At 40.1% G+C, this 69,421-nt stretch overlaps 7 protein-coding genes and 1 pseudogene across 11 annotated transcripts in view; 3 read left to right on the top strand and 5 right to left on the bottom strand.

Annotated features, from left to right (window-relative positions):
• Positions 1-5,710, top strand: part of agpat5 (1-acylglycerol-3-phosphate O-acyltransferase 5 (lysophosphatidic acid acyltransferase, epsilon)) — an 11,249-nt gene extending 5,539 nt beyond the window's left edge. The window contains exons 7-8 of the mRNA XM_026189166.1: positions 2,269-2,392; positions 3,760-5,710. Of these exons, the coding sequence (XP_026044951.1) occupies positions 2,269-2,392; positions 3,760-3,985 (350 nt within the window). The 3' untranslated portion in view covers positions 3,986-5,710. The remainder of the gene's footprint in view (positions 1-2,268; positions 2,393-3,759) is intronic.
• Positions 5,711-10,346: 4,636 nt separating this feature from the next.
• On the top strand, positions 10,347-12,266 carry tmem14a (transmembrane protein 14A). Its single transcript, XM_026189205.1, has 5 exons — positions 10,347-10,412; positions 11,030-11,112; positions 11,252-11,353; positions 11,450-11,537; positions 11,645-12,266. Exons 2-5 carry the CDS (start codon positions 11,037-11,039, stop codon positions 11,682-11,684), a joined length of 306 nt encoding a protein of 101 aa, XP_026044990.1. The 5' UTR covers positions 10,347-10,412; positions 11,030-11,036; the 3' UTR covers positions 11,685-12,266.
• Positions 12,048-13,914, bottom strand: LOC113034545 (glutathione S-transferase 3-like). Its single transcript, XM_026189187.1, has 7 exons — positions 13,818-13,914; positions 13,603-13,732; positions 13,475-13,526; positions 12,969-13,101; positions 12,748-12,883; positions 12,548-12,673; positions 12,048-12,448 (listed from the first exon to the last, which is right to left on the bottom strand). The coding sequence occupies exons 2-7, from the start codon at positions 13,687-13,689 to the stop codon at positions 12,314-12,316; spliced, it is 669 nt and encodes a 222-aa protein (XP_026044972.1). The 5' UTR covers positions 13,690-13,732; positions 13,818-13,914; the 3' UTR covers positions 12,048-12,313.
• A 2,372-nt stretch (positions 13,915-16,286) lies between these two features.
• LOC113035394 (glutathione S-transferase A4-like) lies at positions 16,287-19,676 on the bottom strand (annotated as a pseudogene).
• Positions 19,677-23,231: 3,555 nt separating this feature from the next.
• On the bottom strand, positions 23,232-25,181 carry LOC113034546 (glutathione S-transferase A2-like). 2 transcript variants are annotated; one of them, XM_026189188.1, is made up of 7 exons: positions 25,097-25,181; positions 24,886-25,012; positions 24,679-24,730; positions 24,307-24,439; positions 24,056-24,191; positions 23,839-23,964; positions 23,232-23,528 (listed from the first exon to the last, which is right to left on the bottom strand). In XM_026189188.1, exons 2-7 carry the CDS (start codon positions 24,970-24,972, stop codon positions 23,400-23,402), a joined length of 663 nt encoding a protein of 220 aa, XP_026044973.1. In that variant the 5' UTR covers positions 24,973-25,012; positions 25,097-25,181; the 3' UTR covers positions 23,232-23,399. The 2 variants fall into 2 exon arrangements, with proteins under 2 accessions (XP_026044973.1, XP_026044974.1); XM_026189189.1 differs by having other exon boundaries at positions 24,886-25,146.
• Positions 25,182-26,695: 1,514 nt separating this feature from the next.
• On the bottom strand, positions 26,696-37,415 carry cilk1 (ciliogenesis associated kinase 1). 3 transcript variants are annotated; one of them, XM_026189137.1, is made up of 14 exons: positions 37,214-37,415; positions 34,669-34,937; positions 34,452-34,506; positions 30,360-30,481; positions 30,181-30,260; positions 29,931-30,063; positions 29,661-29,832; positions 29,114-29,281; positions 28,648-29,031; positions 28,290-28,504; positions 28,062-28,204; positions 27,774-27,890; positions 27,578-27,685; positions 26,696-27,463 (listed from the first exon to the last, which is right to left on the bottom strand). In XM_026189137.1, exons 2-14 carry the CDS (start codon positions 34,767-34,769, stop codon positions 27,312-27,314), a joined length of 1,950 nt encoding a protein of 649 aa, XP_026044922.1. In that variant the 5' UTR covers positions 34,770-34,937; positions 37,214-37,415; the 3' UTR covers positions 26,696-27,311. The 3 variants fall into 3 exon arrangements, with proteins under 3 accessions (XP_026044922.1, XP_026044923.1, XP_026044924.1); XM_026189138.1 differs by lacking the exons at positions 34,669-34,937; positions 37,214-37,415 and adding an exon at positions 31,007-31,040; XM_026189139.1 differs by lacking the exons at positions 34,452-34,506; positions 34,669-34,937; positions 37,214-37,415 and adding an exon at positions 33,486-33,539.
• A 1,285-nt stretch (positions 37,416-38,700) lies between these two features.
• Positions 38,701-49,142, top strand: fbxo9 (F-box protein 9). The gene is made up of 13 exons (XM_026189161.1): positions 38,701-39,022; positions 39,776-39,847; positions 40,816-40,947; positions 41,045-41,102; positions 41,264-41,363; positions 43,224-43,354; positions 43,444-43,558; positions 43,712-43,830; positions 46,197-46,287; positions 47,387-47,482; positions 47,569-47,662; positions 48,456-48,610; positions 48,698-49,142. The coding sequence occupies exons 1-13, from the start codon at positions 39,020-39,022 to the stop codon at positions 48,804-48,806; spliced, it is 1,275 nt and encodes a 424-aa protein (XP_026044946.1). The 5' UTR covers positions 38,701-39,019; the 3' UTR covers positions 48,807-49,142.
• Positions 49,143-53,020: 3,878 nt separating this feature from the next.
• Positions 53,021-68,036, bottom strand: elovl5 (ELOVL fatty acid elongase 5). 2 transcript variants are annotated; one of them, XM_026189179.1, is made up of 8 exons: positions 67,616-68,036; positions 62,422-62,486; positions 61,927-62,114; positions 58,824-58,901; positions 58,156-58,327; positions 57,657-57,781; positions 56,411-56,545; positions 53,021-55,138 (listed from the first exon to the last, which is right to left on the bottom strand). In XM_026189179.1, exons 2-8 carry the CDS (start codon positions 62,477-62,479, stop codon positions 55,010-55,012), a joined length of 885 nt encoding a protein of 294 aa, XP_026044964.1. In that variant the 5' UTR covers positions 62,480-62,486; positions 67,616-68,036; the 3' UTR covers positions 53,021-55,009. The 2 variants fall into 2 exon arrangements, with proteins under 2 accessions (XP_026044964.1, XP_026044963.1); XM_026189178.1 differs by lacking the exon at positions 67,616-68,036 and adding an exon at positions 67,512-67,609.
• Positions 68,037-69,421: the final 1,385 nt, after the last annotated feature.

The following is a 69,421-nucleotide window of genomic DNA, read 5'->3' as shown; positions in this document are numbered from 1 at the left end:
TTGTTCAACAAGCGCTCTTTGAATGAATTAAAAAAACAAAAAAACATCCCGTTTCAGGAATAAACATCTGTGTGTTTCTAGAAAACAGAACAGAGAATAGAAAAGCATTCCTGTCCTCACGCACTTCCTGGCCTCATGTGGCGAAGGTGACGCTGGTGATTTCACAAGGAACTGGAAGGGACTCAAGGCTGCCAAAGCAAATGTTTCTTATCGGGGTGACTAAATTAGCATTCAGCATATTTCTGTAGTCCTTTAATAGCTGCAAATTGAGAGAAGACAAATTAGTGATTTACTGCACAATAGAAATTATAATATTTGCTGCTCCAATTCCTGCTTTACTTAACAAAAACAACAAAAAAACACATTCTTAATATTAAATGTAATGCATTTCAAATCAGAATGGCTTGTTGATTTGATTGCAGTCATTTCAGTGCCTCTGTGGGAGGCCTTTTGTTTTGATAGCTGTAAATAAGGGGTGGTTTTTGCATCGCTACAACAACATTAGCATGTGGTCCAGGACTTTTCCTTCGTAGTCACAAAAACATGGTTTAAAAAATGGTAGCAGCCAAAATGTGGAGACTTAAAAATAACTTTATTAACTTATTGGTTACTTATTGGATTTGTTCATTGACTGTGAAGGAGGGGGGATAATGCTATTGCAAATAAAGTTTTATATCCCTTTTTTATTGAGTGTATTAAAAACAACAACACAAATCTTTAAACTGATTAAATTATAACTTAAGAACAAATGCTTGATTGTTACCGGTGATTACAAATTACGTTCTTATCTTCTGGAGTACTACTTGTATACGATTACACATATTTGCAATTTTTCTTTTGTACTTCACCGCAGCTTTTAAATCAATTGATGTGATTGAAGTGCACATGTTCAGCTTTAAATGAAAGAGAATAAGAGAGAAAAATAATAAAATCCATGAAGTGTTTCTGAATTGTAGCAATTTTTATACGAAGTTCCCAATTTTTCATTGTCAAAATTAGTTTGACAATAGACTGACAAGCAGTTTCATGGCCAGATGAAGACCCGTCCCTTTTTTATGATAAATGAAGGAGACGTGACATCTGAAGGTCAGTTGGTATGTTGACTTAGTATTTTACAGCTTCTCACTGTGATTGTAAATAAGGGACCAAAGATGTATTGGTGCATGTGAGGGAGGCTGTTGTTAAGCTGTCAGGTTATCAGAGAGAAGTTTTAAGTGTAATTGTAAAGACTATCCTTGTTTAAAATATTATGGTCCAACTTGTAACTGCACCGCTCATGGTAGCAATCGGTTTCTTTCAACTCGCGAGATCAAAGATTCCCTCTCTGTTTTTAATAAAGATATTTGGATCATAGCGAGTTGTTTGTCACTTCACAGCAGAGTTGTTTTCCCTTCCAGGTGGTTGTTTTTTAAAGGTTGTTTTGCAGCATTGTTCTGCTCAAACACACATGACATGCAGTCATTGAGACTGAGCTTTGATTTATGAAACGCTTTAAGAGTCTTTTAGCCTCTCGGTGCCAAACACGAGTGTCTGCAGCCAAGAAACCCAAAAACAGGATTTAACCCCCCGCAAGCACGAGGAGGAAATGCACCAACACTGCTTTGCACCTTAAGAATGACTCCGGCGTTTTTATTGTGCGTTACAGTAAAAATATTTTCGTGCCTTCAGCCGTCAACGAGTTGTCGACGCTCGTTAAACTGGCACACATTGTGTGCGAAGGTCAATTTAAATCCGGGCAGCCGCTGATGGAGGTGCTCTCTCCAGCAGTCTTTCGCTGCCGACTTCGATCAAGTTTCCTCTTTTGGCCTCAGTGCCACATTTCCTGATGATATTGCATGTTGTGGAAACAGGAACTTGAAGGTCTCTGGGGATAGACGAGCAGCCTTGAGCGTTCACACTTGGTTACGCTTTTATATATGACCTCCTCAGACGTGTGACTTTCTGTTTCTTTGCTTAAGTGCAGACTGACAGTTGGATTTTAACATATTGTATGAAGAAAAGTTGAAACTGAAACATTAAATCTATAATATTTGGAAAGATGTTTTGTCTTTTGTGTCATATGATGTAACACCAGTGACTGTTTTGGAATTGCCTTTAAGTGATTTCCTTCCTTTACTGGTCTTTACTGGGCAATTGCATCACAGCAGCTCCAGTCCATCACTGTCACCTCGTGTTGGTTTTTAAGTGCTTACTGTATGTGTCGTTGCACTGACAGGCTTTTCCTGTTTTTGATTGGTCTTTTTATGGATTTATTTTTCTCTTTGACAGAATTCCTCTGCAAAGAATGCCGCCGCATCCACATACACTTCGACCGTGTGGACATAAAAGAAATTCCCTCGGAGCCGGCGTTTTTCCGCAGATGGCTGCACGATCGCTTCGAAATCAAGGACCGGTGAGTGTGTGCGTACCTGTGTGTGAGAGCATGTACACGCACTTGTGTGTGGAGTAATTAATCATGTTGAAATTGCATGTCATCTAGTCAATATGTGAGCTGCGAGGTGTTTTTGCAAAACGACTTCTTTTGTGTGCCACCGCTCTGTTACAGAGAGATAAACCTTAACTTTGTGTTTCTGTAGTTAGAATAAATTAACACAGTACCAACTTAATATTCAACCAGTAAAATATAACAAAGGGTTTTGTTTCACAGGTTTCCAGCTGGAAAACATAATTATTTACTCTACATATCTCTTCTTTTTTTGTATACGATGCTAACTAATTAATTACTAATAAAACAATACCAGGTAGTCATTATGAAGTTAATAATTAATAAATCATTTATTTTAATAAGCTTTCTCATTTAGATAAAGATCGTTTGTTAATCAAGACCTGTGAACAAAATACATAAACGACAAATTGACCCGTAACAAAAACAGTTACACATGTTGGCAAACTGAGAAAAGCGTGTCTAAGGGTTGTTGTGACGGTGAAAGAACACAATGTGGTTTTGACTTTATGTAGTTGTGGACAACAAACTGTATATAAGAATTGCTTCTTGGCACACAGTTTAGTAAGTAAAAAAAAAAAAGAAAAAAAGGCTGCTTCAGGCACACGTGTACAATTGGGTCAAATGTGGTCGCCGATTTGCTCGTTAATTAAATTGTCTTTACACTGACAGCTCGTCGCGGATAGCTTATTCGTTTTTTGTGAGAAACACAGAAAAGTAAGGTTTTCTTTTGTGGCTTCTCTGGTGTGATTATGTGACATTACCTCTGAAGAAACCATTTGAATAATGGTTTTGTGACATTTCCATGTGGGCACAGACAGAGAAGGGTCTAGATCAGTGGTGTCAAATTCAATTTACGTCATGGTCTAAGTACACTTAAGTTTAAGTGGTCCAGATCAGCTCATTTCAGCTTCATAACCTGTAAAAAGAAATAAATGTCCCCTTTTTCTCTGCTTCAAAAAAAAAGTTGACCTGCACATTTTAATCCATGAGGTGTTTTAAGAAAGTCTTTTTTTTTTTTTTTCTCTCTCTCTCTACGTGATGAAGAAATCAAGGTCAAAGGTGTAAAACTGCATATAAAAGTACTGGTAGCTCACTACCTGTATTGTAAATTCCACTGTAATAAACTTTAATTTTATTTACTGTTATACTAATGACAAGAAAACATTTGTTTTGGTATTCCTTTGTTGTAGTATAACAGACCATGTGTGATTTCTTAGTCTGTAAGAAAGATGTGAAAGTGACAAAAATAGTCTCAAATGTTTTTCTCTCCTCATCCTGATTTCATGAGACTTTTTTTTTCTTTCTTTTCAAAGGCTGCTGACCAATTTCTACGAGTCCCAGGATTCCGACAAATTATGCAAGTTCCCCGGTGAGGGCAAACCTTCTCCGCTGAATCTCTCGAAAACCCTGCCCTCCTTGGTCATCCTTGGGGGACTGACACTGCCAATGCTGCTGACAGAAAAGGGCAGGAAGCTGTACGTGAGAACCTGGGTGTGTGGGACGCTTCTGGGCTGGCTGTGGGTAAACATTTTTCCCTAACAAATCGAGGCCAGTCTGCCACGATGAGACGCACAAAAGACTCGAGACGGTGCCATTTTCCTGTATCGCGACACAATGTATGCTCCAGATGCAGAGCAGTATGTGATAAAAGGCTCAGAGATATTTTTGTTTGACTGTTTGACCGGAGACACTGAGAAATGTTAGCCTTTTGTGCTACTTGCTCCCTCCTCAACCTGAAATGACAAAACCTTTGTTAAAGTATTATATTCCCCAAAAGTTATTGAAATAGCTTCATACCTCTATTAAAATAACCCCTCCTTCCTTTCATCGGATTTAGCCAAATTAGTATCCTTGCATGCTGTTTTCTTCTTCTTTGGTCTTTGGCCAGTTTAGTTCTAATTATTTCTGAGAGCAAAGTGTGCCAAGCACTCTAAAAACACATGCAACGATCACGGTCGGCTGCTGTACTAAAGAGCACAGCCTGCTGCTGATTGATCATTTAAGTGCACTGATTTATTGGTATTGGTTGTAATGTTTGTCTTGTTTCATGCCAAGTCTCATATCAGGAAGAAATGCACTTTTCCCCCTCGTGTAAGGTGATGTTTGTTTTTGTTTTTTACATTGGTCGAACAACATGCAGTCCTCTACACGGGCCCATACGGGTGACACCAGCTACATTGTTTATTTTAAATATTCATCTTTTGTTTCCTCACTGTGAATGTAGCCGTAAGAACAAGTATATTTGTGGATCTGTGAAAGACTAGCCCCTCCCCCTTTTCTCTTTTCAGCTCAGCCTTTTTTGTCAAGAAACACTGTTGGAGCTCGCAGTGGAGGACTGTCAGTGAACTTGTTCCACTAATGTAAATCATTACTTCCACCTTTAAAATCGTCAGTCATTGCCAAAACCTGTTGCGTTTTGTTTTTCCACATCGTCCCACTGAGAGCGTCTCTGCGTGTTTTAAGTTGAGCAATACGTTGTCGACGACGGCAAAGAGACTTTACGTGTTTGTTCCTCTGAGTTAATAAAAAAAATCTGATTTTTTCATAATTATTCATAACTTTTCTATATGCATTTGTTACGACCGTGTTAAGGTTCACGTCTGTCTACCTAACAAAAAGCTGACAAAGCCATGTTAACAGTATATCGCAGGTTTCCTGTGCACTCAAAGCCATTTGTATTTTAAACATCATTGTATCGTGAAATGCACTGTATGTCTGTTGTCGTTGTTTACCATGAAAGCGTTGCATTTTCCACACGTCACTTTACGTATTTACGACCTCCTGTAGCCTGATGTGTTTTATTTCCTTGTGTGGATGGTATAGTAATTTACATCTTGCTCTAATACCTCACTTGAATAATCCTTCCTTGTTTTTAAATGACCTTTGTCAGCCATTTTCTAGTCATTTTTATCCAGACGAGCTCTGACTGTAACTCATCAGGAAACTCTGTGTAGACAGTGTATTAAATGCCAACTGTTTTTGGAAATGCGTGCCTTCTCTTTGGAGGAGTCGGTCCTCGGCCGTCTCACAGAGCGCCACGGTGGCTCTATTTTCTTTCTGCCAGGTGACTGCACAGACGCTCTCTGCTGGAGCTGCTGCTCACTGCAGCATGCGGCAACACTGTCTACAGTTCATAGTGGCTTATTTTCCTCTAAGAATGCATTGATTTACACTTGAGGACTATTATTAAATGGTGAAACCTTTAATGCGTGTAAGTTATGGAAGTTGGGGGTGAGAATGAAATAAAGTGGTTTTCCTGGGCAAGTTGTCTCTTCTCTGTTGCTCTTACTGCTTTGATTATAAGTTTGATATCACATATATGTAGAAGATGCATACTGTTCTGCCTCTGTATTATGTATATACATTATGCTTTATTACTTCTCATGGTCAGGAACAATACTCGGGTGGGCTGTGGTGTTTAAACTGCCTTTCAAAGTTTTGTAGACAGCCTCTTCAGTCTTAGGACCTTTCACGGCCCTCCATACAAATGATTCTTCCCACCTGCACGAGTGACTGAAGTTAAGTTTGGCACTTAGCTTGGAGATTAAAAGCCTGGGAATGCATTAATATCAATAACACAAACGGCAGGCATTTCTGAAATTAGTGAGATAAGCACCAGCTCAACAATGAGATGCAGTCGGTCTGCTGTGGGGTTTAACCTGTTGTGTTTATTCAGAGTAACGACATCATGCAGAAACAAACCTGATGATGTTTAGTTTTTAATGATTGGTGATGGATGGTCAACAGAGGGCTGAGATAAAGGAGGAGGTGGGCAGAGAAAGGGAACAATGGAGACGATGATGAGTGAGGCGGGGAGGGGAGGGGGCCCTGGCTCTAATTTTTTTTTCGCAAATCAGTTGGTCAACATGAACTAAGGCAATGCCTGGTTTTACAGTGTCTTTTAAAACATGTCCTAAGTTTTCTGCACCAGTTTTTTCTAAATTCTGTTTTTTAATTTCTCATGAAATATTCTGATTTCCCATGATCCCTTCAGCCTTGTTATTGGCTCTCCTCTGTTCCCCCATTTAAATCCTGCAAACACCCCTATAGAGGGGGGAGGCAGAAAGGCAAGTCTTTACCTTCCCCATCACTTGGCACAGTCACGCTTCAGATCCAGTTCCTGAAGCCGAGCTCCTTCTCCTCTTCTCTGGCTTCTGAACTCTTTTCTCCTCCTTTTCTCTCTGTTCGTGTTGGTCCTTATTTTCTCTTTTGTCACCTTTTCTTATTCTAACTCTTTCTTTTTTGTTTTTTTACTCTCTTACTTTTTTCCTGTCTGCTCAGCCTGTTCCCTCCCTTTGACTTTCCTTTTCCCCCTTTCTTTGCACTTTGTTTTCTTTGTTCTGCAGCTCTGCCTGCTGTGCTTGAAAAAACACAAGTCATTCCTTTTTCTTTTAATTTTACTTTTATACTGCTAATTCTTCTTATCATCCAACCTTTTCTCATCCTTTCATCAAGTTTTTGTTAAATTTCTTACTTCATCTCCTGCATTTCTTTAATCCCCAGTAACTTTTCCAATTTCTTCTCACCCTTCAGTTTTGTCTTCTCGTCCTCCTTTTTCATTTCTTTGTTCTTGTCTAGCTTCACCCCAAGTTTCTTTCCACCAGTCCTCTAGTTCTTCTTCATGACAAAGTCCTCGCCTTCAGTCACAAGTTTTCTGATGTGCCTGTTTGGTTCTGATGCATCATCTGGGACATGCTGCTGAAGATCCAAGAGAGCAGACTCTTCACATCACCATCTGTGACATGGGTAAGTTCTTTGGGCTACGGCGCTTTGAAACTATGATACTACAGAGAAGTAAAGTAAAGCTTTACAGTAGGAGTGTGCAGTTTACTGTAGATTTTATTTTATGTGTGCAACACCCAACACACCAGAGTAACCAATTATCTTTGATAAAACCCTGAAAAACTACAACAAACAGCGCAAAATTTCCACACAGCTAAAACCTGATAACAATCTGTTGGTTTTTTTATAAGATATTATCTCCTCTGTGATCTCATTATTCACGTGTGTTATGGTGTTACTGCAAAAAGATGAGTTTAAAACATCCAGCAGGCTGTAATGTGGTGTGAAATAAGACATGTTTTGGTTAAGCACTTGCTTCTTAGTAGTTTTAGCAGATAGCCTGACATGAATCCAGCTCTTGCTATTGGTTCCCTGTATGCTTCCTGAGTGCGTCAGGGTCTGGCTGCATGTCAGAGCATGTTGACTCCTCATGGGCCATTTTGCAAATTTAGATACTCAGCTGGGGCCTTCCAGCTGTTTCACAGTCACACTCTAAAGGTGATCACTGTGCCATTAGAGCCCCTCGACTCTAGAATGATCTACCTGAGGAGATTTTATTGGTGTCGTATGTGATGTCATCTCTTTTTTTTTTTTGTCTCTTTTGGTTCTGTTTATTGTTTCAGCTCTCTTGCTTTTGTGATTTTATTAGTGTTGTTTATTTGTCATAACCTTGAATCTTTATTTCTGTTTCATCACATTAACTGTATCTGTTTTCTTTGGGCTGATGTTTGAATTTACTTTCTGAAAAGTCTGCTTTTTGTACTTTAAGTCTGTTTTTTAAATGTTGTGTGTACAAATAAAGCGTATTAATATTATCAAGATTTGTACTTAAGAAGAAGTTGTTTGATTTTACTTTAAAATGCCGTAAAAGCTTTGACTGTATCCTTGCTCACCTCGTGCCCTTCCTACCCGCCCTTGCAACATATTTACATACACTGCAGATCTAATCGAATTTTGCACTGAAAGCCAAACTTTAGAATTTTCTGTTTTTGTGTTTTTATTAGAGACATTGCATTCACTAAATTTCACATTAAATCAGTATAAATACAACCCCAGTTCCAAAAAGTTCAATTTTGATTTGATGTCAGCCACACGTCTCAAAGAATTTTGCATGGGGGAACAAAAAGTTTGGAAAAGTGATACTACAAAGAAACAATTATGTTAATTGGCAACAGATCATAAACATGAAGGGTATAAAAAGGGCCCCTTATAGAGTTTCACCATTCAGCAAGAAAAACAAAGAAATACTTTGAATATCTATTTTTTAACATAAATTGGGAAGACCTGGCTCGAATATCTCATCATCTATATTACATAATATCATATAGAGATTCTGGGAATCTAGAGAAATCTCTGCACAGGGGACAAGGTACAAGGCCCAATGGTGGCACTGTATAAAAACCTAGAACGAATCTGTCGTGGAAATCACTGCATGGGCTCAAGAGCACTGTCAGAAACCATTATCAATGAACACAACTCTGTGCCAAAGCTCATTCAAAATGAACCCATTCAAAGTGGAAATATGATGAAACAAAATGTGAAACCATTTTTGGAGAAAATGAACGCTGCATCTTCTGGGCTAAAGCAGGGAGAGACCATCTTTTGCTTTTTGATGTGCATGGAGTTCTGACAGATCTGAGGAGAACAGCATGGAATAATTTACAGAAAGACCTAAAATTAAGCACACCTGACTCTGTAGCTCAATGCAGTGAAGGAGACACATGTGGGGCTCTTCTTTGGGAGATATATTTTATATCATATTGCAGATCTTGAATTTCATGTTTCTTTTTTGTGCTTAAATGTTAGATTAAAAGACTGAGGTGTAGAAAAAAAATCTTTTGTATGAATGTGTGTGAATAGGTGAATGAGGCATGTTGTATAAAGCACATTGAGTGCTCAAGTAAAGTTAACAAAGAAAAGGAAAAAAAGCACTATACAAGCACCAGTCCACTTACCATTTGTAATATGCTTTGTGTCTCCAGTTTTAAGAAATAGAGTCCTGAAGGGCTACTTTTAGAAGTGTGAAAAGCCATAGTAGTTCAGAGAAGTCACTTGCCACTAGAAACTCAGAAATGGGTCAGAGATAGGGAAAGTTGTCAAAATATTAGCTCGAGGTTACCGCTAGGGGTCGCTTCTGGTTTTTGTTTGGAAGTACTCAAGACAGCAGCCATGTTGGTCCGGGAGAGCCGCACCTCCTGAAGTCAGGATTTTTAACTTTCCAGCGGTTTCATTTGCTCTGCCTGTAGGTTGAACCTGTATGGACAGCTGGACATAAGTAAGTTGTTCAGGATAATTAATGTAATAAGGTATTTATTTTAAATGATAGGGTTGAGTGCGCTTATATATCAAATTGTTAATGTTTATGTCAAATTAAATTTTGACACTAAGTCTTCAAAGATGAACAGGAAAGGTAAATACTGACAAGTTCCCCCTTTAAAATTAGTCTTTACCAAAGAATCTAAAAATAAGTAAATGAATAAAATGGAAAACAGACAAACATGTGTATAGTCATGTTTTTGTACTTTCAAAGTCTTCTTATTAACAAGCAGACAGGAAGAGATAGGGGACGTTTTTTTTTTATTATTATTATCCTGGAGTGACCAGAATGGGCAGGATTAGATTTGCAGTGGAGGGATAGTAGATTTACCGGAGAAAGGATGGTGGAAGGATGAAGTCAGGAGTCAGGCCACTCAGGAGGAAAAGAAGAGGACCACAGAGAGGGTTGATGGAAGATGGTTGGTGTGACAGAGGTGGATGCTAGGGTTAGAGGGAGATGATCCGCTTCTACTTTCCGTCCACGAGTTTTCTACCTGAGCAACAACATTTTTAACAAATCATTTTTTCTCTTTCACCAATAAAAATTACCTGGACCTAAAAATTAACCGAAATTAGAATCTGGCTTCGTATTGGTACAGAAAACAGCTTGGGTAACGTGTGAAACGTTATGAATAGATAACGTTAAAATAAATAAACACAATAACATTCGGGAGCTGTGCATAGAAATACGATATATAACTGTGGCCACAACCCCTGAGAAAGATGGCGGCGGGAGAGACGCGCTTCACAACCCCTGATGACGCGGGATTTACGCATTTCTACGTATCTCCACGGCCAGTCAACGAGGAAGCGCAATTTCGGACCAAAGGTTGTGGCTGCTGCTGCTGCTCACTTGTCTGGACTCCAGGTATGTAATATGCAGCAACACGATTCATACAACAGTAACAATTCATGTGAGCTTCACCAATACGTAGTCGTTTTAACAACAGTTTAAAGAAAGTAGCCAGCATAGGCGTTCATGTGCACGTCTTTAGCTTTGTGCTGCGATTGTTTCTGTAGTTGAATCATCCCAGAGGCTCACAGCAACATCCGGAGATCTTATTGTGGGTAGATATGATTAGATTACACATATGTCGAAACCCAAGAATTATGAAGAATAGTTTGGGAGCAGTGCAGTATCTGCATTGGTGAGCAGTGCTGTGCCTGCAAAATTGCGTATTTATCCAAAACCAAGTGGATGCAGTAGATAGCAATACCGATATTTTTAACTTATGTCATGACTAATGAGGTGAATCATCATCAATTTACAAATCAAAAAACAAAAAATAATAACACACATCAGTGGCTATACACTGAACTTAGAGGATAGAAACAAAGTATCGATCCTGTCATGTTAGTATCGATCCGATATCGATACTGTCGATAATTTGGGGAGCGCGTGCTTGGTAAAGATTAAAGCTGAATAAGTGTCCTGAGTTGTGTCTTTTAACCACCTGACACCCTGCACTGCTTTTTGGTTTTCAGCTTTACGATGGCGTTGGACTGGATTGGCTTCAGCTATGCTGCAGCCATTGCTTTTGGAGGATTTATGGGATACAAGAGAAAAGGTTGAGGAGCATAATTTCCTTCGGGATTAATAAAGTATTTCTGATTCAGATTCTGACCACAGCTGTGCATAAAGCTCAACTAAATATTAAAGTGTTGGAAATGAAATCAAACCTGATTGATTTTTGCGTTTCCCCGCAGGCAGCGTGATGTCCCTGATGGCTGGTCTAGTTTTTGGCGGATTATCCGCTTTCGGTGCCTACAACATAACGAGTGACCCAAAGGACATCAAGGTGTCACTGCGTGAGTATGGCTCTCTATATGCAGCCCGGCTACAATCAAGAGTGTAGAGGTTCATTGTCCAGCTAGTGTCATAACAGGGTGTTTTCTTTCTTTCAGTGTCCTCGGGAGTTCTCGCAGTCATCATGGGAATGAGATACAAGAACTCTGGGAAATTAATGCCAGCTGGAATAATGACAGGGCTAAGGTCAGAGTCAGACGTGCTACCAGACAGTACAAATTGTTGCACAAATCAGGGATTGGGACATTTATTTGTTAAACTCGCTGATGCAGTTGCTTTTGTCTGTCTTACAGCTTGTTGATGGTGTTTCGCCTCTTACTTCTGATCGTCTGACCGGGAGAACATCAACCTTTACCCTGGAAACAGGAAACATTCCCACTAAGCCGACTAAATCAAATTTTACTGCAGTATTATTTTTTAATACATGCATATGAGCAAGTGTATGAATGGGAACTTCCATGATTTCTTAACCCACACTACAGGAGACGACTGTGAGCTCTGGGTGCTGTTAGGGCTCGGATTTATTTCTAGAACTTGAGAAAAAGAACAAGTTGAAGCATTTTCATTTGTATTCTTGTCCGTCTATGATGGGGAAAGAGTTTTTGTGATTTTTTTCTAATAACAGCAAATTGAAACAAGTTTAATTCATTAAAAACTGTTGTGTTTTATCTAGAAGAAAAACAGCAGCTTCGAGTGTTTTTGTCAAATGCATTTATTGCTAAAGAAGATTACAGAAGTTCTTTCCATGTTGTTGTGTTGGTGCCTCGTCTATCTTCACGTATTTACTTGCCTCTTAACAATAAGAGTTAAGAGGCTGGTAAATGATTATCTGCCTCTTAACTCTTATTGTGTTGTTTGTCCTTTAAACTAATTAAGATTTTAGATGTAACTGATTTTTGATGTAACTGATCATAATCACGCTGCCTAATGAGGAATGTAACAGATCTTTTGTAGCGTTTTTCTTAAAGGGGCAACTTGAGGTTTAAGACTTCCACAACATTCTTCAAGTATTTTTCATCTGGCGGCGGCTTCCTCTTGCTGCCCGGCTGCAGAAACCTGCTGATGGCGGGGATTTGTGTCATCCTGCCCTGAAAGGACTGGAAGGAATAACAGAAAGATGAGCGTTTCACAGCACTGGGCTTTGGCTTTCTCATTGAACTTGTTGTTGATTTATTTTTTTGTTGAAACACGTTTACCTTGACATTGGGGAAGTCTTTCAAAATGTCTGGAAATTTCTCCTCCAGCATCAGGGTGCATTCAAGAAGCAGCACATCAGCAAGGCTTAGTTTACCTCCCACCAGGTACACGGGTCCAGTCAGAGCCTATTTTATGACACCTATTTTAGCAATGATCAGCAGAAACTCAGGTTTTTAAACCAAACAATCAGTTATTTTACCTTTTCATACACAGGAAGGTAGCGCTCCTTTGCTTTGCTTTGAATGTTGTCCAATTTGGGTTTGGGATCTGGGGTGAAGGGGAGGATCATAATCATTTCCATGAGGTCTGTCAATCCCTCAGAATACATGTTGATCCTGAAGGAAAGCATAATAACCTATTTAAATACAGCTATGATGTAAGACAAAAACTTTATTACACTTTTTTTTTTAAGGACCATACATGACTCGTTCTTTGGGATCCTTTGCATGCAGATTGTACTTCTCTGCGATGTAATTCAGGATTGCTTTTGTCTGAATGAGCTTCATGCCATCCATTTCCACCAAAGGGACCTGTTGAAACATGAGCGCCCCATCTTTGGAGCAAGCACAACAGCAGCAGGTAAAGCAGGTTTGCACTCCCAGTGGAAAAGACCAACACAATTTGTTTTAACGTGCATCTTTGACTGTAGATGAGAAGATATTAAGAGATGTTTGCATACAAGCTGCTGTCTCAATCTAGATTACATAACGTGGCTCTAAGACCATGGGGTGGATGGGAGGGGAAGTTAAAGCATGACTTGGAGGCAAACCACAAAAACTCCACCCACAGTCATGAGTTCAATTTTAAACGATTTAACAGATTTAAAAAAAAACCCAAAACTTTTAACCTTCCTTGTTTGAACCTTTAGTTTAATGTTTACCCAGAATAATCCTATCTCTTGCATTCCCTGCATGCACCCATCTCACCATCAAGGAGTTTTTCATACTGCTCCCGAGTTGTCAGAAGCACTTCATCGAACTGCAAAGAAAGTATTTCAAATCAGATTTGCACAAAAGCCTGCAGTTCTTCAAAAACTCACACCTCCTTCACTTACCTCGACTTCTGCAACAGTTAAAAGCCAGCGGATTGACTCCATCTTCCCTCTCCCGTTAAAATAGTACACCACAGGTTTTTCGGACATGGCTGTTGTCGGTGTTTTCTTTTTGTTTTTCAGGGCCTAAAATCTGTGAAGCAAAGTGAAATCACAGTAAATTCGCAAGCAGCTGCATAAATGTGGAAGCTGTTCCCCTGCGTGTGTAGTTTTCATACCTGTGCGCACTCAACCTCTACGCAGAAATGCAAACGAGTGGAAGTAAAAGTTAATCTTACGTAACATTCACAGCGCTCAGGGTTGTTGAAGGGGTGGAGTAGGCGGGGAAAATGCGTGAAGGCGCTGATTGGGCAGCTTCAGCCAATGCAAGCATGCTTATTTGCATTTTGTCGCTAACCATCATGGGTAAAACAGATACAGTTTTCTGTTTTACTGTTTAAAATAATTTTACCGATGCAGCTTCTATTTATAAGATGAACCAGACAAACTGTACGGATCCCGACCAGGACTCTGAGTCTTTAAACCCTCATTGTGAACAGGTTTGTTATGCAGGGCTATAAAATATGCTAAACGACCGAGCGTTTCTGGATGTGAGGGCGATCTGGCTGCGACATCTGTCACCCCATTGATCGCTAGGGTTGATTCGGCTGATCTGGCTGGCTAGGCGGGTGTCCCCTTCCTCCCTCACCGGTCCATGTGTGTCCCTCCCGACGCCCAGCGCTCGGTGGCAGCGGACGATGTCCCCCCCCGGCGGACGACCATCCATCGGTATACCAGTAGCTGCGCTCCCCTGCTAGAACCTCCAAACAAGCTCAAGGCCCATTTGTAGGAGAAACGTAGGGAAGTCAAGCTCCAAGCTTCAGACACATCCAAATGCGGCGCTGCACGTGGCAGTCTGCCTTCCTTTTTTAGTTTTTGTTGAAAAAACAAACTTTTTATGATCTTTTTTTCTTAAAAGTTTAATCATTTTATTAATAATTTCTACTTATTTAAAAGGTTATTTGTTTTGTTATTGTTTTTTTAATCACTGTTGTATATGTTAAATATACAGTATGAGGGCCTCACTATGCACCTGTGGCACTTTTACTTTATCTATCTATTCAATTTTCATAAAAGCATTTAATCCAACAAACAAATAACTGAGTGTATTTGTGTGTGCACTCATCCATGCTTGGGCTGGTCTTTATGTGATATTGCATGTTTGTGTGTGTTTAAGATAAGATAACTCTTTATTGCAAATGAATTTAAATGTGTGGAACTTTATAAAACAGAGCTGGGTGTCATTTCTGTCATTTGCCTTTTGGACTACCATCCCGGTACCTTCCAGCTCCCTTCATAAAGCCCCCTTCCAGCTCCCAACACAGGCACACATCATCATTCATATACACACACACTATTGGTTACCCACACACTTGTACATGAACATGTGTGTCCTTTAACTGACCCTTGATCTCCTAACTGTTCCTCAAACCTAATTCTCACTTTCATCTAGTTCACTTTCCTCACTGAGGGAATGACCCCCAACTGTCCAATCACATTTTTTCCTCCCATAAAAAGTTCTTGTGCCTATTTCCTGCAATTTGGTACAAGTTCAGTTGGTTTGGCTGCTTATGTATCACTCAGTGCTCTCAAATCATTTCCCCAGAGGTTCTCCCTGTGACCCAAGTCCCTGCAGTTATCCCCATAAAAACCTTTCAACAAACCTAAAACAGAGTCACCAGGATCAGTGTTCAGAAGCACTGCTTTAGCGTTGCTGCCCTAAGAAAGGCAGCCTAACTGCATAACATTGCTCTGAGGCAACAAACTAAAAAGTGTTGTGTTAGAAGACAAAATTCAATCAAAATGTGTCTTTAAACAACCAGCGACACTTCTTCAGATGTTCATATAAGTGCACATAATGGTTTTAGAGCTCACCCGGGCGATCGTGGCTCAAGAGTTGGGAGTTCGCCTTGTAATCGGAAGGTTGGCGGTTCGAGCCCCGGCTTGGACAGTCTCGGTCGTTGTGTCCTTGGGCAAGACACTTCACCCGTTGCGGTGGTGGTCAGAGGGCCCGGTGGCGCCAGTGTCCGGCAGCCTCCCCTCTGTCAGTGCGCCCCAGGGTGGCTGTGGCTACAATGTAGCTTGCCATCACCAGTGTGTGAATGTGTGTGTGAATGGGTGGATGACTGGATATGTAAAGCGCTTTGGGGTCCTTAGGGACTAGTAAAGCGCTATATAAATACAGGCCATTTACTATTTACCATTACCCTGTTTCAACACACCTGAATCGAATGATTAGTTCATTACCAGGCCTCTGGAGAACTTCAAGATATGTTGGGGAGGTCATTTAGCCATTTGAATCAGCTGTGTTGGATCAAGGACACATTTAAAACCTGCAGGGCACTGGCACTTGAGGCCTGAAGTTGCCCACCCTTGGTCTAGAACCATCTGTAACACAAGGTGGTCTCACAGTTTGGGGCTGCATTTGAGACAGTGGCGTTGGGGATGATGTCAAAACACAGAAAAGGACTGTTAGATTTTGATCCACCAAGCATCTGAATGAGTCCTTTAATATCAACATTTATTTAGTTCACATTGTTAGAAAAGCTCACATACCTTCTCATCTATCCTGTTAGTGCAGCATTTATCGACACGTAGGCCTGCAGATATAAATGATCACAAACATGCTGCATGATAAGGAACAGATTTTACTGAGATGGTAATTTGGACTGGGAGACTTCCATGATAGCCTTTGCATAGTTTTGTATCCGGCGGTGGCTTCCTCTTACTGCCTGGCTGCAGAAACCTGTTGATGGCAGGGATTTGGATCATCCTGCCCTGGAAAGACTGGGAGGAAAGACTGGGAACTGACTAAGCGTTTCACAGTACTGAGTTTTAATAACAATAATAATATGAGTCATTCAATATGAAATTCATCAAATCTTAAAAAAGCTTCCACCTGAATCCCTGAGAACCAGCTGACGTTTTTTTAACCTCTGCAATTGTGTTTGTGTCCTTCTGTCATGTTAACCACCCATTAAAATTTGGGTTACATCCACCAAGGTCTTCAAAGTGTACTTAATGGTATATTAGTGGAAAGCCCTATAACCTAGAAACATTAAATATTACAACTGTGGCATGTACTGTCAACATATAGAAAATACCACATAAAGATTTAAGATATCATGTCACACTTGACCTCTGACTTTTTAACATCAACAGAGTGATCTGAAAGGTCAAAGTGATAATAATCCTATATAGAGCTATTTAAAACATGTTTCTTACTTCCATTGTTTTTATTGACAGCATATAGAGAATAGTTTAAGGGAATTTTAACTATCACATTACTTTGGATTTCTGACCATTTCAAGGTCAAATAAGGTCCAATTTCTATCTTCAAAACTGCACTTAAAAGTCTGCTGCTTTTGTTTGTATTGGCAACATTTAACAAATACCTGACCTTTGATCTCACTTTTACATTTCACCAAATGCATTATGTCTTTAATGAGCTGTACATTTTTTTCTTTTAAAAGTACATTTTAAAAGGAAAAAACCAAAATGATTGCATACAAAATACAATACGACTCACTTAAAAGTAAATATTGCCCACTGAGTGAGCTGCTTTGGCAGAGGTTTGCGCTCTGGGAGTGCTTCTCATTGTAACTTTGGTTTATTTAATGAAAATATGCAAAATTTGACATTTATATTCTGACATAGCAGAGGGTAACCACCTCGGTGTAGTTAAACGGTCTGTAACTTATTAAGTATTCATAAAATAGAGATACAAATTCTCATGACGTCTCTAAATATACTAAAGTTATTGTAGAAGTTGATTTTGAGAGGACGGGGTGGGAGGCACTGATTTTTCTTGGAATGCCCTGTATGTGCTTCAGTTTCACAAGGACAGGTGATTCGTTGTTTTGTTGAATCATATCCAGCTCTGTCACTGTTACCTTAATGTTGGGAAAGTCTTTGTAAATTCCTGGAAATCTCTCCTCCAGCTCCAGGGTCCATTCAGCCAGCAGCATCTGCGAGGCTTAGTTTACCTCCCACCAGGTAAACGGTCCAGTCAGAGCCTGAGAAATTTGTCCAAAAAAATGCATAATGGCCATTTTGGCAACAATCATGTTTTTCTAAACAAAAAGAGTCGGTTATTTTACCTTTTCATGCACAGGAAGGTAGCGCTCATTTGCTCTGCTTTGAATGTTTTCCAGTTTAGGTTTGGGGTCTGCACAGAACGGCAGTGACAGAGTACATGTTGATCCTAAGGAAAAGCTTAATAATGTATTTAAATACAGCCACGATATAGTATCAGAAGTTCTCTCTTTATTATTCCATGATTATTGAAGTGGAGCATACATAACTCGATCTTTGAGGTCCTTTCTGTGCAGGTTGTGCTTCTCAGCGAGATGGCTAAGGAGCACAGATAACATGACCAAGAAAGTAGACTCTGTGCATTATAATAAATCCTCAAGCGATAATCCCCCCTTGGACTGTCTTGGTGCAAAACCAAGACATAAATCATGTCTCCTGGAAGGGGGAGGACGTATCACAGGCAGGACACAGCGAGCTGAAATCTCTGAAACCGACTGGCCTTCACTTCCTACGAGACAGGGAGGAGGTCAGCCCCCTGACCCACTGGTGTCAAGACAACCATCTCACCCTCAACGTTGCAAAGACAAAGGAGTTGATAGTGGACTTCCGGAGGTGCAGAGAAGTACACACCCCCATCACCATCAACGGCGCTGCTGTGGAGAGAGTGAGCAGCTTCCGGTTCCTTGGAGTACATCTGGCTGAGGATCTTACGTGGTCAGTACACATAAACAAAACAGTGAAGAAGGCGCAGCAGCGCCTCTTCTTTCTCAGGAGACTGAAAAGATTCGGCATGAGCCCCCGCATCCTCAGGACCTTCTATCACTGTGCCATTGAGAGCATCCTCACTGGATGCATCACCACCTGGTATGGCAACAGCACCGCCTACAACCGCAAAGCTCTCCAGCGAGTAGTGCGGTGCTCTGAACGGATAATTGGAGGTGAGCTTCCCTCCCTCCAAGACATCTACAGGAAGTGGTGCCTGAAGAAAGCGGGGAGGATCATCAAGGACTCCAGTCACCCCAGCCATAAACTGTTCAGACTACTTCGCTGCAAAGGGGGATCACGCTTTTCAAACCCTGGCTCCAATACTGTGGAACGGTTTACCCTCCTCACTACGCACCATCGACATCTGTTTACACAGGCATTTGGGTAATGTTAATGCGTAATATGTTGTTTTATTTTATATTTATATTGTACTATTGCTTGTTTGATATGCTTTTATATTTCCTCTATGTTGCTATATTGTTTGTTTGACATGTCTTCATGTGAAGCACTTTGTAACAGCGTTTTTGTCTTAAAAAGTGCTATATAAATAAATTTTACTTACTTACTTACTTACTTCCATCAGGAAGGAGGTTCTGCAGCATCCGGTCCCGAACCAGCAGACTGAGAGACAGCTTCTTCCACCAGGCCATCAGACTGCTGAACACGTCATAGACACCTCACCTCCACTACTGGAACTTCAACATTATGCACTCCATACTGTACAGTAATGCCACTGTTTTGCACATGTCTCAACTCTGTATATTTTTATATATTTTATTTATTGTTTACTCTATTTAATTTGTAAAATATGTGTATACACACACACACGTAGAAAAACATTTAGTATACACATCCAGAAATTTTTTTTTTTGCATATACTATTATATATTGTACATATATTTATTAGTTTCAGATTTAGCCATTCGTATATTTTGCCTGTTTATGTTATTGTATTTTGCACAACTCTGTTGCTTGTGAAGCTCGCACACAAGAATTTCACTCACATGTGCTGTACCAATGTACCTGCACATGTGATGTGACAATAAAAGTGATTTGATTTGATTTGATTTGATTTGATTTGATTTGATTTGATTTGATTTGATTTGATTTGATTTGATTTGATTTGACAGAGAAGCTCTTCTACCCCTGTACACGGGAGGAAACAGGACTGGACAACCGTGAATAGGAAGGTTAACAACAAACCTCCAAAACAACTGAATGTGAAACTGCAGAACAGATTTGCTCCACTATCAAAGGACCCTGGATCTATATCGGACAACCATCCATCTAAAAGCAGCGAAGTAAGGTCTGAAAATCTGTTGAAAAGTAAAAGGCCACAGGGAAAGCTAAAGGCTAGGCCTGAAACTCTGATTGTGGGTGACTCTGCTGTAAAGGATGTACAAAGGATGTGCGGTAAGAACACTAAAGTCATCTGCTTTCCTAGGGATATGGTCAACAACCTGAAGGAGAGAATTCTTCAAATTGCAGATGAATATCCAACTGTGACAAACATTGTTCTGCATACAGGGTCAAACGATGTGTCCAAACAACAGTCGGAGGTTCTGAAACGGGACTTTACTGGATTATTAAATACTGTAAACTCTCTGAATGCAGCTGTATTCATCAGTGGACCTGTACCGCCTGTCAGAGGAGGAGACGAGAGATTCAGCAGGTTGTTTGCACTGAATAAATCAGCATGTGCTGACCACTCAGTGCATTTTATCAACAATTTTAATATTTCTTGGGAACGCAGGCATCTGTTTAAAGCAAATGGATTTAATTTTAACAAGTCAGGGGTGAAACTGTTCACCTCCAACTTGTTTTATTCCATACGTCATCCATCTGTGCTTGGTGCCAAGGCTGAGATAAACGAGGAGTTATCTCATAAAGAGGAACAAACAGTACTCCAAGAACAGACAAAACCCAGCAGAAACCTTGAGGAGGAGCTCCATCTGCCCCCACCTGGGATGAGCAAGAAGAGGGGTCCCTATTTGCCTCCAACTCTCTCAACAACACCAACGACCAGGACCAGGACCAGGGACCACGACCTTCCCCAGTCCCCCAAACCCCTGACAAGCCAACACCCTCCTCCCCCTCCCTTTCTCCCTCCTCGCCACACCTGAAATTCACTGAGGAGATGATGGAGCTGGTCAATGTTGGGCTCAGATCTACCCCCCGGCCCAATCCCTTTTTGTCCCCCATAAACCCCCCCACCAGTGCAGTTAAAGGTTCGCCATCGAGCCCCGTCCTCAACAGAGCAATCGAAGTTACATTGCCCAGCCTCGTCCCCCTTAGCTCCTCCTTACCACCTTCATGCTCTGTCTCCGCAGTCTGATGTGTGATGTGTGAAGGGTCCGGGCTGCGAGGATTATGGCAGTGATGACTTTTCCCAGGAGAAGCTGGGACCCTGTTTACTAGAAGGTTTTAAAATTTCTGTACTTTTAGGTGACAGGAGACATGTGGCCTGGTCAAAACACAGAGAGCTGCACTCTAAAAGATCTTTAAACATAGTAAACATACCTTGTGTGCCACAGACTGCTCCCAAACACGAGGGGACAAGTAATACCTCTAAAACACTTAAGCTGGCTTTATTAAACATTAGATCTTTAGCTGGGAAAACGTTTTTAATTAATGATTTAATCACTGAGCACAGCCTTGATTTTATGTTTTTAACTGAAACTTGGTTGGACCAAAGTAACAGTGGAGCTGTTCTCATCGAGACGACCCCTCCTAACTACAGTTTTATCAGTGAGGTCAGGGCGAGCAGGAGAGGAGGAGGGGTTGCTGTCTTATTTAATGAATCATTTCAATGTAAGCAGCTATCTCCTGGAAGTTTTCAGTCTTTTGAATATGTGGCTTTACAGCTGAAGGCCCCATCCAAAGTTGTGTTTCTTAATGTTTACAGGCCTCCCAAATACTGCACAGACTTTTTTAATGACCTCAGTGAACTGCTGTCTGTGATCTGTGTTGATTTGGACTGTGTAATTATTGTTGGGGATTTTAACATCCATGTGGACAACCCTCAGGACAAAGGGACTAAAGACCTGAGTAACACTCCGGGCAACTTTGGGCTGACTCAGCATGTAACAGAGGCCACACATAATAGAGGACACACTCTTGACCTGCTGATCTCCAAGGGCCTGAACATTTCGAAGGTTACTGTGTCTGATGTGGGCCTGTCTGATCATTACTGTGTTTTCTTTGAAAGTAAAAGTTCAGCCCACACAAATATATCAACAGCGGTGATCACAAAACGGTGTATAACTGAATACAGTTGTGAGATATTTACCAGGTTTTCCCATTAACACCTGACCTGTCCAGAGGTTCAGTCAATGAGCTCGTCAATAGCTTCAATGCTAAAATGTTAAATGTAATGGACACTTTTGCTCCTGTCAATGGAAAATTGTACTTAGTAGTCAGTATAATCTTTCAGTGATATAAGTTTGCATATGGTAGAATACTGCATGTAATCACTTGTGTGTAGAAGTATATAGTTGGTGGCATATTGAAAGATTGTCTCATCCTAGGAGGTCTGTAACATTCCAGGGTGTTCACCCCCACATCCTAGGAGCATGGGAGAGGTCGTACCTTGTCTTATTGTTTTACGGTAGGATTAACATAGCTATGTCAGTTTTAGTCTAAGTGCCTTTTGTTTAGATGAACTGCTGGACTTCTTCACTGTGTTATCTAGGGTGAACCATCTAGGGTGAGGGGGAGACTACCCTCTTTATGACCAAGGCTGTTCCTTTTGTGCTGTTATATGACCCTTTGATCAGCAGGACCCCCCCCCCCACACACACACACACACACTGAAGTATAAATAAAGACCGGGGCAGTTTCTCAGCGCGAGTCTCTCAGTCTGGAGGCTGCCCTTGCTAGCAAGAAGTTCTGTGTGTTTCTCTTCTCTGAGTCTTTACTGAAGAAGTGTTTTAGAATATATTCCTTAACAGCTCCCATTAAGGTGAAGGTTATCTCTGGAAGGAAAAAGTCTTCCTGGAGAAACTCCACACTGGTGAAAAATGAAAAAAGAGAGTGTAGGAAAGCTGAGCGCAGATGGCGAAAAACAAACCTCCAGGTTCAATTACTTCTTAAAACAGAATAACTGCTATGATGCCTTCCAGTCAGGTTTTAGACAGAACCACAGCACTGAAACCGCTCTGACCAAAGTGTTTAATGACATATGTCTGAACACAGACAGTGGAAAAATGTCAGTCTTAGTTTTGCTGGATCTCAGTGCAGCATTTGATACAGTTGACCACAACATATTACTCAAACGAGTAATGTGGGCAGCATTGTTTGACTTTGTTGTGCATGTTCTTCAACCCTCCTGCTTTAAACCAGCTGCTTGCTCAGTGATGAGAAAATTACACTTCCCTTTTTCTTGCGTTCATGGCGCAGATGTCACTGAAGCAGTACTCGCCACCTATAGCTAGCACTACAGAAGGGTTACAGACTAGTGAACGCCACACTCACTTCCACTAACATCTCTTGGGGCCTCATATTTAAAAGTACAGTGAGAAGCAGTAAGATTTAAGAATCAACTTGAAATGTCTGCAACATTTGACATGAAACAAAAGAACAGGAAATATTGGTTTCTGGCCATAAAGTGCCAGTCAGTCAATTGTCCACTTAATTTTCAGCTCCTGAAAAAGGGAACGGTCTACTGCTCAGTGAGGTGGTTTAGTCAGATTACTAAGAAATGTTTTCCCATTCTTTATTTCTTTGACACAAATTTATTATAATTATTATCTTTTTTTAAAAAAAAATCAGAACAAAAACACAGTAGCTTCAAATATTTTTGGAAGATCAACATTTATTTATTTCACATTGTTAGGAAAGATCACACATCAAGATTCATATGCTTTCCATAGTGTTAGTGCAGCATTTGTTTCCACGTAGGCCTGCAGATATAATGCAGCCTAATGAGGAATGTAGCAGGAATGTAATGGGTTTTACTGAGGTTATATTTTGATCTGGAAGATTTCTATGACAGCCTTTGCATAGTTTTCACCCGGGGGTGGCTTCCTCTTACTGCCTGGCTGCAGAAACCTGTTGATGGCAGGGATTTGGATCATCCTGCCCTGGAAAGACTGTGAGGAAACACAGAAAGCTGACTGAGCATTTCACGGTACTTGGTTTAATAATAACTGCCATTCCATGTATAAAATAAAGAAAAAACAAAATCTAAAAAGAGAACCTCTTACCTGATTTTTTTTTTTTAAACCAAAACTTTATTTATTAAAGATTGAAAAATTGGACCTTTATACCCTGAAATAGCATGCATGTCCCAGAAAAAACCCTGTAAAGGGCCTGTAACTTTAAAGGTAAATACAAACTTTCATGGTGTCATTAAAAAAAACCAAGTGTTATGATAGAAGAAGGTGTTTCTGTCAACGTTACCTTAACAGCAGAGAAGTCTTTGAGAATCCCAACGCATTTCTCCTCTAGCATCAGGGTGCATTCAACCAGCAGCACATCTGCGAGGCTTAGTTTGCCTCCCACCAGGTACACGGGTCCGGTCAGAGCCTAAGACGTTTGCCCAAAAACACATAGCACATACTTTAGTTGTCAGAAACCATTATAATCATCAACAACTCATTTTATTCTGTTTTTCTACCTTTTCAAACACAGGAAAGTAGCGTTCCTTTGCTTTTTTCTCAATCTCTTCCAGTTTGGCTGTGGGGTCTGGATTGAAGGGCAGCACCATAATCATTTCCATGAGGTCCATCAGTCCCTCGGAGTACATGTTGATCCTAAAAAACAAAAACAACAACAGCAAAAAAATAAAATAATAAAAAAATTCTTCAATTACAAGACGGACTATCTTTATTATGTCTGATAAATAAATAAACAAATAAAAGACCATACATGACACGGTCTTTGAGGTCCTTTCCATGCATGTTGTACTTCTCGGCGAGGTAATTTAAGATGGCTTTTGTCTGAACGAGCTTCATGCCATCGATTTCCACCAATGGCACCTGTTGAAACATGAGCTTTCCATCTGCAGGGTAAACACAGAAGCTAGTAAAGCAGGGTGGCACTCCCAGGCATAATAATTCATCTTAGGCTACATCTTTGTAGGTCATGACACTCCTGAAACCTTTTGCCCACAAAAACTGCTGATTCACTTTAGTTAAAAGATGAACATGATTTTAGCTTAAATCCCCCCTTTAATTCATGTCCGTTTCATTCAGTTTTTCATATTTTAGTTACGGGTTTTGTTTTTATTATTAAACTCACCATTTACGAGTTTTAAATACTCTTCGCGGGTGTCCAAAAACTTCTCATCAAACTGTGAATATAAACATTTAGATCAGTTTCTGGGACAGTAATAATATGTAAAGCCTGAACTTTGAGTGCATTTTCATTATTCAGCTGTAACGTTTACCATGAAATGACAAATGTTACAGCTGATCAAGTCTGCAGGTCTTCAAAAAAAGCACTTACCTCGACTTCTGCGACTGTTAAAAGCCAGCGAATAGACTCCATCTTCCCTCTCCCATTGAAATAGTGCAGCACAACTCTTTCACCCATGATTGTTGGTTATTTTTTCCTAAACTGATAACCCGTGAACCTACAAGCAACAATGCAATCACAGTGAAATATGAGCTGCTGAATGAAGATGGAAGTGATACTACTGGATGTGAAGCTGCGATACCTGCGATCCTTCCGGCACTCGTGGAGAAGTGACTGAAGCGAAGGGAGAAGTGCAAATAAAAGTTCAGCTGTTATATAACACTTATTGAAGTCCAAGGTTTGGGCGGCTGGAGGATGAAGGCGGGGAAACATGTGAAGTCTGTGATTGGTCAGTGCCCACCAACACAGGCTGTGAATGTGCTTTGGTAGCAAAAAAAGAAAAAATTCCCAAGATGTTAAGATTAGTTCCTCCCTGTTAGCGGTCCATAAAATATTGCGTGAACTCTTAGTCAGCTTTTTTTCTTTCCTGTTTCTTTAAGTAGTCATCAGGAATAGTTCTCCAGGCTTCTTCTTCCTCATTCAAAGCTCTTCTTTGGATGTTGGCTGCCTTTTCTTTGGATCTCTGTCAAGATGAGCCCATCACTGCTGTTGAGGTCTGGGCTTTGGGGAGTCCAATGCATGACTCATATAGTGCTCCAATGTGTGTTTTTCTTTGGTGTCAGTCTCCACATTAATGCTGGTTGTAGCAGTGCATGCTGATGATGAGTTCCAGTCCAGCTCTTCTGTAATTTGGCACACTTCAGCTTTTTCTTCCCGTTTTCTTTCCTGAGAAAGGCTTCTTGCCACCCTTCCACTGAGACCATTTCTGATGAAGCTTCATTGATTAAAAATTGGCTTTTTACAGAGTTGTCTGTTATATGTAGACAGAAATCTGGCTTATCCCTCAGCTATGTCCCTTTTTTGATGCTTTAATGATTCATAGGTCAGTGTTAAAGTGGCTTGAGAAAAAGAACATTCTTGTTAAAAATAAAATAAATAATAATAATCAGCCAAATCCCAAAGAAAAATTTGGAAATGCCTCCAGAAAGCCTGGAGAACTATTTCTCAAGACCACAATAAAATAATAATAACATCTGGCTCCTTGTAAGAAAATTATAAAGAAATGAAGGATGTTGCAAGACGTTTGCACAACACCGTACTACTTGCTATTAAGCCGTTTGCCAAAATATATTCAAGTTACAGCTGAATAATGAAAATGGGCTCAAAGTGCAGAATGTCTACTTTAACATGAGGCTATTCACATGTAGACTGGAGCAAAGGTTTAGGACATGCAGTTCTTCAATATCCCGCCTTCTTCCTTTTAAAGCAAGAAAACAGAATTTGACAGGTACAGCTGTGAGCTGTCATACGTTGAATAGGCTGACGATCTGAAACAACAAGGAGTCAGAGGAGCTCTCTGTGCAAGCGAAACAGGTCATCCTTAGGCTGGAAAAATAAAGCAAATCCATCTAAGAAGGTAGGAGTATAAACTAGTTACACCAACTGATGGAATATTTTAGTTAAACCCCTTGAAAGCTTCAAGCAGAATCCAATTTTGAGTTAAAATGATGAAAACTGTGTCACTTTCCAAATATTTCCCAACCTATCTGCTTTAGTATTAATAGCTGGATTAATCCCTGACAGAGTAATCCAGCAGCCAAGCTGTGCTCATCCTGCAGCAGCTGTGGGCCTGACATGGAAACTGGGCTGACAGGTAATAGTTCCATTTAAAAGAAATAACAATAAAACGTTTCAATCGACTACAATTGCTTCATAAAAGAATAAACTGTGCGAATACCAGTACCCAGTCAAAAAGTTTAATTGTACTTGATAACCTGCATTTCAATAATTACACTCAGTTTGGCCGAGAGGGGTTAAATGTGTTACTGAACAGAAACGGATCTATACAATGTCACAACCCCTTGAATTGCATTAAAATTCAGTGACATAAAAAAGGAGATAACACATAAATGACAGCTACCTGATTGGAAATGCAATCACTGTAAAACAAAAGAATAATCATGTAAAAAGAAAAACATTACTACTGTACAGAGGCAAAGTAACTTGTCAGCCAAAAAATGTCACAGTGAATAGTTACAGTATGCATATAAAGTGTACATGTGGTAAACAACAGATATGATACAAAACTGCGAATGCAACCTCCGCAGGGCATACGTTCAGCTCCAGAAATACAAAATAAAACACTGATGAGCAAATCTGGGCTCACATTTTGGCAGGTTGCATTCTACCTGTTTACTTAAATATTTTACATATCACAACATCCATGGTGCGCACGACAAAACTGAATTTATTGCTGTGTAAGATTTATGTACACATTTTGATTATAAAACGACTATGCCTACTCTTTGGAGAGAAACAGTTCTTAGGGCACAGATCGGAGCTCAGGGGCGAGGCCACTAGCGGTGTCCGTATTTGGCAGACCAGTCCGTTCGCCCATGAATAGTCTGCAGCGGCGGGCGAGGCAGCAGACCCGGGGTGCTTTTGTTGGTCGATGGCATGTTGGCAGACGTGTTCATCTGGCTCCGGCCAGACCGCCATGTTGCATAATCTGAAACGGCAACAAAGAAACACGAAAAGCGGGTTTTGAAGGCAGTGTTTTTTTCCCTTTATAAATTCCTTTTTTAAGAACTGGGTATCAAAGAAAGCTCAGATCTGTGCTCACTTGATGCTGTTGTCTCCACTGAAGGACCCTGATGCCCTCTGTGACCGGCAGAGCCGCTGTCTTTTTTGTAAAAAGATGGCATGTATCCACCTGGGACTGTATTTGTGCCTGATAGTTAAAAGCAAAAGCCCATTACTTTGAACCTCTTTAACAACAACAACAACAACAAAGAGTCTAAAGGTTACAGTGAAGTTACCGTGAGCGCCTCTACTCGGCAGAGTCCCTCCGAATGGAATACTACTGCTGCCCCAAAGATGGCTTCCAGTGAAGTCTTTACTGGCATTTATGGCCACGTTCTTCTTTGTACTAATGCCTGAAATGAACAGAAAGGCAATCATAAATATTAGACTCTTAAATGGGCAACATTTAAGAATAACAGAGCTAGGTAAACCTATTAACTGAGACCCAACATTATAGATTTTTTTTTTTTTAAATAAAGCCCATCCCTTACTTCTGCTATGTATAAAAATACACTGTTTATTACCAGGTAAATATCTCGACTGCCTCAAGTAATGTTGCTTAGCAGAGGCAGTTCTTGATGGCTCTTGATAGGATGCAGTCTTGTTCAGGTTTAAAGGTGCATCTTCATTTCCAGTGGGTCGGCTAAAATCCAGAATATTTCCATATCTGTGAGACAAAAAAGTGGAGGGATCTGAATAACCAGCATGCACATAACTAATGTGCAAATGTCACAAACAGATCAGAGCCTCACCTGCTCGGCGTGCCCTCTCCCTGCCTCGACTTCTGTGTGGAGAAGTTACTTTTCCCAAGAATACTTATAGACGTCAGATCAGTTTCTTCGTAGTCGTCCCAGTCGTCACCCTTGAGGTGCCCTGTGCCGTGGCCCCACCGCCGCCGCCCTCCTCCTCCTTTAGGTTTCAACTGATAGCTCAGCAGGTTTGCATTTTCTGGCTCCTGCCTCGTTTGCTACACCAAGATTGGCCAAGAATATAAAGACAATGCAACAACTTGTCTCTTTAGCCTTTCACTGATTCATTTTTTCTGTGCTCTACATTTGCGCTACTCAGATGTGGATTACACAGATTTTTCAAAGCATTTAGGAGCCTCACCTTGCACTGGAGAGTCTTGTCAACGATGTAAGGAAGATGGCTCTGCGGCGTTCCCTCAGTCTGCTCCTGCTTCAGGATGTGCTTTGGCTGCTGCTGCTCTCGCACCAGCTCTGTGTGCCGCTGGTACGCTGCAGCCTGGGCGGCTGCCGATGCAGGGGAGTGCTGGACCTGCTGAAGAGGCCTGGAGGGCGAGCAGTGTTGGTTGGGAGGAGGAGGCTGGGAGGGGGGCACAGGCTTAAGCAGCAGAGGCTGCTGCTGCAACATCTGTTGAGACTGTAAAGGAGTCTGCATTGGCACACGGCTCGGCTGAGGCCTGCCCTGCTCCAAGATCTGCTGAGGCGTCCCCAAAGCTTGGCCAACATGGAAGTACGAATACCTGAGAGCCTGTGAAAAAAAAAAAGTATTTGTTCTCTTCGCTAAGCTGCACAGAGTAATGGAAATACCAGGACATCAAATCAGACACTACCTGGGCAGACGCTGGTCTCTTCTTGGGATCCCACTGCAGCAGGTCGGTCATCAGATGGATGGCTTCAGGACTTGCATTTGGGATCAGTGTTTTCAGATTACTGGGAACACACTGAGGCCAACGGAAATTCATAGCACTGGCCAGCTGATATCCCTCGGACCAATCATTCTAGAAGGAGGAGTCAGTCCACGGTTCACGTTTTGAGACTTGAAAAACTCAGAAAGCTTCACATTCTCGCTGCGTTGCCAACAGTAGACATGATCGCGCCCACTCAAGCCTGTCCTTATGATTCCACCATATGCACCGTAGCATGTTTCTAAAGGATCACAAGCAGTTCTCAACACTAATAAGCACTTAGTTTGACAGAAGTCGACTCAAACTGCACACAGCAAATAAGGAGGACTCAAAGAGTCTTTTTAAAAGACCCTTTTTTAAAGATGGCTCCTCACACTATAGAGTTTCAGTGAGGTGGACACCAACTCTTATTAAGTAACACCTTGTTTCTCCCAAACTCAAAATGTTTTTGGCTCTGTGTGTGAATAACTACCTTCTTTGGTGTACCCAAGACTTGGCAAATCTTGAATATGGTGTCTACTTCACTGGATCCTGGGAAAAGAGGCCTGAGGGTATACAGCTCTGCCATAATGCAGCCAACTGCCCACTGGTCTATAGGTGAACTGTAGGATGTGGATCTGAGGAGCACCTCTGGAGCTCGGTACCTGGTACAAAAAGAAGAGTAAGAGGACTTAGGCATCCTTCAAGTACATGAGAACTACGTTTGCTCGAAAACAAACAAACAAAAAAAAAATCAAATCACCATCTAGTTGAAACATAATCCGTGTAAGGCGGTCGAGATCTGATCTCTCGGGCAAGCCCAAAGTCAGCTATTTTCACCAGCTCTGGGCCCATGCACAGAAGATTCTCTGGCTTCATATCCCTGTGGAAAAAACCTAACCAGAGACGCGTGCATGAGCATCTCGCCAGATTGAAATGGCAGGGATGCAATATTTAATGAACACCCTGGAGTAAAAACAACAAAAAAACAAACCAAACCAAACCAGACGTACCATGTTTATGAATGAAGGCGAGCCCCTGAAGTATCTGAAACATGATATTTCTTACAGTAGATTCAGGAAATAACCGGGTCCTGCACAAAGAAACCATTCAAAGCTGGATGAGTACAGAAACAGCAAACCTTACTCAAATACACTTTCAAATATGGAAATACCTAAATCACTGCACACACCTGTCTTTCATGAGCTGGTACAAATTCTCCTTCATGTACTCAAATATAAAGTAGAGGTGATCATTTTCCCGAATTACCTCCTTAAGCTTGATCACGTTAGCATGGTTCAGCTTCTTTAAGGACTGCAAGAATAGACACAAGCATTAACACAATGTGGACTCCATAAAGCCGAAGCAGAGGGAGAAATAAATGAATCTAAACATGCTGGACAACACACAGAGGTCACTGCAGCACATTCAGAAGCACACCCTACAACTACCAAAAACCCTTGTAGGTATAGGTAGGGTGTAGTTTGGAGGGTGAAATGCTGCAAAGGTGGGATTTATGCTTACAATTTAAAAAAAAAAAAAGGTGTGGGGGGGGGGAAGAGATATGGAATAAATAGAAAGCAGAATGGAGAAATATACACTTTCCCATGCACTGGGATGGTATAGGTTTAACCATGCTATATTTTAGTAAGGGGGAGGAAAGCCATAATGGGTCTCAGATTTCATGATAGCATGCTGTAATTATAAATCTACTCAGCAGGACTCAAAGGAGCAGCATGTTCTACTCGTGTCTGCTGTATCAAGGTTAAGCTCTAGAAAGGGGTGTGTGTAGGCCGGGGTGGGGAACAGAGCTCAAAACCAACAGCACACAAGAATCACCTTCTGCTCTTAGAGCTGGTGTGTGACTGTTGCACTGTGAGGAAATTTAGACAGTAAAATACTGAAACGGTGTGAAAAACAAACAGAAAGGCATTCATTGATTTCCCAAATGGCCTAGCATGTAAATCATCACTACATTACCCATAAAGCAATAGCATATATACACAATAGCATTAAGAGCATTATGAGCTTTCTAAACAAAATAATGAAAAATAATCAACCCAAACTGAAACATTGGCCTTATGTGATAATGCTTTTCCTTATTTTGTGTCATATATGTGCTGGATGTTGTTATTCATACCATAATTTGATAATAATGAGATTTGAAAGTAATCCTAATATGTTTGATTTTAGATTTTTTTTTTACTCTTGGCTGTACATGACGTCAGAGTGAGTGTATTTCCTAATATGGTTCTCTCAGACACACAGCAACCCAAACAACTGCTGTTCAAAGGTTTTTCATGTGGAGCAGCCAATCAGAAGGAGAGTGTCCATAAAAGGGAAGGACAGTAGATGCATTATCGTGGGATTAAAGCCCAGTATGTGGTAAATATGGTTAATTTTTAACTGTAAATCCTGAAGAGCTAGTCACGTGTAATAACATCATACTTTATGGTCACGTTTCCTGTTGCAATCAGTGTTTATTGATGTACCTGCCTGTAGTGCAGAATGTCTTTCTTGACATCATGAATTCAAAAATATTGTCACTGGGAATTTAATGAGTGTTATACACCCAACTGATACTTTATTAGGTACATCTCATCAACTGCTCATTAACACAAATAACCACCCCGCCCCTCGATTCTCAGTAGGATATGGCAGCAATTAATTCAATGCATTCAGACATTTGTTGAGACGATCTGCTAATGTTCAAACTGAGCATCAAAGCCACAGTAAGACAAATAACCACTTGTTACAACCGAGGAACGCACAAGAGAATCTGTGAACGCACAAACAGATGCGCTACAGCAGCAAAAGACCACACTGGGTGCCACTCCTGTCAGGTAAGAGCAGGAAACTAAGGCTACATCCTTGGACAATAGCAGCTTGGAAAAATGTTGCCTTGTCTGATGAGTCTTGAATTCTGCTGCAACATTCAGATGGTAAGATTTGAATTTGGTGTAAACAACATGAAAGCATGGATCCACCCTGCTTTGTACCAAAGGTTCAGGCTGGTGCTGTTGGTGTAATGGTGTGGGCGAATCTATACCACAAAGAACTTGAAGTAGTTCTGGGGTTTCAACCTGGTACTGGGAAGGTGTAACTAATGAAGCCAGTAAGTGTATGTAAGTAATATTCAGACAGTGAAGTAACTTCAAGTGTCCAATTCAGAAATATACAATGAGGTGAAAGTTTTAAGTTTTGTTCAGGATAAAGACAAATCTTGCTAGCTATGAAATGACCAATTGATGTTTTCTCTGAGTTGTGTCATATATGTGCTGTTGCCATGAGGGATGTTGTTATTCATACCATAACTTGATAATAATGAGATTTAAAAGTAATCCTTACATGTTTGATTTTAGATTTTTTTTTTTTTACTCTTGGCTGTACATGACGTCAGAGTGACTGCATTTCCTAATATGGTTCTCTCAGACACACAGCAACCCAAACACAACTGCTGTTCAAAGGTTTTTCATGTGGAGCAGCCAATCAGAAGGAGAGTGTCCATAAAAGGGAAGGACAGTAGATGCATTATCGTGGGAGACTGCACTAAAGCCCAGTATGTGGTAAATATGGTTAATTTTTAACTGTAAATCCTGAAGAGCTAGTCACGTGTAATAACATCATACTTTATGGTCACGTTTCCTGTTGCAATCAGTGTTTATTGATGTACCTGCCTGTAGTGCAGAATGTCTGTCTCAACATCATGAATTCAAAAATATTATCATGTTGAATTTCATGAGTGATATACACCCAACTGATACTTTATTAGGTAATCTTATCAACTGCTTATTAACACAAATACCCCTTTGATTCTCAGTAGGATATGGTAGCAATTTATTTAATGCGTTCAGACATGTAGACACAGTTGAGACAATCTGAGCATCAAAGTTACAGTAAGACAAATAACAGCAACTGAGGAACGCAGAAGAGAGTCTCTGAATGCACAAAGATGCGCTACAGCAGCAGAAGACCACACTGGGTGCCACTCCTCAGGTAAGAGCATGAAACTGACGCAACAGTTCTCATTGGCTCACCAACCTTGAACAACGGCAGCTTGGAAAAATGTTGCCTTGTCTGATAAGTCTTGAATTTTGCTGCAACATTCAGATGGTAAGGTTTGAATTTGGTGTAAACACCATGAAAGCATGGATCCATCCTGCTTTGTACCATAGGTTCAGGCTGGTGTTGTTGGTGTAATGGCGTGGGCGAATCTATACCATGAGTAGTTCTGAGGTTTCAACCTGGTACTGGGAAGGTGTAACTAGTGAAGCCAGTGAGTGCATGTAAGTAATATTTAGACAGTGAAGTAACTTACAGTGAGGTGACAGTTTTAAGGCGATCGTGGCTCAAGAGTTGGGAGTTCGCCTTGTAATTGGAAGGTTGCCGGTTCGAGCCCCGGCTTGGACAGTCTCGGTCGTTGTGTCCTTGGGCAAGACACTTCACCCGTTGCCTACTGGTGGTGGTCAGAGGGCCCGGTGGCGCCAGTGTCCGGCAGCCTCGCCTCTGTCAGTGCGCCCCAGGGTGGCTGTGGCTACAATGTAGCTTGCCATCACCAGTGTGTGAATGTGTGCGTGAATGGGTGGATGACTGGATATGTAAAGCGCTTTGGGGTCCTTAGGGACTAGTAAAGCGCTATATAAATACAGGCCATTTACCATTTACCATTTAAGTTTTGTTAAGGATAAAGGCAAATGTTTCTTGCTGTGAAAGGGACAACATATATTTTCTCTGAGTATATTAAATTCTTCAGGACTACTTTGGATGGCACAAGCATGACAGGGGTCAAATGACGTGTTCTAATGCACATCGAGCCAGAACCAGCTGGCCACTTTGGTTTGGCTGACTATTCCTGTGTAGTACAGCATAAATCAGTTTCTGCTGAGAGTCTTCAGTGTGCAAAGCTACCTCTTTCCCTCATCTGCCAAGGAGGACTAGTAGAATAAAAACAAAAATCTTCAGGACAAGCACATTTACATGTTTTAAAATCATAAAAATGACATCTTGTGTCACATATAAATATAATTCTGTGTATTTCATTCAGAAAACAAGGTACTATGTTAAAGCACAACAATGCTGATCAATTCAAGCCTGGATACAACTGAAGAGGCTGCAAGATATCCTTTAAGGATTAAGTGTTTAAAGTAAATGTGGTAGGTTGATTAAATCATTTTTCCCCACCAAGAATGAAGAATTGTGTTAACAGATTCAATGTTAAATTTGGGTTGATTTATTTTCCATCACTCACTTTAAAATGTTAAACTTTTAGAAAATGTAAGCTCACCTTCACTTCACGGAGGTTCATGCATTCTTCCCAGGAGTAGAACTTCCTTTTCATTCTGAAATAACATAACAGAAAAAAATAAAAAAAACAAAACAGCCTGTGTCTTGGCTTACAGTTAGCTTTTTAAGTCGAGACCAAATGAAATCATACTATAGCTAAACCCAAGAAGGAAAAACATCTATCAGATTACAGAGAAACACAATTTTGTGATACTCACTTCTTAATGGCAACTAGTTCCCCCGACTCCAGACTGCGGCCGAGGATGACTGAGCCGTAGGTGCCATCCCCGAGCTGTCTGATGGTAGTGTATCTATTCATTATGCTTGTCCTTCCGTAGCATTGTCAGGGGACAGATAATAACGGGGTGGAAAACAGAGATGTGTTCGCCTCCTACTGCTGAATGCAACCAGATTTTCCTGTGACAACAGCAGAAGACTACAGGCAGAGGTGGAGGACTCATTGTGTCATGGACTTCTGTCCTTTGAGCTGAGAAAGAAAAAAAAAATAAAGAGACCAAGCATGAGTTCACTCAGCAAAGGATCCACAAACTAACCACTGAGTGGGACATTATTTCTTTAAGCCTTTAAATCTTATCAGTCAGTGATGGGAGACAATATTAAATCTTTCTAAGTATATGTTTCCACAATATATCCAGGTACAGATATACTAACCAAAAAGTCACACAGATAGTTAAGAGCCTTGATTGGTTAGTTCTGCAGTAGAGTCTGAACTCTGGAACAATGCTAAAAGGTCGTGCGATCTGATGAATGCTCCAGAGTGATGGATGTGATGCATCGAGGTAAGAAGAGAGGCAGGTGAAGTGATGCGCCCACCATGCATAGTTCATATCGTCGAGTTTTTCAGGTGACCAAAAACTGAGGCCAGCTAACTACTTGAATATATGGATTAAAAAACAAAAAACATGAATTATTATTTTTTCCCTTTCCTGATAGTGCACCATTTTCGGAGATGATAATACTAGGATTTTGAGTAGTTCAGGGGGGAAATTTTGGGATGTGCTGGAGAAGACATTATACAACTGTCCGCCTCTCCCATCATAAACGCAACATCATGGTGAAAAAGTAATGCAACTCTGCATGGAAATAATTACGACACAGCGGAAGTTTGTAGAAACATAAACACACCAGCTCACTCATATCATATCTTTTATTGAATGCATGCAATTTATAGTCACCCTTCCATCCCTTATTTAATAGAATACAGGATTTGGAATAAAATAAAATAAAAAAATCATAACCCTCGAGGTCAATGTGTTATTACACAGAAAATTTAAGTCCACCTCCATCAAGATGTGACTGAAAGACTTGCATGCTTTGCGTAGTGAGTTTCAGTTTCTTACTTCTACACAAAGGCTTTTAGTGCCAAAGTACAGCATAACAAGGTTTAAAAATAGCTTTCTTCCAGCAGCCATCACTCATAGTTTTGCTATCCTAGATGATGCTGTGCAGATTCTCAATATCAGCATCAGAGAACATTAGAGGGACAGCTCAAGTTGAGATGGAGACAAAGTTAGAGTGGCAAGGCTGAGATGGTTTACACATGGGCAGAGGAGGGAGAGTGGATATATTACATAAAGGATGCTGAATATGTAGCTGCCAGGAAGGTGGAAAAGAGGAAGACCATGGAAGGAGTAATGAATGTAGTGAAGCATGACGTGAAGAGGGTTAGTGCTGGGGTGGTAGAGATAGGATAAGGCGGAGGCAGATGATCTGTCATGGTGACCGCGCTAAAGGGTGCAGCTGAAAGAAAAATTTGGGCAAAATATTCTTTGGACTGAAGTAAAACTAACAAAAAAAAATTCATAAAAATAACGTCATACCAACAGTCAAACATAATGGTCACAGTGTGATGGTCTGGGGCTGCTTTGCTGCTTCAGGACCTGGAAGACTTGCTGTAATTGATGAGACCATGAATTTCTGATATCTATCAGAAAATCCTGAAGGAGACTGTCCGTCTGTTTTGGAGTGGCCCAGTCATGGTCTGGTGTGAAATCAGATTAAGATCATGCATTTCAAGCATCTCAAATAGGCTGTTCATGCCGGAAAACTCTCCAATGTGGCCAAACTAATGGAAGAGGGGCCAAAATTCCTAGACAGTGATGTGACAGACTCATTGCCACTTATCACAAACACTTGATTCCAGTTCTTGCAGCCAAGGGTGGCACAACCAGTTATTAGGTTCAGGGGGGCAATCACTTTTTCCACACAGTCATGTGGGTTTGGATAGCTGTGCTGTTTTACCCTAAATAAATGAACTCATATTTAAAAACTGCATTTTGCATTTACTCAGGTTATGTTTGTCTAACATCAAGCTTTATTCATGACCTAAAACGTTTAAAATGATAATAAATAGAATACAAATTAAGAAGGAGGCAATATCTTTTTCTTTCTTTGTAACAGCACAGTATCAGGAAACTGATTATATTGGCCAATTTATCACCAATCATTTCAAAAGAGGGGTTCACATTATGTTAACCTACTGGCAAGAGCTAGCAAACCAGCTACTGTTTACTGCTTTGTTCACTGACGTTGTTCAGACTGACTGGATTTAATACTACAACAACCCCCTGTGAGTTTGTGGTTACATTTTAGCCAGCCCTCTATCAGCTAGCGTGGTAGAAATAAACATTGACCGCATTGTGATGCTGCTGGTGGCCCAGCTGCTGACAAGCCATCAGAGAAACAGTGGACAGAATGGGCTTCTTACTCAAAATAAAACGACGAGCAGCACACAGCACTTACCCTCCTCGCGTCAAACCGCCAACAGTTCATAGCCAGTCATTCGTAGTCGATGGTAAACAAATGGCTTACTCCATTAGCCCGCTAACTGTTACCGTTACACTCCGAATAGCCGCAACCAGTGTACCCAACACACACCGTAAATAAATCTCCAGCTAGGCCCCTTCCTCCCTTCCTTCCCTCCTTCCTTCCTCACAGAGATTACCAAGATCTCGCGTTGCTGTGAAAAGACCCTGCGGTTTAATTTCAACAAATCACAGCAGTCCTCCTCTCATCCCGTCGTAAAGATGCTGGAGCGTAAACACCAGCTTTTATGTATCTATATCGCTTTTAAGGAGTGCGGACTATTTAAAGAAGGGCTTTTACTGTGTTTAGTCCACGCATTGCTAGAGAAGATAAACATGAAGCAGTGCAGTCATTTAAAGTTATCGACATTTTATGACATAATCGTGAAGGGCGAATGGCGAGGTGTAAAGACCAGCCAGTAACATAAAAAATACGCAAAGAGTGGAAAAGATGTTTAGGTGCAGAGCAAAAGCGAAAGTGAGCAACATTTAGTGCTCTTGTTTCGCACTCTTCTTTGATTAAAGAAAAAAAAAGAGCCCTTATTATAAATGTGAGGTCATCATCGTTTTCCCTACTCCCTAAATTGTTAGTCCGCATTCTTTTTTACATGTATAAAGTGCCTTTCAGAGACTGCTGTTACCATTTGGTGCTATATTATAATGAATTGCAAAAATAAATAAGTAAATTAAAAAAAAAAAAAAAGAATGACATATGTTGACTGTGGAGGCCAATTGAGTACAGGGAACTCACTGACATGTTCAAGGAGTCAGTTTGAGATTATCTGAACTTTGTGACATAGTGTGTTATCCAGCTGGAAGAAGCCATCAGAAGATGGGTACACTGTGACCAAAACTGAGGTAGGCTCTGGCATTTAAATGATTGGTTGGTACTAAGTTGCCCAAAGTTTGCCAAGAAAATATACCTAACACCATTACACCATCACAACCCTGAACCATGGATACAAGGCAGGATGGATTCATGCTTTCATGTTGTTTATGCTAACCATCTGAATGTTGCAGCAGAATTCAAGACTCATCAGACTAGACAGCATTTTTCCAATCTTCTATCATCCCTGTGCAAACTGTAGCCTCTATTTCCCCTTAGCTGATGGGAGTTGCATTTAGTGTGGTCTTCTGCTGCTGCAGCCCATCTGCTTCAAGGTTCCACATGTTGTGCATTCAGAGATGCTCTTCTGCGGTTGTGATGAGTGGTTAATTGGAATCTAGTTTTAATCAACAACCATGCTACATTCAAAGCCACTTAAATAACCTTTCTTCCTCATTCTGATGCTCAGGTTTAGCTTCAGTGGGTCATCTTGATCATGCTTAAATGTGCCATGTGATTGGCTGGTTCCACCAGCAGTGGAACAGGTGCACCTGTCAGAGTATTTAATGTCCCGTAATTAACATGCCAACAATTTGGTCACTAAAGACAGTTGTTGTTATAATATAACACACACATACAGGCCACTCATAAATGACAGCTGCTAGTCGCTGCCCCACACAGGGATGTTTATTTTTCAGCTGATATTGAAGAGCCGGAGTGACACAGGGCGCTTCTCGAGTCTCACAGCGCCTCCTGACTTCCTGTGCCACTGAGGCTCCGGGCTACTCAGCGAAATGGCTGCGTTCCTGCGAGCTCGTAAATATGTCCGTTGTGTTGTCCGTTTCTCCGACCGTGAACTGTAAACGGTAATACTGACCGCCTGTGAAGATAACAAGGAGACTTACTGGCCAGGTTGTCATGGTGGGTCACCGTGTTTTTGGCAGTTATGCAGCGAAAAGTGTTAGCGAGCTAGCGAGCTAATGTAGCTAACGTCACCTGGCTTCTTTTAATGCTACCTGCAGCTCAGCCGAGCTGTAAGCTAACTAGTTTACTAACTAGTTACGAAAGTAGTTGATTTACAACACTTGGCGCCTACATTTAGATGCAAGACCCTCAAATCAACGATATGCAGATTAATTCACAGTATTATACACCGAGGTTAGCATCGCAGACTGTTAAGCTAAATATGGTTGTGTTACCTGAGTTGCTTCTAAATCAGGCCCACAGCAGAACTTTATAGTTTCTATTTTTTGCAACAAGTTTGACCACTTTGACAGTTTGTATGTTAAAGAAAAATGAAACTTATTTACCGCAACATGAACAGGGAAGTGTGCTGTAATAACAAGGAGCATCAAACTGTCAACAAAAAACGGTGTGCAATGCATATAAAGCAACGTGTACTTACAATATTGTTGTTTATTACGTATTTCATATGCATTTTAAATCGATTTTGTTTAGGGAGTAGCAGTGTAATTAACTTCAACCCAAAGTGAGCTAAATGCATATATTAATGTTTATGTTTATTAAGTTTGGTTACATGAGGCTTGCCATTCTAGTCTCTAAATTTATCACCTTATTGACTGCTATATACAGGATGTCTGATAATCTGTTTTTTATATAAATAGTTAACCGTAAATTAATTTTTTTAAATTATAACTTCGGTTTTGTGTGCAGGCTGACGAAAATGCAGATATTGAAAGTACAGTAGAGGATGAAGATGAAAGTTCAGATGATCCAGATCTTCAGGTGAGCAACATAAATTATGGTTTGTGCAACACTCTAGGGCTGTGCTTCATTAAATTTTACTTCCAAGGAGCCACATTTTCTTGCAATTTATTTATTTAGTCATAAAAGCACACAGTGGTGTTAGTGGAAGGTAAGCGTGGTAAGAAGACATTCTTGAGGGGACACAGGGAGAAAAGACTGAGATGTGTCAGATTACACAAAACTTGCACTGACAATCAGTGACAGCAGGTCTGATGGAGTGATGGGTCTAATTTTAAATTCTTCTTTTAAATTGTCATCAATATGTACAGTTGAAGCCAGGAGAGTGGTACAACAGTGGGTGTCTGCTGCCGTCTATATAACATGGTGGAGGTGCTGTTATTTTGATCCATCATGCAAAACCATCTATAAAGCTTCTGATTGTCAACAGCTTCATTTTTCAGCATAACAATGATCCCAAACACACTACCAATGTAGTAAAAACATACCTGCAGAGAAAAACACACTATGCTATCAGTCAGGGCTGGGGCCTTCCCAGAGCCTGGAGCAGTACATCTAACTTATCTTCTGAAAATAAAACAAAAACTGCAGTGTCATTAATGCATAAAGGTCAAGAAAACTACAATATTCCTAAAAGCGAACCTGTACTGTGCATCAGTGTATCCTTCGAGCTAGCACTGAAATCACTAACAAAAACATTTCTTTTGGCCAAAGATAAGATATGTTATCCCCTCATGTACTTATTTGTTTAAAGTGGCAAAACCTGCGCTGTATGCAAAACATGGCAGCCAAATTAATTCTCATATGTTAGGCAGGTACAATGAAAGACGAGGAGGACTTAATTTTGTTTGTTTGCAACGATTATAGCCTGTTATAGCCTATTTGTAAACCAAATAGGCTATAACAGCAGTGTTAAAGTTCAACTAAGCATGGATAAGCTGAAACCTTTCTTTGGCACTCACTCTATTAATGTTGTAATCGAATTCCAGCTGGAGCTCAATGTGTTCAGAGCTCAGTGGATGTCTGAGCTCAAACCGAGCTCTGGAGCGAGTGGAACGAGCAACCGACTGCTCCAAGCCAAAGGTCTGAGGAAGGCTCAAGAAATTGCTAGAGAGGAAAAGGCAAGTTGGGGAATTATTTTTTTTCTAGCTGTAAGCTTGCATGTGTTGTCGATTATTATCAGCTGTTAAATGACTGACGAGAGTCACCTTCCCTCAGGCCACAGAGCTGTTCTTGAGAGCTGCTCAGGAGGAGCAGAATGGAGCTGTCTATGAAGGTATGCGCTACATAGGATACAGATGGCACTTTACCACAAATAAAAATAACTCTTTAGAAGTTAACAACTCTTTATCCTTACCCGCCGTCCATTTAGTTCTGTAATTTCTCTGAGGTTGTTTGATTTGTTTCTCATGTCTAATCTGATGTTTTTACTTGCAGCTATCAAATTTTATCGCATGGCTATGCAGCTTGTTCCTGACATTGAGTTTAAAATCAACTACAGCCGTCCTCCTGATGCAGACAGAGGTGGAGGGAACTAGTAAGCTGCTTTATTTTGTTTAATCTTACCGCAGGTCTGTTTTGTGACAGCATGTTTTCAGACATTAAGTTGTTCTAAAATTATAGTCTTATGCAAATCGCTTTCTTTTCGGGGATCATTTTCCCCTGTGAGGTAATTAAGATGCTAAACAGAGAGCTGCTATATTAATTATTATTGAAATTATACTAGTAGTATAAAGGCTGAACTACGGCTGCTCAATCGAATTTTAATCACGATTACGATCTGGGCTTTCAACGATCATTAAAAATGACTGAGCCGATTATTAGCCCCTCCCTCGTGCTTTACTCTCGCGCTGCTCCGTGTGGCAAATCGAGCGCACCTCTCTGCATTTCGAACAAGTGCCACAACAATTACCGGTAAGAAGACCCAAGGGAAGCTCGGAAAGCTAAGCAGAAGTTACTTGGGGAGGAGAGTGACTGCCGTTGGTTGAAAAGAGAGGTAAAAAAAAAAAAAAACTTCAGTGGTGTGGAAACATTATGGGTTCTACTTGTCGTGGATCAAGTAGACATAGTGTGTAAACTTTGCTACGGTGTCGTAGCTGCACCACAGAGCAACACTGCAAAGTTCACTAAACATAGATGTTTACATTTTTCATTTATTTTTTATATTGCAAACATTTGCCCTGTTATCAGTATTTGCACACTATTTTATATTATTTTTTAAAGTCATTATTCAATACATTGTTATTGTTAACCCTTTAAATCCCTGTAGAACCGGAACTGCGTAAGCTAGCGCAATAATTTGTTTTGCATATGAAACCGGAGGAGTTGTACTTATATCTTATGCCATCAGCTTGTCCTCGGTCACGGTTTCCTTCCACATAAAGCTTTTCAAAAATTGCATAAAAAGCGCTTGCAGGAACAAAAACATAATATTCCAGAAACAGCTGTTCGTAACACTTCCCACAATGAAAAAGACGTCAACGCGAGCTATCGTATGTCCGCCATTTCCTGTCCGAAACCGGAAGTGACGTCATTTTCGCGGAAAATGTAGTTTTTTACTTGTAGGCCTTAAAAGCCTATACTGGTGTTTTTATAAGTCATGTTTGACTTTTCTGAATAGTTTCTGGGATGCTTAGAACTCGAATTGCACTGCTGGAAATAGTTTATTTTGATGCACCTGCTGTTTTCTTTGCAAATTTGCATCATAGGATTGTTTTTTGTTTTCCCTGCAGTATATAAAAATTGCTATATCCCCAAAATAAAACTATGAAGACACTCAAAATAAATTTCCTGTTCTTCTAAACTATTTTTTGCAACTTTTTTGTATTTAAAGTTTTGAGGGATAAGCCTCTTAAATTTCCCCAAGTAGAAATATATATGTTAAAAAAAAAACAACGATTTTCAATTTTTTTGTAGTTTATTGCACTTTTTTGTAATTAATGTAATTACTATGGACTTAATGCATACATATTATTAAAATATGGGCTATAACAGTTGTATTGATGTATAGCAACTTGAAATGCTCCCAAAAATGGCACTACAGCATGTAAAAAAAAAAAAAAAAAAAGCTCTGGCGGACTTGGTTCTATGGTAGGTCTTAAAGGGTTAAATAAATATCGTCAAATAATCGAGATCTCAATTTCAGTGAAAATAATTGTGATTATCATTTTTTGCCATAATCGAGCAGCCCTAGGCTGAACTTATAATGAGGGTGTGAGGAGGATCACTCAGCTGGATTAAAACTTAAGCTGCCCCATTTACAACAACAACAAAAGCAACTTTTCTTTCTTTGCTTTAGTTTGGTAGGTGAATAATATAGTGTGCTGGCTTGTATGAGAGCAGTGCATAGTCTAATTTCTTAAACTGAGCATACTGTGTTTATTTTTCTTTTTTGCAGCATGGAGGATAGTGATGCTGATGGGGAGATCGAGGATCTACTTGCCTACTTCGAGCAGCAGCTATCTGTGGAAGGCTCATTTCCAAAGATCTGCACTCCTGAGGTTGAAATGACTCAGGTGCACATTTCAGGTAAAAAACTCTAATGTAATTTCATTGTAAACCTCTCGAGTCATAATAAACACATAGCCATTATCATTCTTTTCTTTTTTTGATTGCAGCTTTGCCACGGGAAATCCTGATGTACATATTTCGGTGGGTTGTATCAAGCGATCTGGACATGCGCGCTCTGGAGCAGCTGTCTTTGGTTTGCCGTGGGTTTTACATTTGTGCAAGGTCAGCCTCGCTTTCAAAGAAATCAGCTGGATGACAAATTATTTGTCAGCAAGCTCAGCTTTTGACAAAATTGCCAATTTTATATCAGGCAATAAAGGATCTCATGGTGCTGTGAGCTCTTAATTTTTTGTTTCGCTTTCATTCTCTCTCCAGAGACCCTGAGATTTGGCGCTTGGCTTGTTTAAGAGTTTGGGGACGGAAGTGCACTAAACTTGTACCCTTCACATCTTGGAGGGAGATGTTCCTGCAAAGGCCCAGAGTCCGTTTTGATGGTAATTACTACTGACACCTCAGGTTTCTAAACCCACATTAGTGCAGGAAAATACTAGAGATGGACCGATCCGATATTACGTATCGGTATCGGTCCGATACTGACCTAAATTACTGGATCGGATATCGGAGAAAAATAAAAAATGTAATCCGATCCATTAAATATCACGAAAGCACCTCACAAAACTTGCAACACGCCGTAACTCGCCTCAGAACGTCGGAGCAGTATGCATCACGTGATAGAGCAGCTGTGGCATGCGGGACCTGTCGGTGGTCTGGATAGCATTTGGAGCTTCGCTAGCAATCTGGCATTTCATCTCCGACAAAGTTATCCCCGAGAGAAGTAAAGCAAGTGTGTAAGTCCATCTCTGAATGTTTGTAAAGCATTCCTGCGTTAAGCTTAACGAGCGACTGCCTCTCCTGCTGCTACTTCAATCGTGAAACTGCTAATGATCAGCTGATCGGCTTTTCTGTCGTGAGTCTCTCTTGTTTGTTTTTGGTCCACTTTGCGCCAGAAAGAGGAAACCAGCGGCTGAACAACAGCAGCACGTTTAAGCTTGATAAGCTGTTGTTACAATTTATTTATTATTACTTTCTACACCAGGATCTTTTTCTACGTAGCTGACGGCTGGTAACTGTGCAGGGGCGGATCTAGCAAAGTTTAGCCAGGGGGGCCGATAGGGCATTAACAGGGAATAGGGGGCACAAAGACATACTTTTCTTTCTTATTCTCATTTAAAATGTCTAGCTTTTAATAAATAATTATCTGACACCCAAAGTTTTAATTTGATGTAAAATGAATAGAAGTCAATTACTGTATATAGTGACTATTAAGTCTAATATATATACCCTAGTAAGCTATAGTACATTTTCCTTTGGGAAGGTACCATCTGTGCAGTCTGCAATTTTGTTGAAGAAAGATGTTGAATCTATTTAATATTTCTTGAAAAATAATTGATTTCTGTGCATTTTTTTTCACACTGCATCAAATTAAGGTTGATTACGTTGATTAAGCATCATGGGGTGGTTCCCTATTTTTTATTTATTTATTTTTGTTGTTGCTGGGAGTTGGAACCCTATTAGTTAGGTTGCTTAATATTTATGCTAAGTACTCTTTAAAATACCAGAATAGGGAGGATGGTGTAGGTCTAAGTTTATTAGATTGATCAGTATTGCTGAACTATGAAATATTTTTTTTGTATACAGGTATAACAGAATAGCTTTAGTGTAGTTGTTGTTTTAAACTTGAGTATGAACTTGCAGACTTGCAAAATGCAGCAAGATATTTTAAAAAACAGTTTTGTTGATTAAAAAACACTATATCGGATTCATATCGGTATCGGCAGATATCCAAATTTATGATATCGGTATCGGTATCGGACATAAAAAAGTGGTATCGTGCCATCTCTAGAAAATACCAAAGGTACTGTTTTGTAACAGATACAAAATGATTTAAGAGCTAGAGTGTCATAGAAATTTTTTTTTTTTTATCAAGACAGATACCACAAGCGTGCTTATCAAGTAAAATTTTCCACGTAATGTTTTTTTTAATTTTTTTATAGCAGTTTATTTCAAATCACGTTGGCCTAGAGACCTGGCAGCGACCATCTCCCAACCACTGTTGAAGAGGGAAAAGAGCAGTTGCTAGCAATTGCTAACTTGAAATTTGTCACAGAGAAATATGGTGCTGTCGAAAACCACCTCGTGATTGCAATCTTCAGTAGTTTGCATGGAGGCTGATCTGCAAGCATATGTCAGCTACTCGGTGGAGATCATTCACCTTCAAAATAAAAATTTCAGATTTTTAAACGTGTGGTTACAGTGGTAAAACCCAAGTTTTACTGTGAAGGGGAATGTTTTTTCACTACATCATGGAGTGTAACTGTACAGTGTTTGCAGACGAGTCTGTGTCTTCCATGTAAACTATGGGGAATCTGCTAGTGACCCGAAGCAAACGAAAGGAGGTTTTTGGGGCAGAAATTTCTTTGTGACTAATTTCATTTGGTGGGAAATTCATATTTGTGTCGCCAACTGGTCTCTAGGTATAAGGACTTCATGAAAGTTTGCCACCCACGTTTGCATACCTGCTCTTAACTTGCAGTTCACTGTTGCCCCCTGCAGTGTGAGGCAGCTGCTGGAAGGGTACTGAGTTTCAGTACATAAAAAGACCGCAGGAATAATGTTACGGGTGTAATACTTCTTTATGCTGCAAACTTTTAGATGATTGTTACATGCAGCTAACAACAGTTGAGAGCTAAATGCCTCAAATTACCAGCCACTAGTGTTGTTTTTTGCTGATGCTTTTAGAAGTTATTGCTGCCATATTCAATGTAAACGAATTACTGGATGATTCATTTTCTTTCCACAGGTGTGTATATCAGCAAAACATCGTACATTCGCCAAGGAGAGGAATCACTGGATGGATTTTACAGGGCTTGGCACCATGTTGAATACTACAGGTAAATATTTGAGTGTAGTCTTTATTTATTGTGAGTTGTAACGAAACCACAGATGACATTTTTGACAGTGACGACCACAGATGGGCAGTAACGCGTTACTGTAATCCGATTACTTTTTTCAAGTAACGAGTAAAGTAAGGGATTACTATTGCAAAAACGGTAATTAGATTACCGTTACTTTCCCGTAGGAACACTGCATTACTAAAACCGTGATTTTTTTTTTTTTTTTTTGCAAGAATGTCTCATGACAGTGACGTAAGCAAGTGCGACGTTGGTGACAACAGCTGTGTGCAGATCAACAATGGATAATATATCGAGTGCGGGAGAGAGTATGAGCGTGCAGCGTTTAAAGTGTGGAAGTACCGACCTTACTTTGAATTTGATTCCATAAAAAGTGACAAAAACATTAGCGTCCATCGTGCGTGGGAAGAAAACTTATTTTTACAGCGAAAAAAACCCCTAAACTTCCAAGCAAGCACCAAGTGTGCTACGACGTAATGGGAAAGTCACAGAGAAACTCGCGGATTCTTCCACTGACCGCTGCGGCACACCTGCACCAGGGTAAATCTCCGCCTACCCTACTCCTGCTTTACAGGTGAAAATAGAGCAAAAGGACCGCTAGACCAAAGGACTTTATTTATTTTCTGCTGTGTTTTACTTGCATCTATTTGAAAGAGTGAGTGTAAACACAAAAAATATTTTATTTTATGTGCTGGAATGTGCAGAAAATAGGTTTAAATGTTAAACTAATTTCTTCCAGTCAGAGAATGTTGCATATAATAAAATTTTTGCTTGATGCATAAAGTTAAAAGATTAAAACTAATAAAACAAGTTTTAAAAAGATGCTTTTCCATTTGGTTACATTTTGTATGATTGATTATGTAGAAAAAGTAGAATTGGACTGAAAGATCTATCGCTTTATCACCTATTCAGGTTGTAAATCGTGTTTTTAAAAAGTAACTAAGTAATTAATTACTTTTGAAAGTAAGTAATCAGTAAAGTAACGGGATTACTTTTTGGGGGAAGTAATCAGTAATTAGTTACTGATTACTTTTTTCACGTAACTTGACAAACACTGGTGATGACATTGTTACCTCAGGTACCTCCGCTTCTTCCCTGATGGCCACGTCATCATGCTGACCACCCCTGAGGAGCCTTTGTCCGTTGTTCCCCGTTTGCGTACCAGGAACACCAGGTACACCTCATCTTTTCTCTAAACTCAGCTGGACCCATAGAGAGTATAAAGGATTGACAATTGTTTAATTGTGCTTCATTTCTCAGAATGGATTCAGTTCTGCTCGGTCACTTCCGTCTCTCACAGGAGACAGGCAATCAAACCAAAGTTTTTGCTGTTGTCTGCAAGAAAAAAGATGAGGTAAGGAAATGTTTGAGGCATTTGAGGGGTGGGAGATGAATAGATAACCATATATGTATAATAAGGCCAGCTCATTGAGTAAATGAAACCTCAATAAATGGAAGTGGTTAAAAAAAGTCATGTTTAAAACAGTGCAAATACAGTTGCAGTTACACAATTTGGGGAATTTTCCCCTTGAAAAAAATTACATAGTTTAATCCTAGTACCTCATTCATCAGTGTGTTAGCATGTCTGTTTCTTTTCATGGAAGAAGTTGGCCTCTTATTGGCCTCTACTCGAACACAAATAAGTTATTTAGCGTGCAGTACATGGCTGCACCAGCGTTGTGCTTGTCAAAAACATTCCTGCATAACATTACATTGCATTACATAAACACAACACTGTTAAATGTATTGTTATAGTTTACTAGGTCTAAAATGATTTCCCCCTACACAAGTTATACTTCTACTAATGTGTGAGGGTGCTAAAGACTGCAGCATTGACCCACGGGTGCTGACAGAATCTATGCCTCTGTTCGAAGCACCCAGAGCCCGGGAAAAAAACGCTTTATTTATGTTACGGATACAGTTAGAAACAAAATCTGAAATAACTGAATCTCAGCTGTGAGTTTGGCTTAATCTCTTCTGGTTGATTGCCAGCTTTGTAGTTATCACATTTCTGGCAGGTTTACAGTATATTCGGCATTCTTAGGTGCCATGTCTCTGAGAGCATCTGCTGTGAATTCCAGTTTTCCATAATATTTCACCTAACCTGTCGGATTACGTCTGAACTTGTAAACCGCATCTGTTGACAGAAAGCGACCGACTTCCAAAGGAATCGGTTCTGCAGGCGGAACCCAGCTCCGGAGGCTGAACACAGCTTTCACGTGGGACTGGCTCTGTCCTCTGGGGGGCATCAGAGTTTTAGTAAGCTTGTGTGGATCCACCATTCCTGCCACATCACTTACAAGTAAGTCACAGGACTGCTAATAGAAGTGACCAAGAAGGGAAAAAATGTCAATTTCTGTTCTAAACCTGACCGTGATTATGCTTTTAGGTTGACTGGGGAAACGGTCATTACTACTTTTGACCTGGACAGGATGTACACACCCTTCTTCTTTGCACGTGTGAAGAGTTACACTGCTTTCTCTGAGCAGCCTCTCTAAGCAGACCCTGCACATGATCTCACGAAGACCACAGCAGAGATTGAGTCATCGTTGCATCAAAAACTCACGTACTTCTCAGCCTGTTTTAATTTGTGCTGCAGCTGCTTTATGGTGTTGCTGTTTGAACCCTCACGTTTTCTAAATGAAAGCATGTCATTCTTTCAGGTACACTTTAGAGAAAAATACTTATTTTCTGATTTCAGAAATTGTGGTAATATGCTGAGAGCTAAAATAATTAGCAGAATTTCCCACCTGTTCCAAGCAATGAATGTTCATACTGTTTTTGTTTTGTTGTGCACTTTCTTCCTCAAATAAACAGTGATGAACAAAACAGCCTCGCTGCTGTGTTGGGGCTTTCTTTTACTCAAAATTGATAGATTACAGAAAACCTACAATAGAAAACCTATTACACAACATGAGTTCAACAGAAAGCATTGCAGATTTAATTTCATGCTTCTACATCATTTGTCTCTTTGAGGACACGTGGGTTTAATCCACACATTACATTTTCTCTGAACTGAGCAGATCAAACAGGATTTACAGGAAAAAAAACCCAAAAACAATAAATGTGAAAGTTGTTTGGATTAGTCTGAAATCATTTGTAGCTTTACTAGAGCTGGTGGCTGATCTAAAACTCTATGAAAATGGCAGTTGCCAGTTTTTTGGTGGTTCACAGTAAACTGAAGGAAAAGGTCAATAAACAGCTTCTTTTACAGCAATCCTGAATCACTGCGATGAAGCCATCGTTTGGTCATTTAGCCGGCACTGATTCATGGGAAAAGCAGTGGGAGGATAATGAGGAAATTGCCTAATAATACCTCCAGAAAACCACACCAGTAAGCAGTTATTGTTTCTGACTTTTTTCCCATTTTCATTTTCCCATAGCAAGAGTTTGAGAAATTAGTTTGAGGCAAATTACCTGAACGGCCACTTGAATGTTTGTCTGTTTCACAAGTCTTTAAAATATCTCTGTTTGCATGTTTACATTTCAATGACATGTTCGAGTTTGTTTACCATTTATGTAACAGTGTAAAAATGTACAGTTATTGCTATTAATGTGGGTTTCCCTGTCTGCATCCCCTAATCCCAACCGGGCGCTCCTCCCTGAGCCTGTTTCTGCTGGAGTTTTCTTCCTGTTAAAAGTGAGTTTTTGTTTTCATTTCTTTCAGACTTTTTGCTTTTCATTCAGTTAACTTTCCAACATTAGTTTGTTAATTTTACTTTAGTTTTTATTTATTGAAAATGTTTAATTTCCATTGGTTTTAGTCGTAGTTTTAGCCTTTAATATGTCAAAGGTAAGATAAAAAGAAATAAATCAGCACATGTATTGCAAAAAATATGAATATGTCTATCAAAGCCTCATGAGGTATTTTTTTCCCCAAACACTAAATCTAAACATGCATTTACTTTGTTTTAGTTGGTTTTCCAAGTTAAAAGAGGATTTGTTTTATTTTTTCAGAGGTCTAATTGTTATTTGTATTTCAGTTTACTTTTTTTTTTTTTTTTTTTTACATCTAGTTTTACAGGGTTTTTTTTTTGTTTACTTTCAGTTACCTATAATAACTTATAATAACTTATTGATGGAGCAGCAGGAGATCTGATAACCAAACCTTGTTTCTACCTGTGCTTATGTTAGAGATACTGTGGGGTGGGGTGGGGGGGGGGAATCTAAACATTGCATACTGTACTGCTGATTTTATAAACGTCAATAATGTACTCTGACCTCTGGATGTCCTCAGGCCGTGGCCTCTAAAAATCAGTGAGTAAGTCATTGTTTGAATAGTGGCTGGCCAGCAGATACGCCACCAAAGCTCACAAACAGTGGCTCTGTCCTCCAAACGCGACCTCAGTGTGACTCACGGCTCTCCAGTGCATTAAGTCTGCATGCAGTGCTCGTGAGGAGGAGAACAGGGCAAATGGAAAAAACTTTGGGGTGAGGGTGGGTCATTGTCTCAACATATACTGTGTAGACTGAGTCGAAACGACGCTGACTGACCTCGGTAACAGAGGGGAAGAGACTTTTTTTCTGTCCCCACACCATTAAATAAAAACTTTGTAAGACAAAGCTCCCAAAGAGCTAGTTGGAATAGTTTCATGTGTAAGTGAGAAAGCTGTGCAGGGTGTGACCCCCTCACTCTGGCCTCATGTCTGCTTTCTGAGGTCAGACATTTGGTCACAACATCCTGATTAAATCCACAGTGAGCGAGCACAGACAGAGAGACATAGAAATTGATAATCTCCTGAGAATCATAAAAAATCATTTTGATATCTAGATTTTTTTAAAGATAATTAAGCATTGTGTTTGAAAGAAATCCACAAAAAGTCCAAATTCTCCTACACACAGTAATACCAAAAAACTTTAGAGGCCTAGCTTACACATTGGTTTTTATCCATAATGCACAATAGAACACCAAATACAAGTTTTATTTTGAAAAGGTTAAAATTACTATTCTGAACTAAACTGAATTTAGGAATCTCACACTGAGAAGAAAAAAAGATTATCAATCAAAACATTATTAAAAATGAATAATTTAACATCCTTTCTTGCTATAAAATGTGGAAACTGCAATGCTTATGACTTTGAAAATAAAGTCTATGTTGTCTATCAAATCCCTACAAATGTGGCATCACTAGAAAGTCGAGGATGTCCTCTTGACTGTACACCAGGACTCAAATAGATGCATTAATGTTGTTTGGTATAGAGCTCTCAGACTCATGTCCCCCACATAGGACAATAATATATTGCTGGGTCTGGATCATATTTAAAAACCAAATAAAAGCACAATGCCCTGATATGCAGATCATTCAAAACTATAACTACAAGAGCTATAACTTATTTGGAAGCTTTAATGCAAACAAGAAGTTTTCAAAAAGTTGGGTACAGGGAGAACAAGAATTCTGCCGATGTTACGTAATGGGGAAAAACCCACAGCTGGTGAAGCTTCTCAAAACTAATATGATTATTCAGTAAAATGCTTGGGTGTGGGGAAAAAAAATCCCAGAGAGGTTGTTTCATGTCTCAAATTAAAGCTGGAAAGAATTTCAGGATTTCATAAACTAAAGGAAAATATCATTAAAGATTCAGACAGTCCAGACTCACATCTGCACACATGGGACAAGACTGAAAGCTAATATTGGAAGGTTATTTTGGAGCCCTGCATTAAACACAGGCGTGATTCTGTAGTGGGAATCGATCATTGCTCGGGTTCAGGATCACTTCTGAAAGACAGTCAGTGAACACTGACATGCTAAAAAAGAGAAATGTTTACAAAAGACACAGAAATGCTTCTGCCTCCTTTGGGCCTGAGGGCTGCGGAGAAGAAGTAAAGCATATTGGGATTTGGCCAGTAAATTAATTTAAGAAAATGTGAGTGCCACGTCATAGCTTAAAGAGAAGAGGGAACATGCAGCTTGTGTCCCCAAAAACTAGGTGCGTTAATATGGTATAGAAATTTATGAAGGCACCTGTATTGTTCAACGATTCAAATTTCTGACTAACGTATGCTGCCATTCTTTTTTCCCCAATGCAACAGGCCTCACTTATCTTCAAAACTGATAGCAAACTGCATGTATTCCAAATGCACGGCTGTGTAGCAGCAGTGAAAAACACTGAAAACATGCATATTTTTTAATGTCGTTATATAAAATGACAATTAAAATGATTGGTTCATTGATGTGTAAATCATTTAATGTTGCAGCGGTTTACTTAAATTACTTTTGCACTGCTTGATCAATAATAACTTCACCTATAATAATGCAGTTTATCTGGAAAATGATTCAACTAAATGTTATTTATACAGCATATAAATGTTATTTATACGCTGCAAGATAAAAACCCTACAACTTTAGAAAGAAAACCCCAGGAATCGGATGACGCTGGATGAGCAAGCACTCGGTGATGGCGACAAGGAAAAACTCCCTTTTTACAGGAAGAAGCCAGAAACAGAAACAGTCACAAAAATATTTGTAAATAACTTCTTTTTTTAAATACATAGAAATTGTAAATCTTTTTATTCATGCAGCCAGTCGTGCTAACATGCTCACATGGCAGCATGTTCGCATACCAACAGTTACTAACTATACATAATACAACTGATAAACTAGTTTTGCTATTAGCAACGGCTAGTAAATGTTTTGCAAACTCAAAAATAATTAAGAGTCTGTTCTCTTTCGTTATTGTCAGTGTGATTAATTTTCAAGACAAACACAACAAACATGTTCATAGTCTTTTTTTTAATGTGTTACAGTGAATAAACAAATTCTAACACATTAATTTGGATTCATGACCTGATTTCAGAAAATATATCTATCGATTTAACAATCTAGAAAATCTTTGATCTCAGTGCATCTTATTACATGTCATTACATGCCTGTATGATTTCATGGGTACAGTGTCAGAAATTAATTTAAGATTCATCCTTTAGCCACCCTTATACATTTCTTCTTCCATACCAGCATTTACTACCGCCTCTGCTTGGAAATTAAATAAAATTAAATAGTTTAATCACTAAAATCTTTTTCCCTCGTTATTTATTTATTTATTTTTGGGTGGGTGGGTGGGTGGGGTGGGGTGGATATGAGAGGAATAGAGAAAATACTCATTTGCTGATATATGTGTGCCAAACATGTAGCTACAGCCAGTAGTTTAGCATGAAGGCTGAGAACCAGGAGAAAAGCTACTTTGGCTATTTTCACGTATATTATGATCCAAAGTGAGCTTTCGAGGGTTTAAGTGGATGTAGTTACTTTTGAATAGAAAAAGGTCGGTCTTTTTTTTTTTGCTGTTGTTTTTTTGCTATTCTGTTTTATTGACATCAAATTATGATTAGAAGTTGTTAGAAATAATAATTTGTTGAAATTCTCAAATCCCACAAAGGAAATGTAGATTCAGGCACAAGATTCAGACATGAAGTTGGACACATATTTGTCTGACGTGAACAAACATTAAGAAAAATGGGAAAATGCTACATTAGAAACCAAATCAACTGGTCCAGAAGGCACAGAAGACCCTATTTCAATAAAGATATAATTAAAAAGAATTGTAATGATATTAATAATAAACTGTCCTAACTGAGCTTTTAATGTAAAGCTCCTCAGCAATGGGATTCGTCCAGTTGTCATAATCTTTCCAGTTTTTGAATGTTTAGTCACGTGTTCAGGCAGATCATAGATGTTCTAACTGGTTTACCTACGGGAGGTAAGATTGCCTTTCAACAACTTGATCTAAAGATAACAGATCTTTCATAGTCAACTATAAAAACTATAAAATTTGTCTGAATACAACATATTTACTTACTTAGCCAAAAACACTATGATTATCTTTACCATCTAAATAGTTTAAAAATAAACATTTATGCTGCAGTGCTAATGGCATAGGTTCATTTAATCAAATTATATTTAAGGTCTTAAAAGCTCAGTGGACAAGGGAAGACTAAATTTTCTGAATTAAGCAGAACTGAATTTAAACTACTCTCATGAAACACCACAGCTGCCCTGTCACGCTGTCTTAAATGCTTTTTAAATAGAAATCCTACAATGCGCAGAACACTATACTTTGGTTATGCTTTGTTAGATTGCTAAATATTCCAAATTTGAGACCCTGCACTGAATATTTTTCTGTAAATGTGCAATTTCAGGTGTTACAGCCTCTCAGTAAGTATGCATTACAGTATTACAGGGAGCAACATTTAAGATGATGCAACTGCTGAGGCAGGAATAAGATAAAGCAAGACGCGAGATGCGTATTCTGGTTACACATTAAGGACCACAGTAAGCATCGTGTACATGTGCATGTTTTCAGTCCCTCAAGTTGACGTCACTGAGTGTGAGAAGAACCTTCAGCTGCCAACACACTCGGTGCAGCTTTCATTTTTAGATCTTGCGGGTGTAAAGCGTTACTGAATGTGTGCTTGTTTGCTGGTAGCAAGAACAACATGTTTGCTTTGGATTATCATTACCTCTAGAAGGTGGGGAAGGCAATATTGTACAGTGTCAACCTTACTACAAAATATTAATTTTCTTCATTAAGTCAATAATTCAGTACAGTAAGTAGCAATATGTGCAAAAACATGGAAAGTCTCTGGCTATACTGTATGTGGCTATGGCTTATTTCATCTGAAGTAAGTGCTAGGCTATTCTAGGTAAGAAGACACATCTAGCAGCATTAGCTAACACGCTACATTGAGAAATAGGTTTCTCAAATGTCAATCCACCCTCAGTTTCTTGGGTGCGGTGAAGTCCGTTGATGGCGTCCCGTTAGCATGTCCATTTGTTGATAGCAGGGAGCTGTTCTGTGGATGCTTCCTCTGAGAACCGCTCTTCTTCTTGTAAGTCTTGAGTGAGACAAAAGAGGGAAAAATAAATCACTACATATAATTTTATAGATGAAAATTCACTCTTCCTCTCAGCCTTCCTGGTTATTATAGTATAGCCCCGAACGACATATAGGAGAACAGGGCTCCACTCCTTGAGGCGGTAGTAATGTTTCCATGGTATTTCTCGATTCCTGGCTCCTCTAGTCGCATAACACAGTAACCTTGGGCTGGATACTGAACTCTGAGGAATCCATCAGAGTGTGAATGTTAGCTTGAGAACAGAACCCGTCTGTGAATCGGGCATATTTCATTTTATATAAAAACAAATGTAAGTTTGCTTGAGAAATAATAACTGCTGGCCACTGCTCTAATGACTCAAAGGTGCAAAGGGTACGTTTGCAGCAGACTACAGTCAGCTGTAGATAAAGGTTTGTGTTGGTGCTTTCACAAGTTCAGGTATTTTAAGGAGCAAGTTATTGTAGGACTGCGGATGTCATCCACTCCAGTGAATGGCTCTCTAAATTTTAATGGGTTTTGTGTAAAGGCAGAGGGCTGTAGCACAAAGGAACAAGAAGCACATCCGTGATAAAGAAAGTTTTCATAGGGAAAACTAAGCACACGTTCACTGCTTCCTTATGATTTAAAAAGGGTCCAAGTAGCAGCCAGGTATTCCTGATAAAATGCAATCAATTTAAATGATCATCAGAAAGAGTGCATGCTAAATGTTCACAACATTAAAATGAGAAAGACTGAACAAGTATGGCTCGTTTGCAAAGGTTTCCAACAGAAAGCCTCTTCTCTCTAAAAGAATGCAATGTTGCATCTGAGCAAACCACAAGGCATCTGGAAAAATGTCCTTCGGACAGATGTAACCAAAGTGGAAATGTTCAGCATTAAAACACAGCATAATGAAACAAACTGCTTATATGAACTGTCAAGTTAGATGGACCTGAATCATGAACTTTAAAGGCCATCTGTGTGACATCTAGGACTTAGTCAAAATCAGCTTAAACAACATGACAATGATCCCAAGCACCGTAACAGACTGGGCGAAAAAGAAAAGAATCAAGATGTTGCAATGGCTAAGTTAAGGTGTTACTAAGTCCAGATCTCATTTGCACTGAGACCTGGACTTTGAGTGCTGTGCCTGCAACATTCAATGAACTGAATCAACATTGTAAGACAGAGAGGGACAAAATTCCACCATAACAATGTGACACGCTAATAAAGTCGTGCATAAAACAATTACTTCCTTTGAATGTTTTACCTTCTTGCAAAGAAAAAACTCACCTGAATGTAGAAGTTCATGAAAAGGATAATGAGTGTGAACATGTAACTTATTTGGAAGTACAACCATCCCATCGGGAAGCCGCATGGCCATATGACTGCCAAAGTTGTCTGGGTCACAGTTAAAAAGAACTGGATCTGTGGAGAAAAACAAACAAACACATCACACACCACAGAGTGAGAGGGTGACAGAGAGCCCCCCCCCCAATGTTCCATACTACTTTATATTTCTGCAACACTACAGGCAAAGGAAATATTGCTCTTTTTATGCCACTACGTGCACGTTTTCATACAATACACACAAAGTGCTTATAAAATATACAGTTCAGTGTGTCAATCAGCCTTAAGTTATTTGACCTTGTAACGGAGTCTGTATTTCCTTTAAATGTTCTTTAAAAGAAATAAATTTAAAGGAGAATTACAGCAAACAGATTTAAAACTAGGAAGCACTTTGAGACACTGTTTAAACCCAAAGTAAACCTTTTTTTAACAATACATTTTCATAACTGCTTATTTAAACAGGATTACAAGGGATAGTAGCAATCTGAGCTGACATAAGACTGTTCTGCAAAGAAGAATGGGCAAGGATTTCAGTCACTAGATGTGCAAAGCTGGTAGAGACACACCCCAAAAGACTGGCAGCTGTAATTGCAGCAAAAGATGGTTCTAAAAAGTATTGACTCAGGGGGCTGAATAATTACGCACACCCCACTTTGCAGTTATTTATTTGTAAAAAAATTTTGGAATCATGTATGATTTTCGTTCCACTTCTCACGTGTACACCACTTTGTATTGGTCTTTCATGTGGAATTCCAATAAAATTGATTCATGTTTGTGGCTGTAATGTGACAAAATGTGGAAAAGTTCAAGGGGGTCAAATACTTTTGCAAGCCACTGTATATGAGTTTAAATACCTGGTTGACCCCACGTATTTAAACTCATCCACCTTCACTACCTGTCCTTCTTGCATCTTCACCTTTCCACCCGCCTCCTTCCCTTTCACATATATGTTTTCTCTTGCATCTCCTGACTTTCATTCATCTTCCACATGCACGCTAATCTAGCTACAAATCACAGAGTCATCTGCAGAAACTAAAGTCCATGGAGTTTCCAGTACTTTTGGATTTTAATTATGCATTTAATTGCACTTTTATTTGAAACAAACCACGTATTTTTTACTAAAATGCCGCTATTTTTACTTAAGAATCTGAATATTGTTTCTAGCACTGGAGGAAGAATGTGAACCCACCAGCTGTAACTGCGTGATGTACTTCTTCCACCAAAGGTATGGCCGGATGGCTGGAATGGCTGAGAGGCCATAGTACGAATACATCACGACGTGAATGAAGCTGTTTAGTGAGGCACCGAAGTACGCTGGAGAGGCACAAAAGAAAGAGACAGGATGATATTAACAAAGAGAGAGCAGGGATAATAAACTTGTTATTAGTCTGTTGTGTTTGGAGAATTTACTACAGATTTTATGTTAAGATAAAAAATAAAAACACTAGAAACCATTAACAGTAAAGTAATGCAGAAGTAATATGGTTTATGTGAGCAGTAAAAAGCGCAAAGTTAGTTACACATTGTAGCAGCGTGTGGGTCAATAAGTGTCACTTTGTATCCTTTAAGAGACTAGAATGAGCTGCTTTCAAGGCTAATGGGTTAGAGCACTTGAATTATTTAGCTGAACTGTGATGCCAGACTGTTTCTGTGGTTACTGGAGGGTGAAGCTGTGTAAAAACACTCACAATGCCCACAAGGTATCCAGTTCATAACAAACCACCAGATATTCAGCATGCTAGCATGGTGGTAAAGGTGCAGGAACGTGATCTGGTGATTATTTTTTCGTAGTATGAAGAAGAAGGTGTCCATGAACTCGATGAGCTTGGAGAAGTAGTACCACCAGAGGACATTTATAATCTGGGTGGGGGGGGGGGAGGAGAGAGAGAGAAACCTTCATAGCAAACAAAATATATACACAAAAAAAAAAAAAAAAAAATGTTGGCAAAATTGGAATGGGTTCCCAAAGGCACCCAAAGGTCTGGGAGGAATCTGTTTAACTGTAGGACTGACAAACTGATAAACCTTTTAATTTAATCGCTGCAGAACTGCAGAGCCAAGCACATTTCAGTGAGAGGCTTGTTTTCACTGATGCTGAAGACAGCCATCATGATGTCGAAAACTGGATTAAATGCACTGTCTCTGCAGCTTATCTGACTGGATTTATAGCTACCTGCCCACAGAAATCAAAGCAGATCAGTGGATACACATTTTAAGTAAAATGCCTACATATGCTCTCTCTCTCGTATAGACTCTCTTACAATTTCACTATAAAGCCCATCAGTGTATCAAAGAAGCAATCAAAAGACAGAGGAACACCCACACAAAAAGAGTGCACAGTGTAAAGGTGACTGACCTTAATATCCGCTTCCTCTGCACTGTGAGTGTTCTGGCAGTAGAAGTTGTAGCCTCCGTGCCACGCAGCGCTAATGAGCTGTAGATAAAAAGACATTAAATGTAAAATTAATTTATTTTGTACCAAAAAAAAAAAACAACTAAACACAAAGAATGTGCAGTGCACAAATAGAAGTGCATGATTTGTGTTTTTAAATATGACTCAATCCTTCCAGCAACTAACAAACGTGTGCAAATACATGCACAAATAGCAAGTAAGATAACTATTTTCTCCTGTTAATACATGTTGTGTCAGATTGTGATGAACCATCTTTAGCTGATAACAATTAATGACAACAAAGATGATACAGTTTAAAAGGCATCAAGCTCATTGTTTATCATCACACAACGTGCGGGAAGTCGTTTAATCTAGGAAAGGCTAATTGCAGTACTCTAGGACAGCGGTCCCCAACCCCCGGGCCTCGGACCAGTACCGGTCCGTGAGTCGTTTGGTACCAGGCCGCGAGAGTTGAGGCTCAGGTGTGAAATGTGTGGTTTTCAGGGTTTTTATCGGTTTTCAGCGTTATTTTGTTATCGTTTTTATCGTTAACTCGCTTTTCCTGGGTCTTTTCACGTGTTTTATGTATAACTCTTCTATTTTTCAGTACCGGTACTAGTTTTATTTTGTTGTATTTTTCTGCGACACCTTAAAGGCCGGTCCGTGAAAATATTGTCGGGCATAAACCGGTCCGTGGTATTCAGCAAAGGACACCATGTACTCACCTTTAGTCTACATTAACTCCCTTTTGTTTGCACTGATTTTTGTGTGTGTATGTCAAAGGTTTCATTGGAATGTTTGCAAAGCTCCGAACACTTTCTGACCGGCTGCTACGTTCCTTAAAATCCAGACTCTCAGACCATCTGCAACATGTTAGCTTCAACAATAAACATGCAGCAGCAGCAGCAGCCTGTAATCTCTGTGGACTACATAAGAGGAGGAAACTTACAGAAACTGGATTATTCAGCCTATTTGTTGCCATTTCTAGTAAATCTTGTTAGAGGCATTGAAAGGGCACATTAAAGAATAATTATTCAAATACACGTGGATGACTTAGCTGATTGCTGAGTCACCACTTCCATATAGATGCACTTTGTCTGCTGCTGTAAAAGGCTTCACTTACACAGCTTAGAGCCAAGAAACCGCCAGCAGAATGAGGTTTGTATTTTATCTTGTGGGCACAGATATTAGCCTGTCTCTAACTTAATATACAGCTTTGATTGATTGATTTTTTTCAGACTTACAGATGCATTATAGTCAAACAAAACTGATCACAATTACAGTTGTGCTCTGGAAAGTTGACAAAGATCAAAAGTGGCCTGTACTTTGATTCACATCAGGTGGCCTTGATTGATTTTGCACTGCCAAAAGTTCACCCCGTGGCTGCGGCATTACCAAACTGGAGTGCTTAATGAATCAAAGCAGGCAACAGTCCACTGGGGCCTTACGCAATGCAGCGGGACAGACAAGATTGGTCTGCCAGCTGTGATGGGGAGGAGACTAAAGATACTTTAGACTTACACGTCCTCAGAAATGCTATGTCTGGTTCTGACATCCTGGTGTTCACAGTACGCATAACAGCAGATGCTGTCACTGATAAGAGAACTCTGCACTATTGCCACATCCCAGTGCACTGAGCTCAGACTGACTGAGCTTCCCTGCCAAATAAGAATGCTCTTCCATGTTTGTTTACATTAGTGCGTCTCTCAATTGCAGTCACTTAGTCAGCCCGTTTATAAAAAAGCAGTTTTCCAGCAAACAATAGTGTCCTGTGCTAAAAGCTGGCACAATGAGCCTGTCAGCATCCAGCTGCGTCCCTCTCTCCCCCCCGGGGGCTTTGTCTCTTGGTGCAGCTTTCAGCCACAGATGCAGGCAGCCAATTCCTCGCAAAAGAGTGATGGCGCACTGATATCTGTTAAAAATGAAGCTATAATTAATTTTACACTCAATTTTTGTACTAATCTAGCATGATAACTCATGTTAGAGGCAGATGTGGGAGGTAACAAAGTATAAATACTTCGTTACTATAGGTATCAGTACTTTTTCTGACAGCTTTTTACTTTTACCTGCTACATTTTCAAATCTGTACTTTCTACTCCTTACATTTTCAAAACTTTTTGAGGGGAGTTATTATTTCGTCACTGTGTCTTCAAACGTGAAACTGATTTAAGCCTGAAGAGTAACAAATGGAATCACCGGAGGACGTCGCATAAAAAGAGATGAAAGAGGAAAACCGTGTGCCAAATTGGGCGGGTGTTTTTTGGCACACCGGAATGATTGCAGGTGTCTATAAGTTGCGGTGTCTGAAGTTCAGCATCTTCAGCGAGCATCTTGATGAATTCATTTGTGTACATCCACAAAGAGCAGTGGGTCAGCTGATCACAGCCTGTACACTAAGAAGATCTACTGGAGCTCTAAACGGTAATAATTGTTAGTTGTGATTCTTTTCCCCATGCTGAGCCATTACCGCTGATTTTAGGATTCCCCCACCTGCTAAATTAGTCTTTAACCTCTTCCCAACTCATTTTCCTGTTTAGAGGCAAAGTCACCCTCTACAGAAAATAGAGCTATTTTTTAATTTTCTGTCTTTTTCTCTGCTCATGTCCTACTTCCCTGATTCAAGCCCAGTACCTTTGTAAGAATTAAAATGTAAACTGAAATAAAATCAGTATTTCTATCTACTAATATTATTTTATCATTACATTAATATAGGACAAGGTTCGGTTAGCTTTGCATTGCAAAAGTGGTAGAAATGTTCTTCAAGGAGGTACTTTTACTTTCTTTAAGTAGGTGAGATGCCTGCTGTTGTGATTTGGCACTATATAAATGAAACTGATTTGAATTTTCAACACATTAACTTAAACAACCGTCACACTTACTGCCTTGTATAACCTGCCTCTTGATAGTTGCCACAGTAACAACACAATCAATGGCCAATTGGTGTATATCTAGTTCTGGGTCATTTTAGTTTCCTCCTCTTTATTTTATAATCTATTTGCAGTGCGACTCTGCTGTGTTTGCTTTGGCCCAGTTTAGCTCATCTCTCAGCGCTGAGCAGTTCGTTTACCTCATAGAACATATAAAAGGACAAGAGCGTCAGGCCCAGATTGTAGAACACCATGACGGCTCTGCAGGAGTACGGCTGCCTGTGTTTCATGTACTTGGGCCCCATCCAAACGATCAGAAGGTACATGACTGTGAGTGCAAAGGTTGGTGGGTAGTTGTCGAGCAGCAGCATTCCCCGAACCCGCTGATCTGAAATATGGAGATAAAGAGGTGAGGAGAGGAGGATGGACAATAAGGTGGCCTGACTGCCAGCAGCAAATGAATGAAGAGAGCTGAAAAGAAATCACCAGCAAAAGGAATATTGCTCAACACCTAGAAAGTTAGCAGGCGGAAAAGCACAAGACGATCCACAGAGCAGTGTCGAGCATGTAACGTACGACTTGGGTCAAAGGTTTTAAGTAATGTTTACCTTATATAACATTTTCTCACAGGGTACTTGTAGAGTTGTGAATGATTTGCACCGTTCAGTGAATTAGTGCAATTTGCATCATCTTACCTCTTGGACCCATCCATGAGTCGATATACGCGTTCAGTTTATGATTGAAGGTCTCCATTTTTCACCTAGAAAAAGAACAGAGTGTTGTTAGACGTTATTACAAAATAATTATTCAAAAGCTTAAAAAAAGAATAATAAATGTAAAGGAGTATGTGCTACAGTAAGGTAATCGAACTACTCTGTATCATCTACAATTAAGACTTTTAGCAGCATGAGCATCACGGCGACTGTGGTTAGCACCGTTTCCTCACAGCAAGAAGCTTCTGGGTTCAGACCTTGGTGGGGCACTACTGTGTGGAGTTCGCAGGTTCACTGGGAGCTCTGGTTTCTTGCAGGATTAAAAGATATGTTATGTTAATGCTGCCTATGTATGCCCAGGGTAAACTTGAGTTCTGTGCATTCAGGAGAGGATGACTCATCACACCACGATTTTATATGCAACATACCAGGTTGAACCCCATTTTCCTTCACAACTTCATTAATCCTTCATATTCAACATAGATTCAAGGTGCTGGAAACACTCCTGGGAAAGCCTTGTTCATATTGACATGATGACACCACGCAGTTACTGCAGATTTGTCAGCTGCAGATCCAAGTGTAGCCCTGTTGGATTGTGATCTGGAGATTGTAGAGGACCTTTGAGCACACTAAACTCATTGTCATGTTCAAGAAACAGGTTTAAGATGATTTGAGCTTCGTGACATGCCGCATTATTCCCCCAGAAGCAACCATCAGTAGGTATACTGCTGCCATAAAGGGACCCGGATTAGTCAGCAACAATACTCAGGTAGGCTGTGGTGTTTAACCAGTGCTCAGTTGTTATCAAAGGGCTCAACATGTGCCAAGAAAACACCCCAATAAACTAATATACCAACACCAGCAGCCTGAACACACTTTCATGTTACCTGGACCAAATTCAGACCTTCAACATCCAAATGTTACCAATGTTTCCAGTCTTGTATTGACCAAACTTGGTGGGCCTGTGCAAGTGGTAGCATCAGTTTCCTGTTGTTAGCTGCCCATCTTCTTTGAGATTCAATGTGTTATGCGTTCAGAGATGCTCTTCTGCATACCATGGCTGTAACGACTGGTTGTTTGTATAGTTACTATTGTCTTCTCATCAGCTTGAAGCACTCCGGCCATTCTCCTCTGACTTTTGGCATCAATGAGGCTTTTTCAGCCAAAGAAATGCTGCTCTTCAGGATATCTTACCAGTCTGTGTAAACCCTGAAGATGGTCATGTGAGAAAATCCAGGTAGATGAGCAGTTTCTGAAATTTCTAACCGATTGTGTTGCTTAATCAGTCATTTCAAATGTGAGTTGAGAGACACACACACACACACACACACACACACACACACACACACACACACACACACACACACACACACACTACTAGGTTATAACCTAAATTTAATACCACGGTACCTAAATAAGTCTAATGAAGAACATGACGCCCAAAACCACCTCTCCCAATATGGTTGTCATTTGGAATTAGTAACAACAGTCACTTATGAGAGCAAGTACAATTTCAGGGAGTAAAACAAAACCAGCACAATGAAAAGATGTTAAGTCTGTAGAGTGTGGTGGAAACCAACCATAGTTTTATCACTACAAGTAGACATAGAGATGAATGCAGTGGTAATCAATCCTTGTGAAAGATGTCTTTATTAGTGATCAAAACCACAGCCTTTTAAAAAATATGATCAACTCTAAGCAGCGTTTAAACACCATGACATAACTCCAAGAAATCAATTCTGATATATGCCTATCAGCAGCTGAAAGCATCTGTGCCTGCCTGCCTTTTTAAGTCTCCATACTTCAGTCCATAGATTCTCTCCACCTAACACATCCCATAAACCTAGCAGTGATCCTTCACATCCCTCTTGTTTCCATCAACACATCAAATATATTCAGTTCTCACTCTGGGATGCAAATGAAGTGCAGAGGCCAGGAGGCAGGTGTACTCAGAGGATAACCACGACTCTATCCCATTACTACCAATGTGTATTGATCCTCTGGCTCTCAGATTGTTGAAGATGATGAACGTGTCAGAATGTGCAGATTCATTAGCCCTTTATGTGTATATTTCCTAAACCTTGTGGATGTTCTGCTGCCAAAGCTGTCATATTGTGGTGGTGGTTGTGGCCCTGTGTCTGCTGATAGTTCAGCCCTTTGTGACCGTTTCAAACCCACAGTTTGTAATGTCCCCCTCCTGATTTAAACAGCTGCCTGAGGAGCTGTCAAGAAGAGCGTGAAAGCAAATTATTGCTCTGTCAGTAGATATACCACTATATAACTGTCATACAGCAAAAAGTTAGGTTTTACTGCTATACTTCAGAAAGTCAGATCGGCCCAGTGATATGAAGCAGAAGGCCATGTACAGGCCAGTATGAACGTCTGGATGTGCACCACTGGATATTTTTTCCATATAAGTCTAATAAGTTACTACTGCCAGGTTCTGTTCACAAGCCTGTCTCCTACTATGATTTACAGCAGCAGGAAGCACATTCATCACGACACGCAGGCCTGGATAAACGCATCATGTTTTTAACATTACAGGACATTTTCAAAAACCAGTGCTTCTACACAATAACAGCACTGCTTCCACATACAGTCTTAACAATACTCTCACTTCAGAAGTGCATGAATCCCTGCGTTAAGATTTTCTTACTCCCAATCTGATAAGTCTCATGATCACATGCTTTATTCATTATCACCCCAGAGGTGTTTACACATTCCTGCAGGCCTTTATATTGTTTGCAAAAGCCTGCTGTATCACTTCAGCCTTTGCAAACAGAAATAGTACGACTGCCTTCTTTATATCCTCTGACATCTTTCCCCAGCTATTGAGTCAATGCAGCAGTCTGTGATCTAACCGACTGCTGCACCGCTGGACTGTCGCTACACCTGCCCCCTGAGAGCATGAAGACAAATCCCATTCTCCTGCAAGCTGAGAGATACTGTAGCTCTTCTACCACATATGAAAACACTTTTTTGACTCTTACATTGACAGTAAATCGCACCGTTTTTCAGAATAACCTTGGCCACTAAAGACAGAAATGTGAGCAGATCTATCAAATTTAACCAAAGCATCTCAATTCAACCTGCACACGCCTCTTAGACACAGTCATATGATACTGAAATGCAACTAAAAGAACTGAGAGGACACACTAATGACTTTGTTTACATGCATTCAGAAAGTCTTTTAATCTATGTAAAGAAATTCTTATTTAAACTGACTAAAGCCCATAAATACAGAGTATATATAAGTAAAAGTTAAACACCTATTTGAATCGCTGCTCAGGGAACACATAGCATGTAATCATTTATCTGTCGGCACTGAATATGGCTTATTCTGATCGACCCCAGTTTGGTAATATCCTCGCTGATTATCTGAGATGCATTAGGCTGCACCAAAACATGATAATCTGCAGGGCCTTAATCAGAGCAGGCTGAGCCTCAACAGGGGAGCAGGTTAGCAGCCAGTCAGTGAGTCTTTGCTGGGTACAAGCTGCATGCAGCCCTGCAAAATATGTCTAAACAGTCAGAGCTGAAGCTTCTATTTAGTGTTGTTTTATTTATATAGCACTAAATCACAACAACAGTTGCCTCAGGGTGCTTTATATTGTAAGATAAAGATCCTACAATAATGCACATATGACCCCCTATGAGCAAGGGCTTTGGTGACAGTAGGAAGGAAAAATTCCCTTTTTAACAGGAAGAAAACCTCCAGCAGAATCAGGGTCAGAAAGGGACGGCCATCTCCTGCAACTGGTTCTTCTTGAAGAGAGGAAGACTCTCTAATAGTATTCATCACTGCAGTATGTGCCACTTTAAAGGCTCTCTGTTTCTTTCAGGCTACTCTGGGAATGGTTTGTAATAATTTCTCCACTACTGTGGCGATTTTCACTTTATTTACCAGGTGTTTGTCAAAAATCAGAGAGTCCTCTTATTAGAGTTCTCCTCAAACATCACCACACAAAGATAAGACTATCAAACCAATCCATGCACATCTGTTTTGCTAACCTGCACAAGAATAAACACAACCTTAGCTTTTTAAACTCATTTCATTGTCTTCACATTCATTACTGGTACTTTCTTGGACACTTTTATCTTCTCAATTTTTTTATGACTGCTGTGTGAAGGTTGTCTGGCAAACTAAGATTTCCGTTGTACAGTATAAACCTGTCTGTGCTTATTTGCATGTGTATATGACACTTACAAAACTTTATGGACACTTCCCACCTCTGGTAACACATGTAACTAATTCTCAACAAAAATTAAACTACAACTAAAAACCAGCATCATGTTTTCACTCTAAGCACCTGTCATGTCTTATTAATTACATGGAAATAGTCGATATAAGGCTAGCTTATTCTCTCTAGTGCCCTGCTTTAAATGCTAATGTACTCATTAACTGCATGGGTGACCACCAAGAATAAAGTGGCTCTACAGATGATGATGATGATGATGATGATGATGATGAAGAAACCCAATTCAGTTCCCGAGAGCACATAAAAATGCACACTTTCACTCCTGGGTTTGTCACATTATCTACAGCCATCACTTACAAACATGTATTAAGCGCACAAAAACACGTTGCAGTACTCGGTGGCTACTTCCAAAGAGTTTTGACGTGATGATCGCGACAGGTTCACGGGACTGCTACACAAAACCGCCTCCCCCCCCCCCAACACACACACAGTATTATTGTATAATAGCAACTATTCTGCATGGAGGGGGGGTCACACGTGTAACCCTAAGCTGCACTTTACGCACTATCCTGTTCAGCAGCAGCCCCGTTAACCTAAAGATGTGAGCTGCTGCCGACGACGTTAACCCCGTTAATTTCAAAGCGGAAACTTCCAGAGAGGAATTCATTAACATGCCGAGCAGCAAACTTCGCATCCCGTCGATCGCAACCTACAACCCACAGTAACAGCAGAGGTCACCGCTTCGGGAGCATCAGTCAAAACTGGTCGCTTTCACTGCAGACGCCATGAAGGCAGCATCATTAATAATAATTATAATTTTTTTTTTTTTAAAAGAAGAACTAAAACGTAGAAGAAGACAGAGAAAGCGCCTACCGTACAGCCACGGAGCTGGGCCGGCGCCTTATTTAGACGGAGGAAGAAGCCCTGAGAGTGGATCAGGAGAGAGTGGATGCAGCTGTGAGCAGCGGACTGCCTACCTTTGGAGGCGGAGTGAGAAAAAAGGAGAAAAAAAGCCCGCCTGTGTAACCTTGGCTTGGCCGGGTCTGGGCACAATGTGCAGCCTTGTCGCTCACAGTGGAAACTAGTGGGAGGAACACGCAGATTGGCCCATTGCCCCGCAGGAGGGCTACAGCCACGAGGTGACCCGATGCGTTGCAACTGCACACGCAGGAAAAAGGGAAAGAAGATGACATGCAGGTTTTCTGTACCTTCCTGTAACTTTATTACAAAGTCACATTCATTAGAAGGAAGAATTGGGTCGTTGCAGATTTTATTTCTCATCAGTGGGAAACATATTTGAAGTAGAAATGAAGTAGAAATAATTGAAGCCACACGTGACGTTTATGGTTTAAAGACACGAGTTATGTCACAGGTTTTTACTGCTGGTCAAAGGGGCGCTCGTTCGTGCATCGTGATTTTTTTTTAAGCTTTGCACTATGCCAAGGAGTCAGGCTTCTGATCAGGCATCATTTAATCTGTATCAAAGATCACTTCTGATGTAGAAAAAAAATCCTCCTGTCGCAGGAGACTTAAAAAAAAATCTTTTCTTTAAGTGTCTAAATCAGGGGAGTTAAACATAAGGTTTGGGGGCCAGAATCAGCCCAGCAAAGACTCGAGTTTGGCCCACTGGAAGGCTGTGGAAATATGACAGATGGCATTATATTTAGATTTTTGTTGTATTTTCATAGCTTTTTACAGCTTTTCCTAAGTAATAGATAAAATAATATCAGTTAAAACACAGAAAATCCCCATTTTTTACATTTCTTTCTTCTTCTTTTGTTTTTTTTCAGTGAGTCCACGGGAAAAGGGGACATTTTTTGCGAATTAATGTGAATTACTCTCATGCTCACTTGAAATCAAAGTGAGTTGACGTGGCCCACTATGTAAAATGAGTTTGATATCCCTGGTCTAGTTTACAACTGTTTTTATGACCTGTCATAATAAAGACACTCTTTCATTGTCTTTCTCTCTCTTTTGAAATGAAATATTTTGCAAATATATAATCAGTGTTTTTAGTGATGGTGTACAGTTCACTGAAAGTTTCCTTGATTTGTACAGAGCTAGCTGCAGTACATGCTACACTCAGAGGTAATTCTTGCTGAATGACATTTAATATTGTGCATGTGGCTGCTGAGCTAAGCGTACTTGAAGTATGGCTGTGTGCTCACTATGCATTTTTAATAAAAAACAGCTTTTTCTTTCTTTCTTTTTTCTCCTTACAGTTATGACTGGATGCTTGCAGGGTAAACAGGATATTTATGCATACCTCACACCCATCTCTTTTAAGAGACCAGTAGGTCCATAAAGCACAGACACAGTCCCAAACAATCCCACATGTTTAGCCACATCTAAATGGGTTGAGAGAAAAACCTTTGGTGAGCATCACTTATGAGGAGTTTACAGCACAGCACAACATAAACCACAGTGGTGCTGCGGTTTATGTTGGATTTTGAACTTTTTTGACTCAGTTATTAGTTTTTATATTGTTTAATTACTTTTATAATTCACCAGTAACACTTTCCAGGTCATACTTTAATTTTTTTTCTTAATTTTTTTAAAAGAAAAAGAAAACACATTTATCCAATTTGTCATTAATAAGTACTCAGTTCACACTGATACAGACACACTCGGAGAAACACCCTTTGGCCATTGAACGTTCCCCCAGAATTTAAAATCCTTCTCCTCACATACAAGGTCTTGAATAATCAGGCCCCACCTTATCTTAGAGACCTCACAGTATCATATCACCCCAACAGAGCTTGTCACTCTCAGACTGTGGGCTT

This window comes from Astatotilapia calliptera, chromosome 13 (genome assembly GCF_900246225.1).
Source record: "Astatotilapia calliptera chromosome 13, fAstCal1.2, whole genome shotgun sequence".
NCBI lineage: Eukaryota > Metazoa > Chordata > Actinopteri > Cichliformes > Cichlidae > Astatotilapia > Astatotilapia calliptera.
The sequence above is the reverse complement of the archived record's forward strand: the minus strand, read 5'-3'. Positions and strand labels throughout refer to the sequence as shown.

Coding starts and splice junctions, on each gene's coding strand:
- LOC113034545 (XM_026189187.1), bottom strand. CDS start 13,689: ATGTCCGAAAAACCTGTGGTGTACTATTTTAACGGGAGAGGGAAGATG. Junction 13,102..13,474: donor GTATGAAAAACTCCTTGATG/GTGAGATGGGTG, acceptor CTTGCTCCAAAG/ATGGGGCGCTCATGTTTCAA. Junction 12,449..12,547: donor AAGACTTCCCCAATGTCAAG/GTAAACGTGTTT, acceptor TATTCCTTCCAG/TCCTTTCAGGGCAGGATGAC.
- fbxo9 (XM_026189161.1), top strand. Junction 40,948..41,044: donor AAATTGCTAGAGAGGAAAAG/GCAAGTTGGGGA, acceptor ACCTTCCCTCAG/GCCACAGAGCTGTTCTTGAG. Junction 47,483..47,568: donor TTGCGTACCAGGAACACCAG/GTACACCTCATC, acceptor TTCATTTCTCAG/AATGGATTCAGTTCTGCTCG.
- LOC113034546 (XM_026189188.1), bottom strand. CDS start 24,972: ATGGGTGAAAGAGTTGTGCTGCACTATTTCAATGGGAGAGGGAAGATG. Junction 24,440..24,678: donor GTATTTAAAACTCGTAAATG/GTGAGTTTAATA, acceptor TTTACCCTGCAG/ATGGAAAGCTCATGTTTCAA. Junction 23,529..23,838: donor AAGACTTCTCTGCTGTTAAG/GTAACGTTGACA, acceptor GTTTCCTCACAG/TCTTTCCAGGGCAGGATGAT.
- tmem14a (XM_026189205.1), top strand. CDS start 11,037: ATGGCGTTGGACTGGATTGGCTTCAGCTATGCTGCAGCCATTGCTTTT. Junction 11,354..11,449: donor GGACATCAAGGTGTCACTGC/GTGAGTATGGCT, acceptor TCTTTCTTTCAG/TGTCCTCGGGAGTTCTCGCA. Junction 11,538..11,644: donor GGAATAATGACAGGGCTAAG/GTCAGAGTCAGA, acceptor TCTGTCTTACAG/CTTGTTGATGGTGTTTCGCC.
- elovl5 (XM_026189179.1), bottom strand. CDS start 62,479: ATGGAGACCTTCAATCATAAACTGAACGCGTATATCGACTCATGGATG. Junction 58,902..61,926: donor CCTTTTATATGTTCTATGAG/GTAAACGAACTG, acceptor TTTTATCTACAG/CTCATTAGCGCTGCGTGGCA. Junction 58,328..58,823: donor CAGAGGAAGCGGATATTAAG/GTCAGTCACCTT, acceptor CCCCCCACCCAG/ATTATAAATGTCCTCTGGTG.
- cilk1 (XM_026189137.1), bottom strand. CDS start 34,769: ATGAATAGATACACTACCATCAGACAGCTCGGGGATGGCACCTACGGC. Junction 30,064..30,180: donor CGCCTTCATTCATAAACATG/GTACGTCTGGTT, acceptor GTCTCTGGTTAG/GTTTTTTCCACAGGGATATG. Junction 29,032..29,113: donor AGAGACCAGCGTCTGCCCAG/GTAGTGTCTGAT, acceptor TTTTTTTCACAG/GCTCTCAGGTATTCGTACTT.